The sequence below is a fragment of the Rhipicephalus microplus genome, chromosome 1 (assembly GCF_043290135.1).
Source record: "Rhipicephalus microplus isolate Deutch F79 chromosome 1, USDA_Rmic, whole genome shotgun sequence".
Classification (NCBI taxonomy): domain Eukaryota; kingdom Metazoa; phylum Arthropoda; class Arachnida; order Ixodida; family Ixodidae; genus Rhipicephalus; species Rhipicephalus microplus.
Genome location: NC_134700.1, coordinates 273,644,101 through 273,715,829, shown reverse-complemented (window position 1 = coordinate 273,715,829; position 71,729 = coordinate 273,644,101). Strand labels below are relative to the sequence as shown.

Genomic DNA, 71,729 nt, shown 5'->3' with positions numbered 1-71,729 from the left:
AAGCGAATGTAAGGAAAAACACGAAGGCCTAGCACACACCATTACGAGCACTGCTGAAAAAAGTTCCACATTCTCTAATTCATGTTAGTTCAAGCTCAAGAAGAGAGAACACACAGCTGCTGCACAGTTTGTAACGAATAAAGGTTAGCCCGAGTGACTGATGACATATAGCGAACGTGCTCATTATGAGAGTGCCAGGCACAATCTATTTTCGAAGTGGTGTGTCCCTGGCAGGGAGCAACCCTTCCTAATGAGGGGTGGAAGTGAACTTGACATGTTTTGGAGCAGCTCAGGGAGCAGGAATAGTGCTGTTTTGGAGCAGGTTCGGAGCACCAAAGGTGTATTTTGAAGCCGCTTTCTAGGGTTAAACATCATCGTCAAATAAAATTATTTCTAGTAAATATAATTCCAATTGTTATCACTGAACATTCAGTTTTATGAGCTTACCAGACTTATCACATATAAACGGTATGTGTGTGCGAGAGATACAAAACATTCCCAATTCATACTCAGCGTGAAATGAAAACAAAAGAAAAATATTCTGGGTGGTAAAAGCATAAATATATACCTTGACGCGAATGTATACCGTATTTACTCGCATAATAGGCGCACCCCTAGTTTGGTCGCGGAAAATTCGATTTTTTTTAATTCCGCGCATAATAGGCGCACCCCGAACTTGGCCGTGATCAGAAACGATTCTACCCCCCAGCGGTACAGTTGGAACGCGGTCCCCGTACCCTGAAGAAAAAAAGAAGGCAAATCGACGAGCAAATAAAAAAAATTCGAAGTGCAACGACCTAACCAACGTGTTTGTCGAAATAAAACTTGAAAAAAAAAAAAGCGTCCATGAGCGGAAAAAAAAAAACGGCTGTTCCATCAATTACTGATACCCCCCAAATCGCCGCACTTTTTGGAGGTCACGTGTACAACGCCGGGGGCTCGATCGCCATCACCAACATACGTTATACGTTAGCTACCGCCTTACGTTATTTTTAAACGTAAGACGCTCCCAAAGGCAAAATTCCCTCAAGGCATCTACGTCAGAGTCCAGCAAAAAGGCTGGATGAGCGCGGAACTCATGGTGGATTGGGTGAAAACAGTCTGGGGTCGGCGGCCGGGTGGTCTGTTGTTGCCGTCCATGCTTGTCCTGGACAGTTTTCGTGGGCACCTAGTAGACCGCGTACGAGATGAGCTAAAGGAGCTGCGCACAGATCTGGCAGTGATTCCGGGCGGCCTCACATCGATACTGCAGCCTTTGGACGTGTCCTTGAATAAACCTTTCAAGGACAATGTTCGAAGGCTGTACACCACCTGGATGGCTGGAGGTCAACATCAGCTGACTACAGGTGGTAAGATTAAGAGGTCGCCTGTGGAAATGCTGTGCGCTTGGATCGTGGAAGCGTGGCAGGCGATCTCCGACGAAGTCATCAGGAAAAGCTTCAAGAAGACGGGTATCTCGAACGCACTGGATGCGAGTGAGGATGACATGTTGTGGGGTGCGGATGATTCGGACACCGAAAACGAATCCCCGCTCGGCGAGGATGAATGTGTTATCTCCGACTCGGACTCCGAATAGGGAAAAGGAGGAACAGCTACGACTTTTGTGTAAATAAATTTTACGCGTGTGTGTGCAGTTGACGGCTCTCGCTTGTTCATTAAAAGGTACGTAGGTATGTTTGTTTTATGCTGAATTAATTGGTAAACGATAAAGTCGCCTTTTACTTGACAATTGTGCAGATTTAAAGCGCGAGAAACGAGTTGAAAAAAAGTTTCGAAAATTTTACCCCGCGTAATTGGCGCACCCCTAACTTCGAGCCGGATTTTCTGAAAAAAAAGTGCGCCTATTATGCGAGTAAATACGATATACTACAAGGAGTCTTGCTAGTCTCCGCAGTGTATCACCTGATGTGCGAAATGAAGTATAAATAATCGTGGCGCACTTCGCTTGCCAGAAGTTTGTTACCTCACCGCTATTTAAACACACTACTCTAATCATCTGTGCTTGGCCTGGAGCAAAGCAGGGAGAAGGGTTTCTCACAGCAAGTCCACGCAAACGGTATAGAGAGCCACCTGGCAGCAACGGCGGGCAGCATAGGCACCAAGTTGCACGCAACTAACCATGAGATGATCCAAGTCCACGCAAATGCTGTGTGTTTCAATGCAACTGTCAGTTGTCACTTAGTATCAACACACAGTAGAGAAGCGCCCATATGTATCGCGTGAAGCCAATAGTGTCCTTTACATTGTTACGTATCCCGGACCCTGTAACAGTTTCAAAATGCTCTTTGGCGTCACCCCTGCGTGCTGTAAAATGATCGTGCGAGAGTGCTTGCCCAGTATCTTTTTGGCACCTTGGCAAAAAAGGAAGAAAATACTTTCTGGTGGGTACTTTGGGCCACATCTGCTGTGCACTGCGTTTGCTTGTTGGCGGCAATGGGGCACGTCAGGATATGCACATTTGCACTTCTAAACAAGCACTGGCCATGAATGCACATAATTACAAAGTGGTAGAACGCCACTGGATATAATGCGGCAGTGTCCTTTGTGTAGCTAATGCTCGGTGTTGGCTCGGTCAACGATAATATTCAGCTAGTTTTGGCAGTTTACACTTCCATGGACTTAGCAAATCGACAATAGTGGAATTTTCGTTTATGTGCAGCCTGGCACAGCAAGTAAGATTAGAGCAGCACTTCCAACCCTGCCTAATGCATTACTTTTGGAAGTAACCGTGTCACACTGGCCAATTCTGTAAGCAATAAAATGAATAACTTAGTACTCAATATGTAGACCTAACAACAGGTTGAATGAACTGGTCACTTTTATGAAGCACTCCCATTCGATATCAGAGTGCCTGGGAACAAGCATGCTGTATGAGCCCACATCACTGTTGCTAATTGTTAAGGGGCAGATCCAGCCACTCATTTTAGGGGAGGGGCGGTCACCTGAAGTAACACCAGAGAGGGGGCGTGGTCATTACTTTTTATTGTCATAGCAATTACATTGACACAGTGTGATTTCAAGTTTTGCACGCTAAATGATACTTATGCCAATCGGATGGTTTTGCGACGCACGCGCCTGCGGGACCCAGCAGCGCGCGACCCAGGGTAGGAAGAAGTGAGCACTCGGGACTGCTAGGAGATTTCGTTCTAGCTGCTTTATTATTTTCGGGCACAAGTTCACCCTACGTACGTTGGTTAATTAAGAGTGTTATTTTAAATGTGCGTTACAAATTTGGTGGAAGTGCTTGGAGTGATGCCAAGCCCCTCTCGAGTGACGGAACACAGTCCAGAGCCACTGCGACTTGGATCCAACGAGCCGACGCCTGTTCATCAGCGCCGCAGTCGACGCCTGTGTGGTGAGGGTCCTGAATTTTCACCTTTGTCGACTTCCCTTCGAACCTCAGTGGCTGTGAACGGGTACGCAACCGACTTGACAGCTCAGGCCACTCCAGCCAACATTGTAGTGAAACAGCCAATGCTACCAAAGCCTTTCCACGGCGAAAGCTACGAGAACGCAGAGGACTGGCTTGAATACATTGAACACGTCGCAAAGGCTAACGGATACGGGGAAGAGCGCAAACTTGGAAGTGTTTACTTTTGGCAGGAAGATAGCGCACGAACGTGGTATGAAAACCACGCAGCTGCCTTCAGGCCGTGGGATGACTTTCACAAGAGCTGCTCGCTCCTTTCCTGAACACAGACCACAAAGAGAGCCAAAGTTGCGCTACAGACAAGAAATCAGTGCAATAATGAAAGTGTGGCCATGTATGCGGAAGATATGTCTCGCCTATTCCGCCGAGCGGATCCAAATATGAGCAAAGACCGGCAGCTGCGTTACCTGATGCGAGGCATGAAGCAAAAACTCTTTGCCGGACCAATGGAAGCCCGCCCCACACCATCGCAGAGTTTCGTTCCGAGGCAACAACAATGAATAGGATGCTACAACAACGAGCAAGGATGTACAACCGGGATGCGATCATCATTTCTCTGGACGTATTGCCTCCAGTCATCAGCAACAGCATGGAAGCACTACGCGAGCTAGTGTGGTCTGTTGTGCGAGAAGAGCTCCAGAAACAGCGCCTTGACCAGAACGCTCCGAAGATATCGTCTCTGGCCGACGTGATCCGTGAGGAGGTTGAACCTTAGAGTAATGCACAGCCAGAACCACCGCTACAACACCCGCCGAAAATTACCTATGCCGATGTGCTACTGCGAAGATCTCCAAGACGTGCGGACGTCACGGCCGCTACAGCTATGCAGTACCCGATGCCACCGAGCACCTTGCAGTTACTGGCGGAGAGGCGACTAAGAAAGAGCGATATCTGGCACACTCTCAACAGAATACCGTTTTGTTACCACTGTGGGGAGGCTGGTCACCTCTACCGAACGTACCACCACCGCCAAGCAGGACTAAGTGGTTTTCGTGTCAATGCACTTTGACCACGAAATGGTTAGCGCCCCTTCGAAATTGAGGAATACCTGTCGAGTCGTCAAAGCTCAAGTGGCTTCCAACGACACCAACCTCGAGCAACGACCACGGGGAGGTATAAGTCGCCAAACCCCCGAATTTCAACAAGCTCCCCAAGGTCTCGTTCCCTAAGCCCGCGTCGGGAAAACTAGAGTCAGTGACCTGTGAAGGCAAGGCTTGCCATGACGATCCATCAGCTGGACATTTAGGAGCAAGCATTACATTACCTCGCATCCGCACTAAATACTACTGGCCGAAGTTGCTCAACTCTGTACGACACTGTCAGAACTTGCAGAGACGTAAAGCCCCACCGTTAAAACCAGCAAGTCTCCTTCAACCGGTAGAACCACCAGTGGCCATATTCAAGCAAGTGGGAAAGGACTTACTGGGCCCACTTCTACGTCGTCATCGGAAAAACGGTGGATAATAGTTGCGATTGACTCTCTAACCCGTTATGCCGAGACAGTGACTTTTGTTAATCAGCCATTGAAGTAGCCGAATTCTTCGTCTCAACATCGTATTGCTGCTTGGAGCTCCGAAAGTGTTGATCACTGACCGAGGAACTGCATTTACGGTCAACCTGACGAAGGCTATTATGAAATTGACGCACACCAGTCATAGGAAAACGATGGCATACCATCCTCAAGCGAACGGTCTTACTGAACGGCAGAACAGAACGCTTGCCGATGTGTTGTTAATGTATGTGAATAAATAGTACCCTGTGCAACATTCGCTTATAACACCGCGATGCAAGAGACAACACGGATGATGCCATTCCAACTTGTTTTTTGCCGGATGATAACGACACCTTTAGATGCAAATGTTACCTATTGACGAGACGTCCGAGAATGACTATCATGTTCACGACCACATACAAAAAGCAGAAGCCAGACAACTGTCACGAGATAGTATTTTTCAACAGCAGAAAACCGACAGGCACCAATACAATCTGCAACGAAGGGACGTCCAGTATGCACCAGGAGACGGAGTATGGGTAGGGATTCCCGTACCGATACGTGGCCTATCAGAAAAGCTGCTTCGCCGCTATTTCAGTCCGTACAGAGTGCTCCGTAGCGTCGGCTGGCTCAACTACGAAGTTATGCCTGGGGGACACATCACAGCGGCGGCATCGTACAGAAACTGTGCACGTCGTCAGGATTGATTGGTAAGTGGGGTTTACCGTCCCAAACCACCATATGATTATGAGAGACGCCGTAGTGGAGGGCTCCGGAAATTTAGACCATCTGAGGTTCTTTAACGTGCACCCAAATCTGAGCACACGGACCTACAGCATTTTCGCCTCCATCGAAAATGCAGCCGCCGCAGCCGGGATTCGATCCCGCCACCTGTGGGTCAGCAGCCAAGTACCTTAGCCACTAGACCACCACGGTGGGGCCACGCCGTCAAGATGAAACCATATTACGACAGGCGATGAAACACCGGAACACAACGCTGTTCGACCTTAACTGCATCCACGACAAGGTATTATAAATGACCGCCATGCAACCAGTTTGTCACAAGCATCGAGACGATGCACTCTAGAAAGGGGGACAATCGATGACAGTGTGATTTCAAGTTACGCGCTCTAGATGATGCTTATGCCAAACAGATGGCTTGCGGCAAACACGCCTGCGGGACCCAGCAGAGCGCGACTAGGGGTATAAAGAAGTGAGCTCTTGGGATTGCTAGGAGATTACGTTCTAGCTGCTTGATTATTTTTGGGCACAAGTTCGCCCTACCTATGCTGATTAATTAAAAGTGTGCTTTTAATTGTGCGTTACAATATGGACACCCTCAGCTGGATCTTGCCGCCGGCGTCACCATCTCCGTATATGAATACTTATCTACATATATGTAAACACAAGAAAGAAAAATAATTCATAAAAAGACTTCAGCGCGCGGAATCGAACTTGGGACATCTTATTCGCGAATGTGAGGCGATAACCACCGAGCCACGGAGAAGCACCTTCTTCAATGTTCAAACGGCGAGCTATCACTTACCGCTGCTGATGGGCATCTCGGGGGGAACTATCGTGTTTTTAGCATTACCAGCCAGATGGTGAAATGAGCGGGCATGGAGTAAAGGTCACTGCACAGCTCGTCGCGATGCGTGCTCACCTCCCACGTGTGCTTTGCTCAGTGCAGGGAAAGGGCCTTATCCCAACACTTATCCTGTGGTGGGGGAGAATCGCGCGCCTTCGACTTTGACCGGAACGATTGTGTTCAGTGGCCGGGCGCATGAAGATCACATCGCCCTGGGCAGGCCTCGTTTGCGGAAAGAGCGCATTTTTCAAACACAGAGGAGTAGCAACTGGGACACTTGTTCGTTCACACTCATATCCGTAGCTATGATTACGTTTCATGCGTCGTTCTTGTTTAAACAGCACATTAATGGTCGAGGTGTAAACATTTTTAGTTGGCTCTCGTCCTGTGTGTGTGTGTTATTTTCGTGCAACTTTTGTGCGTGAGCAGCACGCTGCATGTTTCGATCTGCTTGCCGTTCTCAACGTCACATTCCAAGTTGTTGCTATTGCATTCCTTGCTTTTAAACTGACTTTTTTGCATTTTTATTAGCGGAAAACCTTTTTCATAGCTACTGTTAATGTGTGCGCCCAGTGGTTTCACTCATTAGTCCTAATTGGTGATAGGAGGTGGTCTACAAGAACTGTGAAGGGTGGGGTTTCTGACAAAGATTGGGGGGTTGATACAGCAATAAACCCATCAACTTTAATCCTTGTCCATTCCCAAAGTCGGGACTGTCACACATGGAAGTCACGTGCATTAAATTAAAATATCACCTCCAAGAAACTAACGCAAGCTTCACTGGGCCCCATGATGCAGTATCATGAGCAGCTTTAAAAAAGTGAATATACAAAGGCAACAGTACAACTCTTGCTGTGCACACATTCTGGCACATTTTTCACCTTTTTATGGGTATCACCATTGACAAATACCATTCTTAAAGCCACAAAAAGCTGCCATAGACCCTTGCAACGTTTGGTGCACAGAAGCTCTGCCTCAAAACAGAAACAAAAGTGTCAGACCAAACTAAGTTGAAGAGAGAAATAAAATACAACTGTTTCGGTGCCCTGACCTGTTTCTGGCAAGTCTTTTGTACTGGCTGCAATATCACAAGTCAAACTTGCAAAGCTGTGGTTGTTGATGATATGTGGGGTTTAACGTCCCAAAACCACCATATGATTATGAGAGACGCCGTAGTGGAGGGCTCCGGAAATTTAGACCACCTGGGGTTCTTTAACGTGCACTCAAATCTGAGCACACGGGCCTACAACATTTCCGCCTCCATCGGAAATGCAGCCGCAGCAAAAGCTGTGGTTGTACATCATGCATCACGACTCTTACCAAATCAGCCTCGTGGTTGATGAATGGGGGTTCAGGCACTGGAATGTTGATATCCACATGTACAGCTGCAAGGTCTGTCTTCGAAAATTTATCTGTCTGCAACAAACATGACACAAAAACACCGTAGGAACTGATCTGGCCCTTAAAATGCGACAATGTACATACTTTTAGCAAGGTTTCCAGCTCCAGTATCTTTTCAGGAAATTTGTGCAAAACCAACTCCTCTGCCTGCGAAACCGAAAAAAAATTAAAGAATGGATTCCAGAAGCTGGCACTGGGATTGAAAACCGTGCAGTGCCTCACGCCTCCACTTAAACATTACTTCACAAGCATGCAAGTACTGCAAAAATCACCTTCCCGTAACATGTAAACTTCGCGCGTGACACGCACTTAAATTTATTGTTAAAATATAAACCACATTTTGATGTAGTCATGCTAAAGCAGTGCTAAACCATTGATCGTACCCCTTTTGCAAGAACAGTGTGGCTAGGGTTACGCCCAGACGTAACTGTAAGCACCGCAATCATTACGTCCAGACATAACTATAGCCAGCGCTATTGTTAAGTCCAGCCGTGACTATCGCAAACGATAGCGCTACGTCCAGACATAACTTCAGCCACTGCTTGTGTTACGTCCACGGTCCCACGGTGACGTTTGCATCTGCTACAGTAACGTTTGGCACTGCCACTCGCCGAATTAAGCGGTCGTAAGCTCGTATTCACCGATTTACCGGAATCACTTGTGTGTTGAAAGCTGCATCGTTTATTGTGCCAGACTTTCTCGCGTATCAGCAGTTCTGCTGAGACAGACCAGCTGACGAGCTTTTGGATGACGTTGCCGGTACTACTCCACCGTATCGGGTGCTGCCTTTTTGTTAGCTTCCTTGAAGCGGTCAACAAGGGGAGCAATCATGATGGAGCCCTGCTCACACCACGGTTAGTGGTAAACAGCGGCTCTCCAACTGGATGCAAGTACGGTTCGCGTGCTTGTTCTGAAGTATAAAACCGTCACCATGTTACACCCATATGGTAACGGTAGTTACAGCTGTCCCGCGTCGTGACATGTAAAGATTTCGTCATCCGAAAACCTCATCCGTCTAATTTTAATGGCGCAGCCCGCACCAATATATTATCTATAAAGGTGTTCTGTAGAAGTACCTCTAAACGTTGGCCAGCGCAGCCTACTTGTAGCGCATTGCCACTTGTAGCAGCCTGTAGCCGCGATATTAGGCTACAGGTGACAGCAGCAATTTTGGAAGAATTTATCGTGGTTTTATATACATTATTGTGAATAACTGTTGGTTGATCACATGGTTTGCATTATTTAAGAACCTCTCATTTATTTTGCACCGATATTGAGCATTGACAGCCTGTTTTAGGCCTGTATTGACCACAGCGCGATCACGTCACATCAGACAGTGGATGGACGACACGTACACTTGAAATGTAGAATATAGATTCCAGTTGTCGAGCGACAAAAAGACATTTAGGGGTGCAATGGTAAAAAGCTGAAAAAATCACCTCAGAACACAAAACGAATTGTCACTGAGGCCACAGAGTTTTCTGTGGGAAACTATGACTCATAGAGTTAATACACAGACTCTGCAGGAAAAGCTCCCAATAGCGCTCATGCTGCGATAATCTTGCAGTGCGCTTTCGTCGCTAACACTCACTATTTTGCTACAGCAGAAATGTACGGCGCTGTAGCAACGCGGTTTTGCGCGTCCGCCGCGGCCACAAAAGCTATTTCCTTTAGGAAAAAAAAAATAAATATATATAAGCAACACCCTTCGAACAACAATGCTGCACTGTTTAAAAAAATAATTGCGCAAAAAAAATGAATGAAAATTTTTTAGTAAAGCTTGAACCAACGACCGCACTGTTCTGCACGTGCTGCGTTAGCTCGCCACGCCACAGCTGCCGATTGGTTTGGTGGGTTTAACACGACGGTTTTGTATTGTCACGCTGGACATAACTCTACGTCTTATTTTTACGCAACTCCACGTCTTATTTTACTTTAACGGTTTATATCGTTACGCCGGGACGTAGCTTTTGCGAAAGGTGAAAGTTACGACCAGCCGTAACGATGATTAGCTGCTAAGGTTACGTCCGTCGTGTGGTTCACATTATAATCATTTCGCAGTCTCGGAGGTTTGCTCGTGTTGGTTGAACGTGGGACCTCCGCGTCGTGAGCGCGAGGCGTTACCACGAAGCCACCGTGGGATACCTGTTTGCTCGTGTGCCACTGGGATAATCTCGCTTTGCGGTGCGCTCGCTACAGCAGAACTGTACGGCGCTGTAGCAACGCGGTTTTGCGCGTCCGCCGAGGCGACGAAGGCTATTTTCTTTAAGAAAAAAAAAATATATATATATATATATATAAGCGGCACCCTAGGAACATTAATGCTGCAATTTTTAGAAGAATACTTGCGCAAAAAAAGAATAAAATTAAAATATTTGGTTAAACTTGAACTAACCACCTCACCATCCTGCACGAGCTGCGCTAGCCGACTACGCCAGTGCTGCCCATCGGTTTCGGCGAGTTTAACCAGCCGGTTTTGTATTATTGTCACGCTGGACGTAACTTTAACGGCTTCTATCGTTACGTCTAGACGTAACGCTGACACTTCGTTGCAAGAAAGTGCACAACTCGCGCGCGATATTAAAATTACAAAGGTTACGTTATGTTGTCAAAAAGAAACAAAAGATAATCTAATGCATGCATATTTAAAGCAGCGACATTCACTCCGGGCACCTTGGAAATTTCCACGAGCCATGCATCAACACAAAATGAAACGAGTGGTTACTCACTTCTTTTTTAAGTCTTTCTTTGTACTCTTCTACCTAAAGGTAAAAAAAAAAAAGTGATGTATAGCGGTTAGAGGTCAGTTCAAAAACTGCCAAGGGTAGACCGAAAACTCTAACAGAAACGACATCAAAAACAACAGACATATCAGCAGTGCCCACAGAGGTTCTCGTGAGCGCGCACGTCACATCTTGGCGCCAGCGAAACTATCGCTCGCCTCGAAAACATCAACCCAGACATTATGCTCGTGTCACAACTCGGACACGGTGGTCGCAGTTTGTGCTAACGCGGAAGAGTCGCCGTATTAAAGCGCGAAATACAAAACACCTCGAGGCGAGGTGGCTCACGCCAGGAAAGTGCCATCAGAGACGCCGCGGCGACGGCACAGCAAGGCGCACTGAGCAGCTCGCAACGTTTTTGACGTCGACGCTGGCGTCCTGCGAGTAATCCGGACAATCTTTGTGCCAACCAAAGTCATACACTGGTGTCCTAAACCGTCAAGAAGGTGTTCACAAAGCCACTAGGCTTAGTAATTCATTGGGCAACCCACGATATCCAAACAAAGCAACACTGCGCACGGTGACGAAGTGTGTCGGAAACGGGATAACATGCAGAGGAAACTTTACCTTTGGGTTTGTTTCTCTGGCCATTACAGAGCTTCGGCTTTTGACTTTAATGGAATGTGGGATAAATCGTGTTTTTCCAGCCTGGGACAGGCGCCTACACGCTGCATCGGAGCGCCGAACGGAAGTCGCTACGGCGCATGCCCATTGCGAAACGGAACTCTCCACGATCCGGCGAGGAGCGAGTGCGAGAAAAGACGTTTCATCGCGCACAAATAACAGCGGAAACAAGCGCCACTTGCCTTAATCCTTCCTGGCGTAGACGCTGAAAGCCTTTCGGCGGTGGCGAACAACGATTCCATCTTCTTGGTGGCCTTCTAGAGTTTCAACAAGGGCGGTGGAGTGGTGAGGTGCGGATACTTTTGCGCGTTTTGCGCAAACTAAAAAAAAGGAAAGAAAGTAAGTCGAAGGGAAAACGATGCGACTCGAGCCGCCTGGCGACGTTCTCTGGAATTTCGGCAGGCGTCAAAATTTTTATCGCAAAGAGGATGTCAGCCCATAGTAGGTAGCGTGCGCAGTCTTTAAGGCCGCAATTATTTCGGAAGTATGGTTTATATATTTGCCGCTGGTTGATTGGTACACCCACCCACACAAAAATACACGAACAACAAAACCCGCAGTTTTGTTGGTCTGAATTTCGTGCAATTCTGCGAATACATCAAGGATACCACGTGGACAGCGCGACGTCTTGGTGAACAGCTCGAAGACCAGAAAGGTTCTGTTTGAGATGCCATCGAAATAGAAAAAAAAAATCTTTAGAGGCATCTGGTGGCGCAAAACCAGCCCGATTTTCATATCTCGGTTTGTATGCTGTTCAGAAATGCGTCGGCAACAGAGCATCAGCTCACCAGAAAAAATAAAAATAGCAATTGGTATACCTTCAGCTTGCAACTCCTTACTCGAGTACATAATTGCACCATGCATTAAAGAATTTACCCCATTCTACGTTAATATTGTTTAATTCGTTCACAAGTTTATCGAACTTAGGCTATGTTCGACTAATGCATATGAATAGAGGCTGATATTTTATAAGTAGTCTCCTTGACACAAAATGGTACTTACAGTGAAGAAGAGCCACGTAATTGTCTTTAAACAACAACAGCAGTAAAAACCGAGAACACTTTTCTTTTTCATTCAGAGAAATTGAGAAGAAACCATTTTCTGAAAACCATTATTGATGTGCACTCCAAGGCAACACGGGTCATGGGGTGGCTACGGACGCTCGCAAACCGACTGTAAAGCGGGTTTAAAAAGAGATGTGCTAATAATGATATATAAACTTTATGTGCGGCCTATCATGGAATTCGCATGTGTATTATTTTCTGGCAGAGCAGCTCATAAAATGAGACCCCTAATACTGCTGGAATGAGAAGCGTTGTGTTTGTGTCTAGGTGTACCAAAATTTGTTGCAAATAACGTGTTGTATCTGGAAGCTTGCCTACCTTTTCTGCTAGATAGGTGTAAAATTCTTACTGTGCAAGCATTCTTAAAGATATACAGTTCACACCAAAGACTCTCATTTTACGTTTTCATTCAAAAACCGGCTTCATTTTTCGAAACACAATGGTAGCGACTACACACCCCGCAAATAATATTTGCACAAGCGCTACTACAGCAACTGAATGTAAAAATTAAACATATTGGTCCAATTTAACTTAAAGTCAATGCTTAGCATACAATTTGATGATGTATTTCCTCATAACGCGAAATAATTGGCACATAGGTACTTAAATGACCAGTTAGCAGATTATCTAGCTCACCTAGAGATAAGCAATATCATTGCGACTGATGCATCTTTGTCATAAGAAAAGGCTGGGGTTGGCATCTTCTCTCCTTCTTTGGACTGGTCTTTTTCGATTCGACTCCTATATTATACCCGTATTCATTGCAGAATTATTGACTATTGTTCTTGCCCTACGCAAATTGCCCTCAAGCGAATCATTAGCAGTTATCATTACAGATTCGTTATCAGTATGTAATGCACTTTCTGCGGCAGCAAATGCAGAGCTGATGAATACGTTTTGGCATTTAGTACCGAAAAACGTAAAAAAAATCTGCATTTGCTACGGGTACCGGGCCACCGTGGATTATATTTGAACGAAATGGCGGACTCTTTAGCAGCAGTATCCCTCTGTGGCAACAGTACTGAAAGTTGGGCGAGTTGGTACTCATTCATGACTTCTTTGCGCAAACACGTACACGGACACAAGGATAAGAGGCAAACAACACGGGCGCGCCCTCTGTGGGCCCACCATCCCAGTTTTGCCAGATACGGCTTACGTGGCAGCGCTAAGGTTTCGAAATGCTTGTCTGCACTGGGGAATAGGTAATTTGGAAAAATTTAAAGATTTCGAGCATTTGAGGTATTGCTGGAATAAACAATCGTGTGTATCTTGCCAGTCAGAGGTCACTTATACCATATTGCGCTGTGCAGTTCCACAACTAAACTATTACCTTAACAAAGCTCGACTCAAGGCGTCACCGCTGTGCATTTTTTGCAATGAAATTGAAACAATTGAACATTTTTTTTATTCTGTCGTCGGTACTCTTATCAGAGAAAATGATTTTTAGTAGCCCCATTACAAAAGCTAGGAATACAAGTAAATCTACCAGTAATTTTATCACTTGGCGGAACCTCATTTGGTTACTGTCACAGGGATATATGCTTCACCGTGTTTGATTACATCAACGCAACTAAAAGATTAAAGTGCTAGTGAACCCTAACCTTTTCAGATCTTTAGTTAATAATTCGTAGCAATGTCTATCAAAAACAAGAGATGGTTTGACCGCTTGCCCAGCAAACATTTTCGTTTATTGGTAGGATTATCTCTAAACTAATTTTTCAGATTGGCTTTAATTTCATTTTAGTTTCATTTAAGTATTCTGCCACTCAGTTCTTGGCCCATCCCCCTCTGTGGGTGAGCGCCATCCGAGGTCATCATCATCATCTTGTATGCACAATCCTTGTATGTTTGCATTTTTACACCTTAGTTTGTTCCCTTCACTGTATTTTTTGAAAATACTTGTTGTTAAAGTGGCCTCTTATCCACAAATCAGAAATTTTCGAACACCTGGTTTTGAGAAAGACAAGATCGCACCTTCTGCAAGAGACGTGCACCAGATCCTAATGCAAAGCTAAATGCAATCTATATGCCTAAAATCGGCAAAACATGTATCCTTGTGGTGGTCTTCCAGAAGGGTGGAGCAAAGTTTACCAAAGTACACTCCGCAACTTCAAGAAATTTTATCCATATTCTAAGAGTATCCTTGTATCTTTTGATTAGTCTTCCCCAGGGATGGAAAGGGCTTATTTAAAAACAACTTGAACAAATATGTGAAAAATTGAAGTGGGTTAAAATCACTTTCAAAAAGCACAAGCTAAGCTGGTTACTAAATTCTAAAAAGAGCTCATTGTCTAGTTCCCTGGAAATTGGCACCTGACTGTGCACCATTGCACTTTCCATGAGCAGTTAACCAAAGCCACATGCTCGAAAAAAGCATTACCTAACAATGATAGGTTTGAAATTCTTAGAATGAGGTTTAACTATCATTGGTTGTGTATGTACCAAACCTCAATCTCTCAATCTCAGGATTTCAAACCTAGCATTGTTAGGCGGTGCTTTTTTTTTTTGATAAGCTTGACTCTGAGAAATGCCTACTTCGCCTTGCCAAGATTATTTTTTCGTTTTATTCATAGAATATTTCCTTTTACCCGCACAAATTGTCACGTTTTCCCTCCCCCTCCTTTTTTTGGATGGAAGGATAGGGTACGAAGCATATGCACGTCAGCGCCAAGAAAATCGGCAAGGTCTTGAAATCAGTTCGAGCCTTGAGGAAGAAAAGTCCACTTGTCAAAATGCTGGCTTGTGAACCCTCTTTGCAGATTTTTGCAATGCAATAAGTCCTATAATTGTATCATGGTTTTGGTGCTCCACACCCCCAGAATACAAAATGACATGAAGAAAACCACAAGGCAAGAAAAAGCGTCTGAAAAGCATTCTTTCCCATCAGCAGTTTTCTCCAGACCACTCTGCACCCTGTCATCAATATAAACATTGAAGCCATGACTCAGCTAATCGGGACCTTTAATCCAAATGAGAAAAGGGTTGTACAAATACACTTGCATAAAGCAGCATTTTCACGCGTATGTTTCGCTAATTCGTTCAGGCACTGCACAGCAGTCGTACAAGCAAATGCATGCACACTTCGAAGAGCTCACACTTAGTGCTGTGCTTGGAAATGCTGGTGTGCACAGTAGGATGGAGATGTAAACATAGCCTATGCAACTTATATGCGTGGGCAATAACAATAGGTGCTTGCAACCCCCTGCATTAAAAGTGGGCGCACCGCAGCCCAATAGCTTATTCCCCCCCCCCCCCTCCTTACCTCCTTTGGTCCCAGTCGCAAAATAAACGATAAACTCACTTGCACAAACTGTATGGTCTGTTTCCAGCGAAAAATTTCAGTTCACGTATTTTACTGCAGTTGCAACACTATATACAAGAACTGCAGCTAAATACTTTCCCAACCTGGTACCTAACACCATTGTGCATGCAGCTGACATTTGTGTAGCTCCATTCTTTCAAACAATATGTATGAGTTTCTGTGTGCTGCTCCCAAAATAAGAGAAGTTCTAAGATTGAATTTCCTTCTTCATTTTTAACTTTAACACTCCCTGGCCTCTCTCGAGCATTTCACCTGATGCCAAAAGAGGTTTTCCACCGGGTGTTCAGGAGTGCAAAACAAAAAGTACGTCTGACCTTTTAATTTTTCACTGGCCAACTGCGCTGTATTCAGAAACTCAAAGCGACCTTTGAGCTCCTCAGAAAGCCATTGCAGTTTGTGCAGTGAGTCACCTGAACAATTGGCAGTTTCTAAGAGCTTCTGCTGACAGGAGTCAATGATGCACATAAATCAAGCAAAAATTGTAAAAGTATCAGAACACAATGCAAAGAACACAATGTGCCCCACAAAAATATAAAAAGTTGATAAAAGACGTACAGCCTCCCCTCCCCATGGGGTTATAAATCAGTGTACAAAGTCGTAATTAGCATATAGTATACAAAAGCAGACTTGAAAACGAGACTGTAATGGTTTCACCCAGTCTCTACCAGACATAAAAAGCCGCACCTGTTCATGCCTACTACCTGGACCAAGAGAAGTGAAAGGCATACACAGCCACTCGAAGTTTTTCATGATTTACTGCTTTCAATGCAATCAATTCTGTCCAGAATAAAAGAGCACAAAGCTCCAAAAGGTGCTTCGCAATACGATTAAAACAGCAAACACTGTTATTGTCAAAGCAAAAGAGTTGAAAATCAAAGTGCACATACAAAGCTACGACGAATACAACACGAGGTATGTACAATGGCAAGCTAGCACGTAAGTACGTGCAAAAGCAAGTTGGGTTGAGTTTTGCAAGCCAAGAACTCCACACAGTTAAATAAATCCACAGAATATAATAAAACGAAACCAGTACAAATGATACTACGACACCTGCAATCAAAATGAACACTAAAAAAAATTCTATACAAATAAACATGGCTACAACAGAAAATCGGATATAATAAATGTAATTTCATGCTGCACAAAAAATTATTACAATGATGTCTGGCTGTGCCTTATTTGCAGCAGATAATGCAATTCAGCCTTTTCAGGGGTTGCATTCTCACTTGGCTATGAACGCTGCTTCAGGCAAATGACACGAAGTGACAAGCGTTGCTCCTTCTAAAGATCGCAAACCATAAAGGCACCGTTAAAACTAACAATCATGTGCTAATCTTTCGATTCATTGTTTGGAACATTTTTTTGTCGGGCAAGTGATTGGTAAAAGACTTTCACACGCCAAGTCTGCCATACAAAGTGTGCGGCAGATGCTGTGAGAGGTTAGTTTCATACTCGGGTCTTTGAGCAACCACCCACACGGCTACTGCAACTCTGCAAGAAAAAAAGTACAGAGAAATGCTAGCACATTGAAATGCACTGCACACTGCGCTGCCACGCTTTCATAATATTCACCATGCCCCATTTTTACATCCACATTCCGCAGTAGTTTGGAACATTTTTTGTCGGGCAAGTGATTGGTAAAAGACTTTCACATGGCAAGTCTGCCATACAAAGTGTGCGGCAGATGCTGCGAGGGGTTAGTTCCATACTCGTGCCTTTGAGCGACCACCCACATGGCTACTGCAACTCTGCAAGAAAAAAAGTACAGAGAAATGCTAGCACATTGAAATGCATTGCACACTGCGCTGCCATGCTTTCATAATATTCACCATGCCCCATTTTTAAATTCACATTCTGCAGTAGTTGCACATGAAGTAATGGGCAAACCGCAGAATGTCAAACAAGCTTTAAGGTAATTTAGATACCTTTCTAAAACATCTGTCATAAAATGTGATGGAATTTTGGAAAGCTTTGTCTTTCACTTCCCAAGCTGATCGAGATACATATGAACGGTGAATATCAACACTAAGTCATCTTGATTTTTCTGAGATACACAACTTCAATCAACTATCAACTGCAATACATTACAGGTGTAACGATGAATGGAGTGGGTCATGCAAAGCTCGGCAAACACATTGTCAGTGCTAAGCACGAGACACTCGGCCCGGACGTCGTCGCTGATTTCGCTGGGTATGCCTACGCTCCTACCTGGTCTCGAATAACAGTTCTGACTGTCTCAGTTCTTTATTATAATTGGTAGAGTTTGCTGGGTCTCTTTGCAATCCTGGAGTTACGAAGCCGGACTCGACCTGCCGTCATGACCACTGCATCTGCCACAAGCCCTCCACCTATGCCTCCGACGCGGTCCGTCAGTGGGATCCTCTGATATTCAGCAGCACTGACGATCACCACGTCGACGACTGGCTGGCTACTTACGAACTCGTGAGTGTCTTGAACAAATGGGATGAAGCCACGAGACTGGTCACTGTCGGCATTTACCTCAGTGGCATTGCCCCCTTGTGGCTTCGGAACCATGAGACCGACGTTCCCACCTGGAGAGCATTCAAGGCAAAGTTCAGCGAAGTCTTCGGTCGTCCTGCTGTCCGCAAACTTCGTGCGGAGCAGCGCCTTCAGTCGAGATCTCAACTGCCTGGTGAGAATTTTACAAGCTACATAGAAGACGTCATTGACTTGTGCAAATGCGTCGATGCGAACATGACAGAGGTAAACCGCATCAAGCATATGTTTAAGGGTGTCGACGAGGACGCCTTCCAGATACTCATTTCAAAAAAGCCCTGCTACTGTCGCCCAAGTTACCGAGCTCAGCCAAAGCTATGATGAGCTCCGCCGGCAACGTCTCGTCACCCGCCGTGCTGTACCACATCAGGAATCGATGTTTGGCTTAACTCCCTCGCAAGACCCCGTCCTCCTCTCACAGATCAAAGATTTCGTGCGCAAAGAAGTTGCCCGCCAACACTCGCTCATCTCCGGCCTACCGGAGCGCAGTGCGCCGCTTAGCCCTACACTACGAACTATTATATAAGATCAAGTCTCTGAGGTCCTTCCTCCGCAGCTGGTGCCACCAGCAAATGCACCATTGATGTACACCGAAGCAGCAGCACGACCAAGACCACAGACGTTCCAAGCGCCGCCTCCACTGCCTGCTCCTGTTTACGCCGCCCAGCCACCACGACCTCCAGTCCGCCGAGTCTGTAATCCATGGCGCACTGCTGACAACCGACCGATCTGCTTTTCGTGTGGTCTATCTGGACACGCCGCACGTCTGTGCCACTGAGGCCCACTACACTCACGTGAAAACCTACGACCATATGAGAATGATTACACGTACACTCCCTACACTCCAGACCCCGAATTGTACGCTCCTCGACCAAGCCACCGACCAGCTCCTGATCGCCGATCTCCTTCTCCACGTTGACGCTTGCCCTCCCTGATGCGCTGACGCTCCCCTACAATCAACGCAGAAAACTAAACGACGCAGTTCCTGAGGCAAGAACTGCGTCCTCGTCGCAAAGCACTAGCACTCTTCGTTCGCCGCCGAATGTAATTAATGCCATTCTTGAAGGTGTACCCGTACTTGCCCTTATTGACACTGGTGCCGCAATTTCTGTCATCGCTGAAAAAGTTTGCCGTTCAATTCGAAAAGTGACAACGCCTTACTTGGGTTCACGTCTTCATGCTGCCACTGCACAGCCTGTGGCCGCGTGTACTGCCAGACTTGTAATTCAAGGAGTGCCCGACACAGTGCAGTTCGTAGTACTCCCGCACTGTTCTCATGACATAATTTTAGGTTGGGATTTTTCTCCCATCACCAAGTTGTCATTGATTGCGCCCGTGCCGAAGTTGTCTTTTGTCCCCTTGGTGATGCGCTACCAGTGCAAGATCGCCCTTCCTACGTGAAGTTGGTCATTAGTGACGACGCCCAGATCCCTCCACGCGCTACTGTCTTCGCACCTGTGTCGTGTTCCGCCGTCGTCGACACTACCGCATTCTTCACGCCTTCCACTGCTTTCGTTCATCACCACTTATCACCGCTCCCAACCGCTCTCCTATCTCTTCAAGGTGGTGCGACCGACGTGCCTGTGGAGAATCCGTTTTCATTCACGATTACGCTGCTTCGAGGCGAATGTATCGGTTCGATAGAATCATTTGAAACCATCGCTACACTTGACGTTCCCGATGGATCATCGGAAGTCAGCGCCCTCTCCTGTAGTTCCGTGAATGACCCTTCCACTACCGAAATTTTGAACTGTGTCATCGACGAAGGCCTAAACACACAACAGAGGTGTGAGCTTTTCAGCCTCCTTGACAAGTTTCGGCCATTTTTTGACAGTCACAGCGCTACTTTAGGTCGAACATCTACTGTATGCCACCAGATCGACACAGGTAATCACCCACCACTACGGCAGCGACCATACCGTGTTTCGCCGACTGAACGCCGAGTCATCGATGAACAAGTAGGTGACATGCTAAAGCGAGGCGTTGTTCAACTATCAAATAGTCCTTGGGCGTCGCCGGTTGTTTTAGTTAAAAAGAAGGATGGCAAGATACGCTTTTGCGTAGATTATTGTCGCCTAAACAAAATAACACGAAAGGATGTTTATGCTTTGCCTCGAATCAATGACGCCCTCAACTCTTTACAAGGCGCAGAGTTCTTTTACTCCTTTGATCTATGCTCTGGGTACTGGCAAGTGCCCATCAATCCGGATGATAAGCCAAAAACTGCCTTTGTTACACCAGACGGCTTATACAAATTTAATGTGATGCCATTTGGCCTATGCGCCGGCAACATATGAGCGCATGATGGGCACTATCCTATGAGGCCTCAAATGGAACACGTGTTTGTGCTACTTGGACGACGTAGTGGTATTCTCGCCCGATTTTCCCACACACCTTCGGCTCTTGGAACAGATTCTACGCTGCCTCTCTGCAGCAGGCCTCCAACTCAACTTGAAGAAGTGTCACTTTGGAGCACGCAAGATGACCATTCTCGGACACGTCGTGTCGAAGGATGGCGTTCTTCCTGACCCCGCTTCTCTCAAGCAGCTACATAGTTTTATTGGGCTTTGCTCATACTTCCGCCGCTTCGTCCGGGATTTCGCCTCAATCTTGGCACCTCTAACAGACCTACTTCAGGGAGACCGCAATCTATCTGCGTGGTCTCCAGCCTGCGACAGTGCCTTTGCGAATCTCCGCGAACTGCTTACAACACCACCCATACTGCGTCATTTCGATTCAAGCGCTCCCACAGAAATCCACACAGATGCTAGTGGTGTCGGTCTTGGCACTGTACTCGCCCAACGAAACCCTGGATAACAAGTATATGTTGTTGCATATGCGAGCCGCACTATTACAAGAACAGAAGAAAATTATTCGGTAACTGAGAAAGAATGCCTAGCGATTATCTGGGCCATTACGAAATTTCGGTCTTATCTGTACGGCCGCCCTTTCAATGTTGTTACCGACCACCACGCGCTCTGCTGGTTATCCTCTCTCAAAGATCTCTCCGGATGCTTGGCACGATGACCTTTACGGCTCCAAGAGTACGACATCTGTGTCATTTATCGCTTAGGCCAGAAGCACGCCGATGCCGACGCTCTTTCGCGTTCACCTGTTTCTAGTGATATTGCTAGTGTCTCCATCCAAGACAACTTCCTTCCACTATCAGGACCCATCAACATGGCTGCGGAGCAGTGCAAAGATTCGTGGATTGCGTCTCTGATGGATTACCTATCTGAAACACTCCCGCACCCGCCACCTCGAGCGCTACACCGACAAGCCTCTCACTTCGCCATCCGTGATGGAATACTTTATCGCCGCAACTACCACCCTGACGGCCGCAAATGGCTACTCGTCATACCCAGGCATCCCCGTGCCAGCATATGTGCTGCTTTCCATGCCGATCCGCAGTGTGCACACGCCGGTTTGTTTAAAGCCTACGCCAGGCTTTATTTTCGGTTTTATTATCGCGGCATGTACACATTCGTTCAAAAGTACATTTGATCTTGCACAGAGTGCCAACGCCGCAAGCACGATCCTAGCCGTCCTACTGCACCAATGCAGCCATTACCGTGCCCAGTGCAACCATTCGACCGGGTTGGAAAAGACCTTTATGGTCCTCTACCATATACATCAGCTGGGAATCGCTGGATTATTGTAGCGATCGACCATCTCACGAGATATGCAGAAACGGCCGCTCTACCAGCCGCGACGGCACGTGACGTTGCGTCTTTCCTGCTGCAACGTTTTGTTCTGCGTCACGGCGCTTCACGTGAACTTTTGAGCGGCCGAGGCTGCGTCTTTCTCGCGGATGTTATTCAAGAACTTCTTGCAGAGTGCCATGTGATTCACCGCTGTACTACCGCATATTGCCCACAAACAAATGGCTTGACCGAGCGTTTCAACCGTACTCTTGGCGACATGCTTTCTATGCATGTCGCCTCCAACCACACCAACTGGGATCTTATCCTTCCCTACGTAACGTACGCTTACAACACGGCACTTCAAGTGACGACAGGCTTTTCTTTCTTCTTTTTACTGATGGTCGAGAACCATCATTGCCAATGGACACCATTCTCCCCTGCCGACCCGACTCATCCGAAGGCACACCAGTTTCCGAAGCCGCTCGGTATGCGGAAGAATGTCGGCAATTAGCTCGCACCCTTACAATAGAAGAACAAGGGCTACAGAAATTTCGTCACGATGATGGACGGTCCAACTACCAGTTTTCGCCCAACTCTCTTGTTTGGCTGTGGGTGCCCCCCAGTGCTGCTCCTGGTACCTCTACAAAGTTTGTCAGCAGGTGCCATGGACCTTATCGCGTCATAGAACAAACTTCCGCTGTTAACTACCTCATCGAACCCCTCACGGCCACTGTGGACCTGCGTCGCCGGGACCGCAAAATCGTACATGTGGATCGCCCCAAACCGTATCACGTATCGTGGTTGTCCTCACGACACCTTACTTGGCACCATCATCAGCAAGGGGGAAATATGTAATGATGAATGTAGTGGGTCATGCAAAGCTTGGCAAACAGATTGTCAGTGCTAAGCACGAGACGCTCGGCCCGGACGTTGTCGCTGATTTTGCTGGCTAGACCTACGCTCCTACCTGGTTTCGAATAACAGTTCTGACTGTCTCAGTTCTTTATTATACAGGATAGGATGTGTTATTACGGTACATGCATCTATGAGAATACTTATGGAGAATTTTCGAAGGCTAGCTGTACAGTGCAACTTGAATTGCATGTAACTGTTGTCATCTTGGGTAATAAAAGCAGAGAAATTAATTTGTAGTCTACCAGAGGCGACAGCTAAAAAATATACTAAAATAGTGTAGTAAAAAAAAAAGGAAAAGTCTGAAACTGGCCGGCGAGTTTTTCACTGATGACTCAATCTAAGAGTCTATATGGCTTACACAATAAAAGCAATATACGTCACAAATACCAACCTATGTAAGTGAGCAAACAATCATCGCGGACTATATTAACAGTCCGCAAATGGTTGCGTGATTAAAATTTTTGTAGCGCTTTCAAAAAAGTATGGCAAATACGAGATCATGTAACAGTGCGGACACATTTTAGAAAATTTTCCATCATCGCACCGTTTCAAAAGAGTAAAGCATCTTCTGGTATCCTCAGTCCCACAATGCTGAACTGGTGCGCTTGTTGAATGTCTTCTTCTTCACGGGGAATATGTTGTCCAAACTGAGCAAGGGCATCGTGCCGAAAAACTCCAAGCCTGATATGCCACTTTTGCTCTGTTGTACGATGAGGGCATTCAGGGCAGCACCTACATAAAAACAAAACAAGGTTTGGCTCAAATGAGCACTCAGCACTGGAAAAAGCATTGATTCATTCATGAGAACAAGATGCAGCAGTTGTGAGAGCAGCTCGAGTTATTGAAACATTTGTGGGCAAGTTCACACAGCAATTGGTACTGAATGTTCAAGCAAAATGCCTGGCAATATCTAACGGAGTTGCCGTCAAGAGCACTTTCAGAGTTGATGGCCCCTTGTGTTGCCTGCTAGCTATCGATGTGTGCATCAGAAAGTATGGTAAGGATTTATTTTCGTGATAGTTCTATGGCAGTGCCACACTCAAAAAGCCACCTTCTCCTTCAGTCCAGTCCTCCCCTGCCCATTCCCTAACTTAATTAGGATTACAGTCGAACCCCTCAACAACAAAACTGACGGGGCGTGAAAACGATTTCGTTGAAGCGAGAATTTTGTTGTAGTGAAATCGAAAAAAAAAAATATCGCTGATCTGAGCTACCAAACAAAGAAACGTTTATTCTCAAAATTCGAAAAACGTCCGTTCCTTCTTATTCTTTTCCAGCAGCGTCACAAGGCAATTCTCACTCATGCATAGCGGGGCCATAGTGAAAAGCACACTGAGACAATGCCTAAAGCTGCTTTCGTGAATGAACCAAACAGTTGCATTAACACGTTAACACCAGCAGCTGTCCGCCATGAAAAGTATCCGGGAACGCCGAGTTGAAGGCAGGGTATCGTGGAGCGGCGATTTTGCATTATTCTATGCCATTCTTATCATCCATCACTCGCGGCTAGCTGATTTTATTGAAAAGCCAGACTAACAGCTGCTCTGATTAGCTACCACACTGGCCAAAACAAAAATAGGGCAGTCTCATTGCCACCGCTATCGAGCAATGGCGGTGCCCATGCTTGCTGAATAGCGGTGGTATAGCAGCAGTTTCTCGTGGTGCCAGTGCATGTTTTAGACATCGCTGATGCATTTTCAGGCTCTGAAAATGCATCGAAATGTTAAAGATTGGGTTTACTGCATAGCGATAGGTATCTGAGCCTGGAATTGCATTGTAAAATTTGAAGCAAGGCGATTGAAGAAAAATTGTTCGTTGTGGCGACAATATTTATGCATTGACTCCTATGGACTGCCGACGGGGAATCGTGAATTTTTCGTTGAAGCGGGGTTCGTTGTAGCGAAGTTCGACTGTAGTTACTATAATACACAGAAATTAAGACATTATGACATCATTCTTGCTGCAATAGAATACCGAGTGCCTCAAAGTAACGTGTTGATTCGACACACTTACATACAATTTTTTTTTATAAGTGGCACCTGAAAGGGTTATGATGCTCAAATCAGCCGGCCGCTGTAGAAGTGGGTGTATGACGCAGTAATTTTGGTATGTGGCATCATTTGTATGGAGAAGAGAGAGCATTTCCTAGCAGGTTTTGAGATCTAATTGTTCATTCAATGGCACATGCTGCACTATAATGTTTGGCTCGTGTCTTCTCAGACCTTTCGGCTACAGATCGGCAGAGTTTTCTGATCATGCTACTCAAAATGGTGCAAGCAGGGGTGCAACAGCCAAAATACAACTAGGAGCAATTTTTGGAGCAGCAAAATGTTACCTTCGGAGCACAAATTTGGAGCACGTCATGGTAAACCAAACAGGAATTTTTATCATAAAATTCGAAATTTAGAGCAGTATAAAAAAGAGGGCTTATACCGTATTTACTCGATTCTACCGCGCCCTCGATTGTAACGCGCACCCAGGTTCCAAGAAAAAAAAAAAAAAAAAAAGTGGGTGCGATTGCAGCGTGCACCCATTTTTCTCGTTGGCCCACACAATCACAACACTTGGAAAAAAAACTCCTTTCGGGAGCGTCTTCCGTTTAAATATGAGGTACGGGGGAAGCTTGTGCCTATCTGACGTGCAACGGAGCACTGCCGTCACTGTAGTTTTACCGTGGCCCGATGTCAGCACGCGAACTTGCTTCGCCCCCTTCTTCTCGACGGTTGTGGTGCCAGGCATGTCAAAGTAAAGAGGTGTCTGATCGGCATTACCGATTTGCCCAAGCAGGGAGCCGTTGTTGTGCCGCAAGTTTAGGACGAACCTCTGAAAACTGAAGCTTTTCTTCGTACTCCTCCGGCAACTTTTGGCATATACCCGTTCTCCTTCAGAGGGAAAAGGCTTTCCTCTTCATAAAGTTAGTTAGCCAGCACCTGCTCGCTTTAAACTGGCTCCACATTAGCCCTTTTTCTAAGGCTAACTGCATAGCCTGCACTTGGAGCAGTTCTGTCATCATGGGCCGCTGTGCCACTCACTGCTCAATCGCATATATGCCGAGCAGCTCTTCAATTTGTGGAAACCGACCCTGCTATAGTCCACTGAAGCCTTTGCGTGAATCTGCTGTCGAGAATATCCTTCTTTCGTTTCCGCCAGTCTTGCACGCACGTTTCGGGAACTCGGAACGACCGCGATGCAGCCCGATTTACGTCCGTTTCGGCACACCCAATGACTTTTCTTTTAAAAGCGGCATCGTGGTGCACTCGTCGAGCTTTTGGAGTTGGCCCTTCCATGCCGTCGATGCTAATGCACACCAAGATGACGAACTCCTCAGCACACGTACGAAGTGCCGCACATGGGAAACACATAGGCAGAAATGGCCAACGCGCCATGCCGACGCACGTAGGGGCGGCCATTTTGGAATGCCGATGGCCATAAAATGACTATATTCATTTTTTTTTTCGTGCTCGATTCTAACGCACATGCGATTTATGAACTCGCTTAACCGGAAAAAAGGTGCGCATTAGATTCGAGTAAGTACGGTATTTAGAATTAAAAAAAAAAAAAAAGAAGAATAAATCATTCAACATCCCCTAAATCGTGCAGTGTGAAGATGAGCACTGCTATTTCAATGAAAGCAGTATTTCGAACCACCCCACTGAGCAAACAATGATACCGTATTAGCATTTGCTGCACCTGTCAAATAATTTGGCCGACTCTGAATTTGAATATGAATCTACCAAGCTCGTGACTTTGACATTCGCGAGATTTGTAAGATCGAGTAGGAGTGGCAATAAAGAAAAAAAAAAAAGCCAACAATTTAGTTTTTCTTTTAGGGAAGCAGAAATGTCATACATTGCTCCAAATGATTGCCAGTAACTTATTTAGACATCAGCGATTATACTGGTACTCAGAATTATGGTGCAAATAAACGCACGAGTAATTGAACAAAATGTGCAGTTTCCCGCAACTGGTGCTAACAGCCCCTTTCAAATCTCGCTACGCTTTTTCGCAGGGCACCAGTGTACTGCGGCGAAGGTGGCTTAAGAAGCATTCTCTGCATGGGTTAGAACCAAGGCCCCCCCCCCCCCCCCCCCCCCCCCGACACACACACTTCTCACCATTTTTTTTGTTCACCATGGGGTTAGGTGCTGCTTCGGCTCGCTTGCAAGGCACGTTCGACCAGATGATGTAACAACAGTTTGCGCTCGTTTGTCCGGCATGGGTACTAGATATATATCACCAAGACCGTGGCCGGGACGACACAACTTGAAGACAAATAAAAAAAATTATGTGCCGCTGCTAAGGCAATCGAAGTGGTCGCTGCCAATGCCGGCGTTCGTAGCACGCCAAGCTTGTTCGCATGAGGAAAATGTGGCATGTGCTTCCAGATTCAGTTCCTTACAAGCCATAGCAGCGCTTTCAGGCTATGAAAATAAATTTCCTGCGAAGAGTTAATGGTTACAGCAACGCATTTTTATTGTACCACCGAGAGGTATCAGCTGCGGTCAGCAGGCCTATGGGTGGGTGCGCAGCGTTACTTTATCTGGTCGACCACGTCTCGCAAGCGTGGGGCGGGTGCCTAGAATATTATAGGCACTATAGTTAGGGTCAGCGCGGTTTGACTAATGGCGCACACTGCAAGTGGCCGACGTGGTCTGCATTTGTCGCCGAAATGAGCTAGCCTGAGAAAATTTTGAGGCTGGCTGAGCATTTTGGTGCAGTGCGGCACAATTTCAGCAAATTTCATGGTTTCAGCGCAGCTTGGCACAACGATCTGGAATTGTATCAAATTGGCGCAGCTGTTGCAATCCTGTGCAAGGCCCCTTTAAATGGAACACCTGCCTTTAATGCTGGTTTTATACTTAAGTATTCTCTCTAAATCTCTCAATAAATAAAGCTCCTTTAAATAGGACATTAGATGGTGCCTTAAAAGACCAGGAAGTAAAGAGTGTACATCGTAATTTAAAGATCCGGGAAGAGTCGACGAGAAAGAATGTCAATATTTTCAATCCCATAGGAAGGCCAGTTTCGGTCAGGGAGCGGTCTCACCTTTAGCCCAGGCAGGGACTTCCTTGCGTGGTTTCTCATCATCATCAGTTTCGTCGCCGGAACTGAGGTCCTCAATGTTGTAGTTGTTTTTGTCCTCGATGGGTTCCGGAGGAAGCTCGCTCCTGTGCGGTGTGATGTCATACCTGGAGGTGAGTGCGCTCACATGTACAAATGGTAGCACATATGCCAACACGCTCACAACAAAAGCTGAAAAGCCACAATGCATGCAGTAGATGTGAGAACTCTAGGCTTGTGTGAATATTCGAGTGCTTGGAATAATCGAACGAATATCACAGTATTCGAATTCACTTCGATTCGAATTTAAATTATTGAAAATTTTGGTCGAAATGAACAAATCTCTCTATATTAAGTCACGTGTAATTTTCCTGTAAAGGTCGTTTCACTGCAGTGGAGGAGTGCTGTACCGTGAAAGCACCTTTTTAAATGTACACTAACTCACACGTAACTTTTTGTATTTGTAAAGATGGTTTCACTGCAGTTCAAAAGTGCTAAACCATGAAAACACCTACTTAATGAAAGTCTGAATTGTCGAGAAGCCGCACTTCAATGTTTAATTACCATATCACTCTCACATCGATTTATCATTTGCACAGGCCTTATTTTAATTTAACATATTAAGCAGATTAGTTAGGTCACAATAAATATGGCCATTTTCCTTTATAACATGTGACATATGCTATTCGAATTCGATTCGAAATTATTAGACCAGTACAGTCGAGCCCACATATAACGGCCCCACTTAAAACGAACAATATCCGCGTGACCATGAAAATATAGATTGGTTCAATGGCAGAAAATCGCACTTACAACGAACGTCTCCGAGCGCCGCTGATTGGTTACAGCGGAGTCAGGCTCTGCCTACTTCTCGGGAAACCAATTTTGATGCGAGGTGCCCATACATACGCTAACCCTGCCTCCGCGCCCCTCTAGTTGTCGCTCTCCCCGACCGCTTTTGTTACGCACCCCTCCGTCCTTTGTCCCCCCGCTACTCTGAGCACTCCGCATCGCCAGACGAGGCCCGTGTCTTCACACTGCCACCGATCTTTCGAAGACCGGTCGGCCATCTACCCCGTCTTTGATCGCTGGTACTGTTGTTGACGTCGCCGGCCTAGAGTGACTAGACCATTTGCAAACATCGTCGGCCACCGACTGTATTCAATAGTCTGTGTCTAGTGCACGCGCGTACGCTACCACACCGACTCTGATAATTTGCAATTCGTTTCGTGTTTAGGACTTGTTCTCGCTCACTTCGCACTCAACTCAGCATGCCTTCCGCGCGCGTGCGGAAGCGCAAAAACGGCTGTTAATTTGCGCGGAACGAATCCCCAAATATCGAAGTTCGTGAGGCCACGCAAACCTGCTGGCGCAACAAAACGATTCTTTGACCACGGCCACCGATTCTTCGAGCACCACCGAGCGCACCGATTCAGGTGGCCATGCACCCTTTCCAAGTTTTTCCACGTGTGAGTTTCGCGGACCTTTCAAGCAAGCTACCCAACCTGCCTCCTTCCCGTGTGTATTGGTTTTCAAGGTCGCTCTCCCGCCGCATCCTCCCCTCTCTTTATCGCAACTCCTTGCCCTTCTCTCGCAAGTCTGCTCTCCTCTCTTGATCACAACCCTTTCGCCTGTCTCCACCGCTCCGCGACGCCCGCCACGCTGGCTCGAATTAGTTTTGTTTTCTGACTGGAAACGGGCCCAGAGCTGTTCCACGCGTTTTGGCATGTGTGTCGCGTGTGCGCGTCTTGCTCGCTCTTGGTGTGCGTGTGTGATCATGATGGCCGATGGGAAGACTAGCACGCTTTTTCCTGCCGCTCAACAAAACGTCGAAAGTGTGACCACTTGGCTTGAGCGTAATCCGCGCGTTAGGTGCCGAGTTACGAAGCGCTTGCTCATAGCTGTTGGCCACCTGGCAGACAACTTGCCGCTTCGATATTTCGTGGGCGGCGGTGACGGCCACATGAGGGCGAAACTGTTTTCGCGAGGCCGACTTGGTCGACGTCGGGCCCGATGCCGAGCCTGAAGCTTCCGAACAGGACCATTGCGGCGGCGATTTGTGGCAGCGCTTTGTCGACTCCAACCTGGGAGAGCGGGTGGGACATCTGTTGCGATGGTTTAATTACGGCCGATGATGATGCCGACACTGCGGAACCTGTGCGAATTAGGGCATTGTGAATGAAGTACATGGCGAGAGCGATTTGGAGGAATCGGATAACGAGAACGACGAAACTTTGGAGTCAGTGCCTCATGCAGCTTATGCCACGGGCCTCGGCGAACGAGCACCCTGCCGCTTTAAATGAACTTGAGACCGCCCTTATCGCTTCTGCTTTTCGAAACACGTGCATTGCGGACTTTTTGGGGCAAAAAAAGTTTGTGTTTTCACTCGCAACTTTTTTTAAAAGCTGTGTTTCATTTACTACGAACTTCGGGATAGAGCGAACAGATGCCACGTCACGCTCAGGTTCATTATAAGCGGGCTCGACTGTACCACTATTCACTTCAAACCTAAAATTCACTATTAGCACAAGCCTAGAAAACTCAACTTTACATATATTTAACTGAATACTACGTATTTCCACATCTCTAGTGTACTTAGTAGAATATAAAAGTAGGTTAGGGTATGTTTGGCGATGAATAAAGGAAAGAGGTGACTATCATTTAACAGACATCTATAAGGCTTGGATGCCCAACAACTTTGACAATAAGAAACAATCGAAACATTGCTGTACCAGAAACAGCGCGTCACGACATACATGGAGATCGCCGAGTTCATCGAAGGAACAATGTGCAGTACCACTGCACTTCACATTATCAGAGATACAAGCTTGGCAAAATCTTTCAAATAAATTTTCTTAGCCTAAAACAAGAATACTACTAAGTAAACAGCTTAGAGGCAGGACACCCCTATTAATCGAGTAAAATTTATTGGGCAACAGTGAGACGCTCCGTGCAAGGTGCGTGACGTTCAGTGAATGATATTTCTGCAGAAATTGTCACTCCAGAAGCGCAGCATCATTCGAAACAGTCAACAGTTGCATCTTTCTCCTGGTACATAATGGTAAGTGTAGTCATCTCATTTGAATGAATAGAAATTAAAATTTGAGGAGTTAGATTGATGACTTTTTGAACAGCAGGAAAATACGACGAAATTTGTATTTAAAACTTTGAATTCTCCCTCTCACACTCCAAACAATATAAACAAGTCACCAACCAACTTTTCTGACCTGTATAAAAATCTGGACTATGAGATGGTACCGTCACGCGCTACACAGAGCCAAAAATTTTGGACGTCTGAAACAGTTCTCAATCAATTTCCCATAGTTTTCCTGTGGATTTAGAGTAAAGAGCTTTCGGAAACCATTGAAAACGCCAAGATAACAGTGATAGCTTTTTTTTTCTGCAGCTTCAAACCAGCAGTGCATGTGTATCGCCAGCTGATCTCATCGGTCGCCTACGTTCTAGCATGGGGTGCTGCTTGCATCGTTGCTTCAGCAACTGATCGTGGTTTCATGGCCAATTGCTATCAATGATGTGCAAACACCGCCTTTTGACAAAATAGAAACTGCCAGGCCTGCGTGCAACGCGCAGCACAGTCGCAGCAAAAGATGGAAGAGAGGCCTTTCAGAGCCTTTTTTCTAACACTCTTTAAGTAACTGCTACAAAAACACTTGCAGGTTACCCACTACACCATATATCAGAAATTCTGTGTAGTAGGGAGGCATCCACTATGCCATATTTCGTCATTCTTCGGAGAAGTGTGGTATCTGCTACACACTTGCAAGGACTTCTGTGCAACTTTTTTTGTGCCGAGGCTGACGAAGATGAACAATTATGCCTGAAGCTTTAGTAACGGGTTGGAGCATGAGATGATTACTTGTTACGCAATTCGCATTTTTTGACGCCCGATTATTCCTTGGCTGTTCTGCAATGTTTTGTTACTCATATTAACATGATTCCTTTCTTGACAACAAGCCTGCCTAGAGTCAGTTCACAATGGAGTTTCAAGCAACGGCATGGCTCAGAGGTAGAACAATGGGCTGGCACGCAGGGAACCTGGGTTCGAATTTCATCCTGACCTTGGTGTTTTTATTCTCTCTTTTTTTTCCTCATTTAGTGCGATAGTGGTTATGAACACCGGTGGCGCACAACTATGGTGCACGCGACCCTTTTTGTGATCTCGTAACAGCTTTTGCTGTAGAAACTTTGAAACCAGAAAATTACAGCCAACTGATGATAGAATACAAAGCTTCAATTGTCAGGAAAGGGCAAAGTGACCCGTCACAAGCGGACATCCCGAAGCAGTTCGAAATGAAGCAGACAATATCAGGTGCTTCACGTGCTTCATGCTGTTAACAACGAGAACATACCCTCACCGACGTGCAGGCTGACCTGTTGGTAGGTGCAACTAAACTCAAATGCACAAAACCCCATCCTCGTGTGGGTCTCACGCATACTAGGCAAGCGGACTCGGTAAATGCCAGATGTCTTTAAAAAACAAAACCAGAACTGCCCTATTTTTTAAAAGCCTGCTAAGCTCAGAAAAAGTATTAGTATCAATTTTTCAAAAGCTGAGGGAGAAAGCACAGGTTGTGCACGGTCTTTTCACATCAAAATTCGTTTTGATTTAAAAATTTTTTTACCTTAGCCTGTGTCCTTAAAGCTGCTAGCTAAATAAAGCAACTTCTTTATTGCTTGAATTCACTTTTTTGGACTGCGCAATTTAGAGTCCGGAAAATTGGTCGACAATCCTACTAGATACTATCTGCAAAAACAAAATATGATCAGGACGTAAACCATAATGGGAGAGTTTGTTAAATTTTGACCCCTGTGGTTTTTCAGCAACCATTTAGGTCCAAGTAACGGGTGAAACGCAAACACGTCATCAGCTCACGCTTGCTGCTGCCCTTTTTGCTTCACAGACATGTACTTAGACGTGAGAGAATTGTGCAAAGACGTCAATATAAGTGCATAGATACTGTCATACCCGCTCGACTTTGGGGGGCCTTCGGTTCTAACAAACGTGGAGTTGGCAGCACATGGTGTCTTCAGTACACTGGACTCATGATCAATCGAAGGCACTGTGAATGTCTCGCTGAGGACCTCCGCAGGCTTGTCCTCGGAAGACACTGTGACGGTGATGTTCAGAGCAGCAGACGGCTTTTCTGGCGTGCCCTCGACAAGCTCCGTGATGGACTGTGATGCAGCAGAGACTGCCTGAGGTTGCTCAGGGGAGGGCAGAAAGCTTGCCTGGTTCCTGAGCGACTGCGACAGGCTGCGAGAAGCAAGGAAAATGGAGGTTGTTTATTTTACAGGTGTCCGTGGTGGAGACGAAAAAAATATGGCACATCCTCACTGAAACTAGCGTTTAAAGGGCCTTGCAGCACTTTTCTACGTAAACAGTGAATGACTTCATTAAAGAAGTTAATTGCCTGATGAATCTGCTGTCACGGAAATTTAAGAATCCATCGAGTGCAAGTGGAATTGGAGAAATTCGTCGCACACTTCAAGTGCTTTCTCTCTCCTCTCATGCCGATGAGAGTGACGAAAGCTAAGCAAGGTGGACGACAAAGGCAAAAAATTTGTCTTTTTGTCAGTGCACGTCATGACCGTGAGCACTTTTTTAAAGGAAAATGTGCCTTACCTTCGGTGTGATCGCAAGCATGCCGGTGTTGCAATTCTAAGTTGCGTGATTCTAGCACAATATAGTGCAGTGCGAGCGCGACGTGGCATTCCATAGCGGCTGTGGCAACCATTCAGCTCGCAATGCTTAAAATCAGACAATAACTGTGGACTGTGTAATTTTCGCAGTTATTTTGGATTCGGCATCACTTGTCAAGACAAAGGCCAGAGATTTCTAGCCGACATTAAAAATCACGCCAGCCACATGCCGCGAGCTGCACTATAACGATTGGCTTATATGTTCTCATAAGCTTCAATTATCGACTCACAGCATTTCCGAACCACGCTCAAAAGGTATTCCAGGGCATGTCCACCATAGGTGTCTTTTCAAGGTCGCCCATTAAAGTGCATGCAAGGTATCATTTATAATTTCATCTTTTTCTTTTTTTTTTCTTTAAAGCCAGGCTAGCAACTCTGACAGCCTTCTTTACACCGTTTCCAACATCAACCACTACAACATGCTTGCTAATTACATATGCACACATTTAAATTACTGAATGCTTTCTGTGCATGTTTAGCATTTTTTTAGCTTTTTACACGACAAATACGTGTGTTCCCGCATATGTACACCACATGTCTTAGATTACAACTCATTCTGTTAACAATATTTTCCTCCTTCGTGTTCCCACTTGTGTATGCTCTCGGCTAACGCAATATCCCCCACCCCTCCCTGCGAGGGTTATTAATGGGGCCCTGCAACAAATTAAGCGTGTTGTTTTAATCTCTTCTCCAACTGTCGAATGTATCTATATCGGTGTGTGAGTAGCAATGACAAAAACACAGATGATTGATTGATATGTGGGGTTTAACGTCCCAAAACCACTATATGATTATGAGAGACGCCATAGTGGAGGGCTCCGGAAATTTAGACCACCTGGGGTTCTTTAACGTGCACCCAAATCTGAGCACACGGGCCTACAACATTTCCGCCTCCATCGGAAATGCAGCCGCCGCAGCCGGGATTCGAACCCGCGCCCTGCGGGTCAGCAGCCGAGTACCTTAGCCGCTAGACCACCGCGGCGGGGCACAAAAACACAGATGTTATACACTCCAACCTTGATATAACGAATCCAGATATAATGAAATATCGGTTATAACGAAGCAAATGAAAAATAGTTTTGCAAAAGATTTAGTCTTAAGAATAAACCTTTTTAATGAATTTTCAATTATAACGAACTTATTTTCATGTAAGATCAAAGTTTGTTATAATGAAATTCGAGTGTAATTTCATTTCTGCAGAGAAACCGCAACGTTTTTGGACTAGAGAACGCATAGCGGCTATTTTTGATTGGAAGCGACGCTTCACCACGTAGAAGTGATGACATAAGCCATGCATTTTGATTGATTGGTTCAGCGCAACAAGTCGTGCGTAATATTCATAAAGTACCAGATACACCAGACTATTGTGCACAAAAAATTATAAAAAAACACTTTTTATACTTCTTCAGATACAAAAGAATTTCCATCATTTTAAATATTCATGAAAGTGTGAAAAACGATGCTAGGAGTGTTTCAGAACGTCCACCACTAGCAGACATGAGGCGAGTCGTCCGGCACGTCTCTGTGAGAGGCGTGCAATGATTTGAAGAGACCTTCGACGTCAATGGGAGATTGAAATGCGAAAGGGTGCTTTTTCTCATCGTCTGCTGGGTTTGGAAGTTTGAAGGCTAATAACTTTCATTACCGTGTACCGATTTCGATCATTATTTTTGTGTTCACCCAAGTATTTGGCACTGCATGAACTCTTGCAATGCAGAATGTAGATGAAAAAATTGGCCTCGTATCTGCATTTTAATCTGCTAATGTCGTCGAAAGATGATAGTCTTGCATGTGGAGAGCGAACAAAACACCTATTTGATGTTCTGCGCAAGAAAAATTGGTGAATGGTATTTTGGAGGCACTGCATTAGAGTACCTCCAGCGTGCAGCGGAGGCGAACGAGCGTATCAAGGCACATCACACGTGAGACATGAGCGCCAACTGGCAGTTTTCTTGGAAAACATAGCACGTGGCTCTGAGACGAGTGTGCGTGCCCGTCTCGGGGGTGATAAGGTGTAGATCGCAAAGCAACGGGTAGGTGCCACCACCACCTCGTCTTATCAAAGCGTTGGAAACACTCTCCTTTTCGTGCATGCGTTGCATTGTCACCACAGCGTGATGGAGGTTCTTAATATTACTTATGTATGCCTTTTCTAGTAAAAGGCCCACATGCAGAATATATACGTGTTGTTATGATGCCCCAGATATGTGCAATAAATGCTTTTTAATTGGCAATTGCACAAGTATGAACGGTAAACCTTGAGCAACATTGGTGGGCGCTGCGGATGGAGTCGACCATTTGAAATGCTCGGTGCCGTTAAAAATGGACAAACAGACAAATGTACAGACAAACAGACTGAATTTTTTTTCGTCGAAGGTGCCCAAGAAAGAGTATAATTTAAATATATATCACACGGCTCCTTCAGGGTAATAAAATACAATATGAAATATGCCCTGCAATGCATTTTGCTTCACTGTGCCTTTCCAGCGAAACATTTCTTTCTGGCTCAGAGGATGTGCTTCATTCCCGTAAAACAAGCACAAATGTCAAAAGAGACAATGCAAAGTGTCTTCCCAAAGAAGCAGCTTGACCCATGCGACTGAAGAGACAAAAGAAACAGGATTTACAAACCACTCATCTAGCTGTCATCATTATGACCTCAATACAGTAAAACCTCGATGATACAAATCTGACGGGGTCACCGAAAATATTCGTACCTATCATCCGAAAGTACAAAAAATTGGCACGTGACGAGAGAAAGCTGGCATATGTTTTTTTGACTTTTTTTCTTGGAACCAAAACATCGCAAACAGCTCTGAATGATTGTTAAAGAAGTTTTTAGATTTTAGCAATCATACTTGCATTCGTAAATATACGACTCGCGGGCATGATTCCGTGACAACTAGAAGCCCTTTTTTTTATCTCTGCACAGTTTTCCTCATTACAACGACATACTGCGGAAAAAGTGACTTACAGAGCACTTTGCATGCAATAATGAAGGCCAGAAAATTTTTAGAACCTCTGTCCTTTGCTGTTATTATTTTCTTATCCCGATGGTGTTTGGGACGTTTTTCAAAAGATTTACGGCTGTGCCAGCACAAGTGGAAATTCGGAAGGTGTGCATGTCCCAAACAATCGTGCATGGCTTTGTAAGGCTTTTGCCAAGAACATTACCTTCCTCTTTTGGTCCTCGTCCACTTTTTATAAAATGTTTAATACTCAAGGACATAGCTTGCATCGACATGGCAGGCACATGTGAACACAGTAAGAGAGTAGCACGCACCGAAGAGTAAAAAACAAAGCGCGATGCCAACGCCATTTGCAACCTGACACAAAGGTGCTTCAGAGCCTCCAAGATTCACGCGCACAATCTCAGAGGCGACAAAGTGTCACTGAAGGTTTGTTTGTGGAGCAATGCGCATGCTCACACTTGGGTTTTCACGATTGAGCACGCTTGTCGAGTCTCCCGCGATAGCGCGGGCAGCACCTGTTGGTACCCAAGTGGAAGTGTTGCGTGTGTACCAAGCGTCGCGGGTTGAAAATCAGTTTGCAATGACGTTACCCAGCAGGCCAATAGGCCTTCACCAGCAAAAAAGCAAAATTCGTATCACCCCGAAATTCGTAAGAGCGGTGATCGTTGAGGTTTTATTGTATCACCCTCTCCTATTGCCACAACAATACCCTTTTTATTTTTTCTTACTATGATTTGATCATCTTGCCTGGTTCCTCATTAGTTGCCATTGCTTAACATTACAAGACCACCACAGTGCAGTACTGACTCTATCTTTGTCAATGCCACAGAGTAAATGGGCATTTGAGTTTAAGCCATCCTGTAATGTCTTCATACAGTCGAATCTCTATAATTCGAACTCGAAGGGGCCCGAAAATTTGTTCGGATTAATAAAAGCTAAATGAACGAAGGGCTCGCCATGCAGTGGCGCATGTGCGTTGAGCTAACACACGAGGGAAGTTTCAGGATACTTACATTTATTCACAAATCACAAGACATCCATCATTAATTGAAGTAATCGATGATGCGCGTTTGCACACGTTTGCCTTGCAGTGAGTTAATCAATTTCGCACGCAGCTTGCAAAGCATTTCTACTTTGACTTCAGCACTCTTCTGCCAAGATAAGTTGCACATGGCTATGTCCAGCGTCGACACCCTCTAAAGACAACGACCGCGTCTCCGCTGCTACCCTCTGCGCCGCAGCCGCAGCGTGGCCAGCACATGACGAGAAAGGAGGAGCGTCTGCACGCGGAGAGAAGCAGATCGGCATTTGAGACAACCAACACTCCACGGCAGCTTTTTTTTTTTTTTTTTCCACTCTCATCGTGTGTGGAGTTGAACGGAGAAGGGTCTCTACGTGGCAGGTACGGGAAAGGGGGAGGCCAGGCATGGCACTGGCACGTCGCAAATCGGCATTTGAGGGAGAGCCAACACTTCGCAACAGCCTTTTTCCCCCTCTCTCTCTTCGTGCACGGCGTTGAAAGGAGAAGGGCCTCTACGTGGCAGGGACGAAAAAGGGAGAAGCATCGCACAGGCGCGCCGCAGATCAGCATTTGAGAGAGAGCAAACATTCCGCCGCAGCCTTTTCTTTTCTTCTTTTCCTTCTTCGCGCGAAGCGTTGAGGTGTCAGAGGTGCCGCCGCGGGGTTGGGCGTGGTGCTGAGAGCATTTTCGTAGCCCGGTATGTTGGAAGTAACCGTCGCAAGTGCCTGTGCGTTCGAATTACAGGGCGTTTTTGCCCATTAGAATACACATAGCTTTGACGGGACCACAGCGCCAGTTCTAATTAACGGGAAGTTCAAATTAAGCGTGTTCGAATTAATGAGATTCAACTGTATGACTCCTAACTGTTCGAGCTGCCTACATTAAGAGAAGCTAACGTTGGATTTAGGTGGACATGCTGTTTTGTTGCCTGTACTTGCCTCGCAGAACTTGTATGACAGCAAAAAAAAATAATCATAATACAGACATGGAAGCTGGCTCCCGGACAAGCAGTTGCAAAAAACAGTCTGCATGTTTTGCATTAACCAGCACGTGTGAAGTGCATCTGCTTTTCTCTAAATGAGCAGCTTCCTATCATCTAACGCATGCATGTCCCATAAAATACAGTATACTTTCAGCAAACGTAAATCTGTTAATCAGAACTACTGTTTAAACGGAACTATTACATTTGCAATGCTTGGTTTCGGGCTTGTATAATCTGCACCCATGTTCACCTCTCAGTAAACGGAACTCCTGTTAAATGAAATATATTTTCCCGGTCGCTTCAGGTTTCGTTTGCTGAGAGTCTACTGTACATTGTGCAAAAGTAATGCATGTCATGACTGATGTGTGTCAGCTTCTGTGCATTGGTGATATTGTTTGAGGCGATTTCTTGCAGCAAGAGCTCGTGTTATAGCTCCATGGCAACTCCAAGCCTTCTAAACATTGTATAAATGAACAAAGCTACAACAAGGCTGCTTCGTACAGAACAGAGCACACCAGGCTGCCGCCTCAGACAAAGCCTGTTGAATTGCGATAGCTCAATAGGAGAAATATACCAGTGGTGTACCACTTCCTTACCTGTTCAGCATCGCCTGCTGCTGAAGGCTGTTGTTTGCCTTTGCCTTCTGAGAGAGACTTGTACTTGGCTGGGCAAAGATGAGCTGCAGAATCGCACAACACCGCCAAAAAAAACTTTGAGGGCTTAAGCTTTGCTTTTAATAGTGGTGCGTGATATGAGCATTTCATCACACTACAAATACATACCACACACAAAACATCACTCACCCTGGCAGCCTCTGCATCAGCGCAAGCATTCCTGGCCATCTTTGGAGGCTTGCTTAATTTCAGCTGCACGATACAAATGCTTGATGTCATGTGTCTGACCTCAAGCACAAATCTAGTCAAGAGTAGGTACTACTGACACGTTCCTTTTGAGATTACTTGCACAAATGGTTTCACAATGTTAATCCATGAGGGCAAAGAAATAGGCAAGAGGAAACTCTGAAAGATGACGAACCGGCGTAAACTTCTTAGATGCAGAAACCAGGGGGGATTCGGCTTTCCTTTTTGTAGAAGCCGCCAAGGTGTCTACATTGAGGCTCCGCCTGGCAAGCAGCAAAAGGGAACAGTGTGTCAACATACAAAGAGAGCCTGCCAACTTTCCACTTACTATAAGTGTATTTTCCAGCTTTCTGGAAGGTTCGAACATGCAATTGTATGTACATACAAGCACAAGCAAAGTTGAACCTTTTTGTACACCACTTTCTGGATGCGCTCAAGCACCACCATCTTGGATTGTTAACGTTGCACTTTCGTAGCCGTATCAAATGAACAAACAGCTTTACGTTGAACTGGGGTGCATGAAAACACTTCGGGCGGTGCCTTCAACATTTCGTGACCGTGATCAATTCATACTACAACATAGAAAACTGGCAAAATGATTGCTTATCAGCCCAAGATGGCGGCCTTCGAAAGGCGAAGATAGCGTATTATGAAAAGTTGTTTTCTGTTATCTGTACAAGGCACACTGATGCAGCTTGGAAAGCGATAAACAGTGTTTTAGGGTGCCACAAGGCAGACTTCATCATGACACACGAAATCACGTTAAACAATCGTGTATTAAGTGGTGCAATGCTTGCCGATTCTTAATATGTATTTCACTTCTGGTATACCACTAATTAATAATACCCTGCAAATCAATACCTCAATTATTAGACATGCTGAAAGCCTATTTTTCAACCCAGCAGACGAACCAGAAGTTTTCAGAGCATTTATGAGTCTTAAAAATAGTAGTGCATTAGATATTGACAATTTTCAGATCGGTCCCTTAAGATTTGTTTTAGAGCATTTATCCCCTGCACTTGTGTACTTATTTAATTTAGCACTGGAGTCCGGCGAATTTCCCCGTGATAAGAAGCGCTATCGTGTGTCCGTTCTATTTAAAGGTGGCGACAAAAATTTGCTGGGAAACTATCACCCAATATCGATTATTTCGGTGTTTGCTAAGAGTTCCAAAAAAATGCCACACTCCCGATTATCCAACTTTTTCACTAAAGGTGACATTATAAGTGACGCTCAGTTTGGTTTCCGTAAAGGAAGGTCTATAGAGTTAGCTTTGTTAAGGCTAAAAAAAAATTATTTTAGAGAACATAGAAAACAGTCTATATACATTATCTTTGTTCATTGATTTGACCAAGGCTTTTCATTCCCTTGACCATTGCACACTACTTCATAAGTTGGAAATCTACTGCATTTGAGGCACTCCCCTGGCTTTATCAAAATTATCTTTAGCAGAGCGATCACAATCCGTGTGTTTTGGTAACCATTACTCATATTCATTGCCTCTCAGTAGAGGTGTCTCGCAAGGAAGTGTATTAGGGCCCCTTCTTTTCAATGTTTTTATCAATGATATTGTGAATATCAACAAGTCGGTAAAATTTATAATACATGCTGATGATGCCACGGTCTTGTTTTCCCATGCAGATACAGATACGTTGGTATAAAGTTGTGATCGTTTTTTTTGTAATATAACATCCTGGTCACTATCAAACAAACTTAAAATTAACTTTAAGAAAACAAAGATGATAATATTTAGAGCTAGGAATAAGATTCTGGACGTTAAACAAGATATTCTTTGTGCAGACCAAAAAAATAGATATTGTAGAAGAACATAAAATTCTTGGTGTAACATTTTCACCTCATTTAAGTTGGGACTCTCATGTAAGCCATTTATGTAAGAAACTTTCTTTTACAGTGGGAGCTCTGTCATGTTGTGAAATTCTCCCTACACAAATAAAACCCAGCATATATTCAGCACTGTTTCAATCACACATACATTACTGCTGTCTGGTTTGGCTTACTACAACTCAACGCAACATCAATAGAATATTGCTTTTGCAGAAGAAAGCTGTCCGTCACATTGCCAACACTAGTTATTTATCACCAACATCGACATATTTTCGCAAGTACAGTTTAATTAAAATCCAATATATGCATGAGTTGCACATCCTGCGATCATTTTACATATGTTCTTCTTCATTTAAACAATTTATCAAGTGCACTGCTGCACTTCAATGCAACAGTCACGCTAGCAATACTCTGAATGAAGGAGGCTGGCTTATACAGCGCTTTTGCACCGACTAAACTTCAGTCACTGAAATATAATCTCCCATGTATTCTTAACAAGCATAAACATTTACATAAACCAGCGTTAAAGACATTACATGAAATACTTTTGAATTACTAATGTATTCATACATTTCAATTATTTCTTCATGTTGTACAACATTTCACTGTATACCTTTATATATGGTCAGCTACCATGCTTTTTTTTTCTTATACTGAATGGATATTATTGTTTCGTGTAGCTTACTGCCAAAATTACAGGTGTACTATTGCTGCTTTTTTTCTTATACTTTTAGTATTACAATTTTTTTTTGTAAATAAACTTGAGTACTCTGTTGTTTTTTGTTATTAAATGTGTGTTCATTCAAAATAATTCCCTGTTACATTTGTACAGGTATTGTTATATGCTTTTTGTTAATATTTTCTTTCTACCATGTGTGATCATGACTTGTACATTATTGGTGCAAAAATTTTCAGCTGTCACTTGTTGCCATGTAACTGGTTTTCTGGGCCTTATACCCCTGTCACACGGGCACCCGTGAAGACCGTTTAACTCCCTCGTCTTTACGACAACGAAGATGCGGTCGGTGTCACACGGCCACCCTTACGCAAACGAAGGTGAACGGAGCATTTCGCAAAGGACGTTCAACGATCTCCCTTCGCAGCGAAACGAGGTACTCTCATCCTCAGCAGTCTAGAGGTCAGAGAAAAATTTCGAGCACTAAGTGGCCGCAGTGAAAGAATAATACGTTTTAGCAATATTAAACGTTCTTTCGTTGTAGTACTCATTCGCAACGCGTGTTTGTTTACAATATTTACGCCCGCCAAAGTTCACTTACTCTCAACACCAATGCCCTACACACCGTGCCTCGCGAGTCGGGCCGGCCGGCGCCAGCCGATCAACGTCATTACCAGCGCAATATCGCACCACTTCCTCACGTCGTCTGCTGTGTCACTCATGGCTGAAGAACATAAAATGTGCGCTCACGAGGCAAGGAAGCATAAGAACTTTCGTACCGGGCATGTACACAGGCAACAAAACAACTAAAAGCACAATGTGGCCAGCGTCACTAGCAGCATTGCTACATTTAGCAAATGCGTTTTTATTTGAAATTATTTTTAATGGTTTGTTAGTCGCATACCTACTTAATAGTGCTTTTTTGTAAAAACTGCATAACGAGGATTCACAAAAAAATCAATAGGGATCAAATTAGAATACTTTTCCGAAAATGAAACAGCACCAGCTGAGCCCCCTCGCGGCAACTGTTACAACCTTATCATTGTCGTGTGACACTGCCACAACTCCTTCTCCGTCGAACCCCCTAGGGGAAATTTACGTTGACGGTGTTCAACGGAGTTTGGTGGTGGCCGTGTGACAGGGGTATTAGTCAAGCTGTTTCATTACAGCTTTTAGCCCAGGAGACCATCCAGAATGTAATGTTTTCACTTTATTCTGGAAAATAAAGAGACAAAAAGAAAGAAAGAGACACTGATGTAAGAGACAACTTGGTGTAAGTGACATCAGTGTGCCTACACTGAAAAGGGTGTTGATAAGAAACATCAACCGTGGTTCACTACTAATAAGAGACACCTCATATAAGGCGCGAGAACTGCTCCCCGGTGCATGTCTTTTATATAAAATAAAGGTTCAACTGTACAGTTGAACCATGCACTGGGCAGCGACATGAACCGGGCAGTAATTCCTGTCTTATATGAGGTGTCTCTTGCAAGCGGGGTAACTACGCATGCATTTTATTATCAACCCTTTTTACACGGTAGGCACACTGATGTCTCTTATACCCATTTGTCTCTTCTAAAGGGGCTCAAATGTACTTGAACAAAAAAAAAATAGCCGGTCAAAGTAGTCAACGCACTCGCTCTGCTTGCGCTGATGGAAGGCAGTTCGTTGCTTCAACCTCTCCAGCTCCTTCTGCTGAGCTTCCCGATGTCGCAACTGCTCCTGCTCTCGCCGCTCAGCTTCACGTCGCTCCCGCTGAGCTTGTACCCTAGCCAGCCTTTGCTCTCGTTCTCTGAAACACAGTTATTCGCATTAGTTTGAAGAGCAAACAGTAGCAACTTGAGAACATCGCAGCAGGACCTTCATTTAAAGTAGTACTGACACCATTTTGAAGCACCCCACAGACGACATTTTTATATTCCATGGTTTGCACTATCAATGCTCTCAACACACAAGAGCCAAACAACACGTATAAAAATATATTATTTTGTTGACTTTGAAGTTCTCACTGCCCAGCAAAAGTAAGGCAGCCTCACTGCAATGGACTTGCAATGGACCCCATCATGACAAGCCAACACAGTTTCTGAATGCAGCCTAACTCGCAGAAATTGCTGTCAAAGTCTCTGGGCGCCAATTCACTCGTCCACGGGAACCATAAGCAACTGACAGCAAACCGACAGCTGTTGCTAGTATCTGGCAAGTTGCCCTCTCCCTGCGACGTCAGGCTCGTGTTGACACGTCACTGCAAAGCCGTCTCTCGATACCGAATCCGAAATTGCTGTCTTAAGGCAGCAGCATTAAAAATATACTCAATGCATTCCCAAGTACTACGACATTCCTTTTTAGGGTTCTCGAAATCTCAGTTTTCACTTAAAACAAGAATCTGAAAATGTTTAAAATTTTTGTCAGTGCTCTTTTAACCCTTTCAACATTTACGGCATACGTGTACGGCATCACTAAACAGGCAGTGAAAGGTTTTTGTCGCAACAGCACTAATAAAATCTGAATAGAACAATGCGGCGCAGCACACATGTTATGCGTGCTTAAGACAGAGCCGCTAAAGGAAAAGAAAGAAGTTGCGTTCCATCTATAAACCGTTACTGAGCGCACATCAGTCTCTTTGTCTTCTACATAGTTTGGCGTCTTAAAACCCGGAAGAAGACCGATGTCCTCCACCGAAGATGGACCGCCGCGCCGTAGCAGAGGAGTCGTGTGCCCCTACAAGGCTCATCACGTCTGCTACCAAAGTTCTGCAAGTGGAGAATCCTCCTCTGACCGATCTGCAAGTGTTCTTGGATGACCTCCAGGACAAAGACACTGCACTTGCAGATCTCCACCAAAGATTGTTGACCTCATAACCGGTGCCGCCGAGTGTGATGAGGAATTGACGGCAGCTCTCGAATATCACAAGATCCGCAGCACTACGAGCCGTGTTCGCTACTTTCTGATCTCAGATTCAAGGCCCGCTGACAGCACTGAACTTGTCATTGCTATTGCAACCGAGCCCCAAGGAGTCTCCACTCAAAAAAGTTCTCAATTGCCGCTGCGAGTTGCCCTACAAAAATTACAGGTACCCATTTTCTCTGGGGAACTTCGCGAATAGCAGGGCTTCTTTTTGAGGCTACGATCAACAACAATTGCGAGCTTTGAGACATTGAGAAGTTCAGTTATTCGAGGTCGTATGCAACCGGACCAGCGAAACGTGCGATCGAGCAAAACGTTCAACTAAAGCAAGTGAACTACAATAATCGCGAGCTTTGAGACATTGAGAAGTTCAGTTATTCGAGGTCGTATGCAACCGGACCAGCAAAACGTGCGATCGAGCAAAACGTTCGACTAAAGCAAGTGAACTACACGGTAGTGGTCAAGGTGTTCCAAGAGAGGTTTGGCCGTCATACAGCCCTTATAGACAAACGCATCGACATCTTGCTTGCCATCGCTGTGAACCATTCCTCCAACACATCAGAGCTGCGTGAAATGTACGAAAAAATACGCTTTTGTACCGCCTTCTTGAAAAGCCTCGAAGTTCAAGCATCGGAGCACGTGGTTATACTTCAGTGTGTGCTCATGCGATCGCTACCCAAAGACATCGCTGTCCTGTACCGGCAACGCACTAAGGGGACAGAGGCAAACGACGGGGCTACTCCAAGGCCACCCCAAGAAGAGGTGCGCGAGTCCAGATGAAGTCTCTTTAGAATCAGATCGAGAGCAGAGAAGAGAGCTCCCGTTCGATGTGCCCATGAAAATCCAGACTCCCGGGACACTAGCAAAGTCATCCTCGCTTTTAGCCGCCAGTACCTTCAGCATTAGTGCTGGCCGCAGGATCTGCGATGAACAGCCATGCCTGCTGCGTATTATGCGGCCACCGTGAACACACCGTAAAGCCACTCTATGTGATAGATATCACCGAGCTTCTGGAAGCTGCTAGCACATTGATGTGCTGGCCTCTTTCATTCGGAATTGTCGCAGCATCATTCTCAATGGGCTTCAAAGATTTCATCCACTCCCTCAACAGATGCCACTCTTCGGAAAACCAGTGAAGCGACATTACCATGCCCCACCGCCGTGTTGATGCCCTCTATGCGCCTCTGTGGGCCTCTGCTTGAAGTTTTGAACAATGAACATTTTTCCCAATCAGTCCAAGTTACTGCTTGGATCATGAAATTCTGCTGCGATACCTCATCGAGGGAACCATCTTCAACAGAACCACTGACGGCTTCAGAGTTGAACGAGGCAAAGATGCATTGCTTGAGGTTGGTCCAAGACACTGCATTTGCAAGCGAAATTATGGCCGTGGAAAAGAGACTAAAAGTTCCAAGGTGCTCTAGTGTACCGACTCGGCCATCATCTATAACTTCGTGTAGAAGGCAAGCTTCAGGTGTTTGACAACACCAAGATGAAGAATCCAATGTTGCTTCCTGCTATTCAGCGGTTCTTCCATCTGCTGGTCAACGCAGTGCACGAATGACTGCTACTTAGTGGAATTCAGCACATCATGCAGAAGTCGAAGCGTTAGTTAAAGGTGGTCCGCTCACGTACTCAGAGGTCACATCAACGGACCAAATCCAGGCGGCAATAGCGCCAAATCCAGGTGGCTGTGGAGAGGCCATAGTCTCACAATGCCTCATAGATGGCAGCACATTATTTAGCGTTTGCTGTTTGCTTGATCAACACCTTTGGAAAGGTGTGATATGTTTTCCACTATATTGAGACAGTTGTCCATTTTCAAAGCTGTCTGAAAGTTCCTGTGCGTTTTTAGCAGCAATGGCTGCAGTATCCCGGCTTTTTTCAACGTAGTTTGATGGCCTCCCAAATGCACCTACAAATCCCCGAATGGGCTCGTTTTCGTCGTGACACATGTCGAACAAAATGCGTTAAGAAGGCTCCTTCCTCTACATGGCATTTATGTAGTGTTTTTTCACTGAGCAGCTGCAAGTAGCATGGTAGCTTTGTGGCAAGATACCTGCTTGCCACGCGAATGGCCCAGGTTCAATCCCCAATGAGTCCAAAAATTTTGTTCTTTATTTTATTTGCTTCTTTCTCGATTTTTCGCTCACGAACAATTTTTCGCTCACAACCAACGATGTCGACGCAGACGGCGAAATTTCTGCGACACAAGCTTTTTAACGCTATAGCATTAAAAAATGAATAGGACGATGCAATGCAGTGCACGTGTGATGCATGCTTAAGACAGAGCCGCTAGAGAGAAGAAGTTGCGTTCCATCAATAAACCCTTACTGAGTGCACGTCAGTCTCAGTCTTCTACCAGCACAGTATTAACTGTACGTATGAAAATCGTGCTGTTTTTAATCATTTCTCTTGTGTGGCATGTGTTGCCACACTTTGAAAGTACGTGAAATTCTTTTATGCAACAATGTATGTCCGTTGTTTTTATTGTGAGAGCAAATTTCACAACGTGTCAAAGCAGGTGGAACTCAATGTGGCATTTAGAGTGGTGCCAGAAGCCTATTCATGACCTAAAGGTTTCAAAAGTACTGTCTACCACACGAAAAACTTTTTTTTCCGATTGTGGCGAAAATTGAGATCGTTCGCAACATTGGCAGCAACAAGTATGCTTTTCTCCCATAAAAAAAATAATAAAAAAATTATGATTTCAATTTTAGGCTGAAAGTCGAAAAAGAATTACTGCTAGAGTAATCCATCAACAGTGTGGTTCAATCTACTCATTTTGCTAAAATACAAGGATGTATAACTTAAAATGGTATTTTACGCACTTGAAGCAGCTCGAGGTTGCGCCAGAGTAATTTTAGCTTTTTTCTCACGCGTTCAAATAGGCACCCAGTGGTGCTGCTGGCGGCTTGTTCGCCTGGCTGCATAGGGAAGAAACAAGCGCTGAGCCTAGAGCCGCCCATAAAGAAAAAAATGAATAAATAAAATCTGCATTGCCTCGATGCCCCACTTCAAGGTTGAATGAACATGGCAGCATGACTGGCTTCAGGGAATTCTTAAACCATGCTTGCGAGTGCAACGTAATCTAGTAACATTGTGGGAGTCCTCACGCATAACGAGCACGCCAGAATTCACTGAGGTTTTACACTCAAAATTTTGTGATCATGTTACGCTTCACCAAGGCATCCATGCTGGCTCTCGTATCGCATATGCAACGCAGAGCACCTAAACATACCTCAAAGACAGCAGGGACCTTCTGTTTGAAGCATGTGTCATGTTCATTTTAGTAAAACTTTTGGCAAGAGTGGAACCAGTACTATAGTGTACAGCCATCAGCACCTTTAACCACGCCACGCTCCGCCGCGTGTCCTGCAGCAGTTTGACGCTGACACCACGTACGTTTGGGTCTGTTGCCAAGATGCTAACCATACATGCCGATATACTATCCAAGCCTACCGAGGTATTATCTCAGCAAAAGCACCCAGCACTTCGCGGTTGGCATCAATCAAACTAGCCCTAGCCACGCATCGAAGTGTTAGTGTTAAAGGTGCCGACGGCTGTACAAGAAGTATCCCTATAGTTCGTTCCACAACGATGTACCAGTGTTGCTGGAACAGACAAACTCTTTCATTTGACTGCGGTGGTTTTTCAGCTTGACTAAACAAAGCTGGAGAAACTGGTAATAACATACTTTAATTGACAATGTGCGTGCTTACACAACCACTACCGTATTTGTTCTAATATTAAACACAACTTGATGAAGCCTCCAAAACCTGCACAAAGTTTCAGTTTTTAACTTTTACCAGCACTACAACCGTCATCACCTGCACCAACCAGTGTTGTGGGCATTGATCGCATGAACAGCAGAACACAGTCGGAAAATTTCAATTTTAAAAATTTCTACTCCCTTTCCACTTCAGATGGTATGCTTTTTATGGCGATACAAAACAGAAAAGCTATGAATGACTGCAGACAGTCCCTTTGACTGCCTCCCCCCACTCAATAATGTCTTTTCACATGAAACGTGAAAGTACATTACGTTGGGGCACGTAAGAACATAGGCTACAGAGGGATGGGCCACTCACTTTTTTGTTGCCTCGATTTTCATCCGCAAAAGGTCTTGCTTGCGCTGCTGCTCTAACTCGCTGCTGCTGCTATCATGCCTCTTGCGAGTGGACCCCTCTAAGATGGATGCCTTATGAGCGCCCTGTATGTAAAGTAGCACACGTAAACCCAAGATCAGCTCATGACATTGAGACAACAAATCCAAAGATTGGAAACAAATTGAACAATAGAAGTGCATTAGGTGAAACAGAGGAAAAGCGAGACTCCCCCTTTCAGAATAGTCAGCGTGGAGTCACAGCGCATGACGCAAACATGAGCACTGTAGAAATGCAACACCCATGACCTTCTGCCACTGAAACTTTCACGGTAAAATGTAGAATGAGCGTAGCTTTGAGTAATGGTTTTTATTTGCAGATACTATGAAGATTATGACTCGAGTGATAGAGCATCCACCTCCACTGCGGAAGGCTCCGAGTTCAATTTCCAGTAGACCACCAGATAACTAGGCCCCTTGCTTTTCAAAACCATTTCCCACCTTTCATTTCTTCTAGTGTGAAACTTAAAAAATAAATAACACACACCCCCTCGACCACAAGATATTTACCTACTGATTTACAAAACGCGCTCATGAATCAATCACAAAACAGCTTGTAGAGCAGTGCCCGACCACAAGCCGCAGCGGTCGTGTTGCATTGTCGGTAGTCTCATACTAATGACAAACTCTCCAGCTAATTTATAGTCCAAAGATAAAAGTAAGTTATAGTCCAAAGATAAAAGCTAAGGACTGGGAACTGACTCGAGCTTTCGGGACCGATTAAGCCTTTTTTACAAGGGTGACTGCTCGGCCGGCTCTGAAGCTCGCGATTTTTCTTGGCAGTGTCACCCTCTCCATCATCCTTCTTTCCACCGTTGTTTTCTCAACTGGTTCTGTAGACCATGCACTGATACACTGGGTAAGGTTCCAGTTGAGCGGTTAACATTTCCAAGTCTTGTTTGGATGTGCCAAAACTAAGAATTGTTTTTTTGTGTGGCTACTCTCCATGTCGATGACCCAGGCGTCATCACAATTGATGCGGTGGACCATCTTTTCGCTGTGTTCAGCGACAGAGTTTCGTGCGGCGTCGAGGTTACGCACATCGTTTCGATGTTGTCGTATCCTGATGGGGAAGTTTTTTCATCCCGCCACCGATGTAGGTGGCGGGACAATCTGTGCATGGAATTTTGTAGACGAGCTCGGGGAACCTTCCTTTCGCAGTCTGTCTTTTGGTCGTGGCAAGAATTGCCCGATTGTTGAGACGGGTTTCTGCACCACCTGAATGCCCTCTTTTCCTAGCACCTTAGACAATTGCTCGCCGATTCCTCGTACATATGGGACAGAGATGCAGTAGAAATGTTTCGGATAGGCCTCATTGTTAGGGTCATCCTTTACAGAAGGCAGGTGGGGGCAGTTTCGCGGTCATCAAGTCGCTGGCGTACTCGATGAACATAGCTTTTCGGGTATACATTGTGTAGCAGGTTAACGGTGATCAATTCTTTTTTTCGCAATTTTTTGGAGCTGCAGATGACCCCTGCACGATTCAGGAGTGCCCTGACCACTGATGTTTCGTGCGCGGTGGGGTGATTAGAAGTGAACTGCATATACAACCTTGTGTGGGTAGGTTTTCGGTACACGGAGAAGCTCAAACGTCCACCCCTACACCCCGCTTTTTGCCTTTTGACTAGTGCATCCAGGAAAGGAAGAATGTTGTTCTTTTCACGTTCCACGGTGAATTGAATCGCGGGCTCGATCGAATTTAAGTGTGCCATGAAACTTCCAAAGTAAGAATTTTTGATTACGCAAAAGACATTATCCAAATATCTCAAAAATACTTTGGTGGCTCGGCGAACGTGTCCAAAGCTTGTATCTAGATGTGCTCCATTGTCAAGTTTGCCACTGTGGCTGAAATGGCAGCTCCCAAAGCGGTTCCACTTGTTTGTTGGTAGAAATCACCTCCGACAGAAAAAATATGTCACGTGGAGGCAGAATTCCATCAAAGTGCCCAGTTAGTCTGTGCTGAGGTTCGTCCTCTCGCTGAAGTTTTCATCTCTCTCCAGGGCGGTCCGGGCAACTGAGACTGCGAGGAGTACGGGCACACTCGTGAACAAAAAAACCACATCGAAAGACACAAGGCTCTCAACAATGTTGATTGTCACCTCAGACATACGCCGAGTTTCTTACATGTGTGGCTGTGTTCCCCGCTAGTGGCGACAGGGTCCTGTGTAGATAGATAGTATGCGAAGTGGTAATGTTTGGAAGTCAACTATCGGGTGCAGCTGTATTCCCGGTTTGTCGATCTTAGGAAGGCTGTAGAATCCCGGCGCTGAACAGTTTTTGCATATGAGGCGCAAGTAAAGTATTCTTGATTCTGGGTGGTTTTTGAAAATTTTAGCCAATAGCTTGTCTAGCTCCTACTGAATTCTGGGCATAGGGTTTTTCGCGAGTTTCCTGTATTCAGGGTTGTTTAGAAGATTTTCTATCTTGTCTTCATAGGATTTGCGGTTGAGTATAACAGTTGCTTTGCCCTTGTCCGCTGGAAAAATGGTTATGGTTGTTCTGCAATGAGCTGTCGAAGAGGTGGCGGGGTTGTTGTATTGAAATTGTGCCCTTCAGAAAAAACGCTTGCTTCGTGACTCGATAGCTGTCTTGTTGAGAGGTTGACAAGGCTTTTGGTGGTTTTGCTGCCGTTTCGGGGCTCTTTGCTGTTCTGCAGTGCCGTGAGCTTACTCTAAGGCCTTTGGTTTGGTTTGTTGTTGCGGCGACATTTCTTGCGAATGTGTCGAGGGACTCGAATACGTTGGGCATCTGGTATTCTAGTTGCCTACAAAGGAAATACAAGTCCAGTTTTTTCTTCTTTATGATGTTGTGATATTTGTGTACTCTGACTTTCACCAGTCGGCGTTCAGCTTTAGCCATGATGTTGTTTCACTACGGCGCGTGGACAAGGCGCTTGAGGCCTAAGCTGCATGGTATGACGTTCAGGCCTGTCTTCGTGAAGGATAGGTGGTTCTTGTACCACCTATCGGCTCTGCTAGCAGGGCGGATAGGTGGTACAATGATGTAATACTGATGTACCGCTCTGCTAGCAGGGTTGCTTCTTAGCCATAGTGAGAGAGCAACGATTGCAAGGTGAACATCTTCGACAGATGTCTGTCTGGCTGGGTGAACTTTCATACTAATAACATAATAATAACAACAGATATCTGTCAAAGATGTTCACCTTTAAATTGTTGGTAGTGACCTTACCAACGACCCACAGAGTGAAGTCTATTTTTCTAGCTTAAAGGGGCCCTGCAATGCTTTTTGAACATGGTCAGAAAACGTTGCTAATCAGTAGTGCAGGCTCACGATGACACACAAGCCAAATATTATAGTGTAGCACGCGGCCTCGAATCATGTCTTTACAAACGATGCGCCAGACTAAAAAAAATCACTGCTTGACAGGCCAAGTATCAACTATTGACTGATTTGAGCACGGCACTCTCAGTCGTTACTGGGGCCACCGTGGGAGGCCACAACTTCGTAGCCGCACATCCGCAGAAGGAGAAGAAAAAGGAGGAAAAAAGTGCTTGAAGTCATGAGGTGCACGCGACGTATTTTCTTCCGCCCTGCCATCGCTCCCTGCTTGCTTCCAGTGCTTTTGGGGTGAGAGAAAAGAGAATGCGATCCGCCTTTTTCACAATGCCGCTGCGTATGCGCACTTCCCTAGTGAAAAAATCGTGAACGACTCCCGGTCTCAGAGGCCTTCGTTCTAGCAATTCCAGTTCTCCTGGCCCATACCGAACCCTACCAGAACGCGGGAGGGCAGCACAGGAAAATGGAAAAGGTGAATTGCAGCAGGGGACAAATCTTCTAAACTCTGCTCATACCGGACGGACTCTAAAAGATTTTGCAATGGTGAATTCGTGAAGCAACAAGCTCCTTTAGTGAATCCACTCCATGGCTACTTGGAAAAGTTGCAGGGCCCCCCTGAACTTTAAAGATACTGTTTCTTAGGTGAACTGAAAACAGCTTTTGAAACTTCTGTTTACATTCACTAAAATGTTATAGTAAAATGGAAACTGAAAGAACAAAGTTTCAGACAATGCATAGCGCCCCTATGTCTTTGGAAGACAGCAGAAAGCCGGAGGCGGTACAGCACTTACACGAGGACATTGAGAATGTTTACCTGTCGTGCTTCACTCATGGTAAGCGGTCGTGCTACCTTTGAAGGCGTGACCTGCTTTGGAGTAGTGGGAGCCAACCTGAAGGAGGAAGTAACAGACGCTGAAATCTTGCGTGCAGCTCCTGTTTTAAATCCTGGCCGGTCCTTTCCACCTGCCTTGGTGGAGCCTAGAACACCGCTGAGCTGGTGTTCAAAAGAGCAAAACATTTCATTTCTGAATGAGAAGGCAGCAACAGATATGTATAAAAAACAGAATTTTAAACAGGACATTAACAACACTTCTGCCACTAAAACAGTGGCAAGTTTTTTTTTTTGTTAGTCATATTATAGAGACCATCTGAAAAGACTTGTTTTTCAGTGTGCTTCCCTTGTCAGTAAAGGCTAAGAGCAGTAAGGTAGAAAGGTGGGATAGTTGGAAACGATGCATGTAAAAATCAATGCAAATAAGACAGGGCATGAGAAGAGGACGCTGTATGAGCTCTAACAAGCGAAGTTTATTGAAACAAAAATGAAAAAAAGAACCTATACAAGCGGGCACAGAAAATTCAGGAGATGCCAAGAAGTGGACGAGCGGGCGTACCTTTCATTCTGCAAGAACAGTGATGCATGTATATCTGAACTGTTTTGTTTATTTACCACCAACTGCTGAAGAAGGTGGCCTGTCATTACTAGTTCTATGTTGTCTTTTGTGCCGACGGAAAGCTCGGAAGCATGTTTATTTATTTATTTATACTTATACCTACAGCGCCCTCTGGGGGCATTGTTGTAGTGGGGTTTACAAATTCAAAGTACATTTAAATCAGTGGGGACAAGCTGAATTGCACGGCACTCAAAAAATAAAAAACAAATAAAAAATACCTAAATCACAGCATACAATATCATTGTGTGACCATATACTCCTTTAAAAGGGAAGGAAACGCTGTGGAAGGGGCGGTCAAATGTTTTTGGAAGACTGTTCCATTCGTGAATAGTTTTAGGAAAAAAAGTATTTGCATGCGTTGATGTTCGGCACATATATTCACACACTTTCGAAGGATGGTCCCGTCGTAATGAGATGTATGTTGGTGGTCTGATGTAATTGTTTTTATCGATCCCAGTTTTGTCATTTATTAGGTTGTAGAAAAGACATAGCCTGATATATTTACGCCTTGAGGAGAGTAACGGCCAACCAAGTGAACTAACAATTTCGCTAGACCTTCTGGTGAAGTCGTAATCGCCCGTCCCAAACCGGGCGGCACGTTTTTGAATGCGCTCCAATGCATGAATATTTAACTTTGTGGCCGGGTCCCAGGCAGTGCAAGCATATTCTAAAATCGGGCGCACATTTGACATGTACAAAACTTGTTTAAGAACAGAGGGGGCGGTTCTGAAATTGCGGCGTAGGAAGTTCAGCACGCAACTGGCTTTAACTGATACCATGCGAACATGATCATTCCACGATAGTGTGCAGTTGATGACAACGCCAAGATACTTGTATTCATTTACCCTGGATAATGGTATCCTTTCCATGAAGTAATTTGTGATAAAAGGCTGTTTTTTCTTGGTAAACCTAACGACACAGCACTTTGACACGTTAAGCTGCATTTTCCTCGTACTGCACCATGTTATTACTGAGTCAAGGTCTTTGTGCAGTTGTTCAGAATCTTGAGTGCACTTAATTTCACGATATATGCAGCAGTCATCTGCGTACAACCTCAAATGACTGTCCACGCATTCAGCAAGATCATTGATATGAATCAAAAAGAGAAGCGGTCCCAGGACGGAGCCTTGTGGCACTCCTGAAATGACATCAGCATGTGACGACGCGCTATCGATGATGGTGCATTGTTTCCTGCATGAGAGATAAGCTTGTAGCCATGCCAGTGTGTTAGCAGATATATTGAGCCACGATAATTTCAGTAAAAGGAGCGAGTGTGTAATGGTGTAAAAAGCCTTGCTAAAGTCTAAAAAAATGCAATCAATTTGGCTACCGGAATTTAATGCTGCGGTGATGTCATGTGTAAATTCTACGAGTTGCGTATCGCAGGAAAACCCTTTCCGGAAACCGTGCCGTGTTGGACAGAAAAAATTGTTAGTCTGAAGATGCTTTGCCAAGTTCAAGTATATAATATGCTCAAGTGTCTTACAGGACACACACGTTAACGAAATGGGCCGATAGCTGCAACTACTTGACTTGTCACCACTCTTGAAAATAGGAATTACATTTGCTCGTTTCCAGTCATCAGGTAATGCACCCTGCAATAAAGAATTTCTGAACACAGCTGTAAGAAATGGGCTTATTGAAAGGGCACAGTTCTTTAAAATAAAGTTTTAGATTTGATCTGGCCCTGATGCCGAGTTCGCACAAAGTTTTTTAAAAGAGATGCAACACCTTGTTCTGAAACTTCAAACTCCGTCATTTCCGACAACGTTACTGTGTTGCACATGATAGTTTGAACCGCTGACGAAACCGAAAACACAAACTGAAAGTACTGGTTAAAGCATTCAGCTTTACTTGTACTGTCCGACAAGTATTTAGTACCATTGTTTATACCAGGAATACCACCAGGAATCTTTGCCTTTCTTTTAACGTATTTCCAGACGAGTTTCGGGCTAGTTTTCACTTTAATACTCAGATCACTCAAGTATGCTTTCTGCTTTCCTCAGATCTTTGGTTATCTTCTTACCAAGTAGTTTCATCTGTTTCTTTCAAGGTCTGACGTGTGACAATATTTGCGATAGAGACGATCTCTTTTGTTTATGAGCACTCGGAGTTCCTTATTTAGCCATGGTTTATCATTTCATTGTTTGGCTCATATGACTCCAATGGTTCAAAAGTTTGAGTTAGAGATAACAGTTTTGTTTTTAGCTCATTCCACAAGCCATTCACGTCAGAGCACGAGCATATTTCTTGAAATTCAGGTAAATAAGTGTCTAGCTTTGTTGAATTAGAAGCGTAGTCTCCTTTTTCATAAAAAAAAACACCTTTCTGGGCCCCAAAGCTTGTTGTTGAGCTACAGCTAAGCACATTTTAACAAGGACAGCTTCGTGATCACTAATACCTGGTACTGTAACAACAGAGGAAGCAAGCGTTTGATCTGATCACTAATACCTGGTACTGTAACAACAGAGGAAGCAAGCGTTTGATGAGCACTTCTACTGACAAAAAAGTGTAACAAAGAGAGGTGACTTCTGCAGATGGCGAGTGCTCTATGGAACACGCCACACGGTTTGCTGACTATGCTTATGGTGTTGCGCACACCATACCCTTGTCTTGCGATAGTTCCTACATAGGACAGACTGGATGGTGTTTGAACATCCGTTTGAGGGAGCATGCTAGCTCTTTGAAGGGCGTGCGGTCTCCACACATTGCCCTCTATTGCAGACAGTGCAGCTGCGCGCCCGAGCTAAAGACGGGCAGGTGACTAAGCATAAGAGCCAGCATACTCTGGAAATTGTGGAGGTGTTCGAAATGATAAAGAAAGACACGTGCATGAGTTGCCCTTCTATCACTGTGATTGATAAAGAAGCTGCTTTGCTGAAAGGTGCCAAATTGGGTTAGTGTACACATTTTATTTATTTATTTAATTTATTTATCATAGCACCCCCAGCGCCCAAGGGCATTACAGTGGTGGGGAAGAATACAAAATGTCAACACTGAATACGGATACTCACACTTCTACGACACAATAATAACGCAATTCATTGTCAACTATACGTAGCGGCACGTGGGAGTAGACAATATAAAGCAGCTTCACATGAGCCTTTTTTCGGTTGGTCATCTTTGGGGCATGTGCTGTTTTGTTCATCTTTTTCCTGCCAATATATATATATATTGTATCTGTAAATTTTCTTCCATTAAAATTCAGTTGATAGACAGTGCTTGTGTCGTCATTTCCTTTTCTCGACCGTGTTTTCTTTGCACTGGCCGTCAAGGCTACATGTAAGCATAGCCAAGACACAGGTATGCATTAATTGTTTTGGTTTTACACCTCAAAACAATAATATAAGCACGAAGGAGGCTGTACAAGAAGGCTCCAGGAATTTCAACCACCTGGAATTTTTTACCGTGCACATAAACCTAAGTATACAGGTCTCTAGCATTTCACTGCCGTCGAAGTGCTGGGATTCATTGTCGTGACCTGCGGGTCAGCTGTCAAGCATCATAGCCACAAGAGCATTATGGCAGGCGAGACACACATAGAGTACTCAAGTATTTGCTTTAGCAATGTCATTACATCCAGCCATATGACTATGCCATATGGGCAAGCTTTGAACTCTGTTATAATGTCAAAATGACTTGTGGGAATCGCACTTAAAAAATTCAGATGGCTTTTTATTTGTCAAGCTCTGTGTGACCATGCTGACGTGAACATACCTTCACACCTGACTCGATGTGGGAGCTTGTAGGGACGAGACGAGCTCGCTTCGGTGTGGTAGGCGATTCCACCCAATCATCGTCATTGTCCGATTCTGCAGTCGATGGCGATGACACAGGATGCTGTCCACTAGCTGCCTGAATGCCAGCAGGCGTTTCCGGTGAGGTTGTCTTTGGCAGTGTGGCGACTGACGCAGCTGCAACAGAAGCCCTTGTGATGCGCCTTTCTTTTACCAGCTCTGTGTCTGGCGCCGAGGAAGACAGGTTTTCAATGGTGGCAGCTGTAGTTTTTTCTACGCTACTATTTTTCAAAGGAGATTTCGGAACAGTTCGCAAGGCTGGTGTTTTTGGACTTGCCGGAGTTCCAGGCACACTGTCCTCGGTAGCATGTTCAGATGCAGGATGCACGGGTGTCGAAACAGCCTTTTCTGTAACAGCCACAGATCTGGTTCGATTTCTTGCTGCATTGCTGCTCTTCAGGTTTGCAGTGGCATGCAAGGGGCTAATGGGCTCCTTTGACTCAAAGGCTTTTGCCTTCTCCTGCACACTACACTTTGCATACGGCGAAAAGAGCTGCTTTGATGGCGTTGTAGCACGATTAGCAGATGTAAAGAGCAATGCCCGCGAAACGCCTGCTCCACGGGGCGGGGTCGCCGAAACCAGTTTTGCCGTCTGAGCCCGCGTTTGTCTTGTACTTCGTAGGGGCTGCAGAAAGAATAAATACAATGCACAGCATCAAGTAGGATCTGTTATGAAACGTGGTGCAAGAAGCAGAAAAAAAAAAAAAGCTGCATAACGTCATTACATGACTAGCAAACAATGTAAATGCTCCTGTTTGCCGTCCTAAACAATGCACAGTGAGGAAGTACTTTCAGTTATTTAACGAATGTCACCCTACAACTAGGTGCTCTGGTGTCGAAAAAATGTCAGGCCTACACGGCATGTGCAGCACAACTACAGTTAAAGTTGGAAGAGCAGGCTTTCTAGAGCCATTTTTAAAGGAACATTAAAGTGAAACAGTGAATAGGTTTAGATTGATAAACTGTACTTGGCAAACTCTGTCACAAGTTTCACTATCATAAGTTCATTATTAGCAGAGAAAATTAACGTTGATGTTTCATGTTTAAATTTTGCACTGATACCTCTGCACATGACGTCACAAACTTTTAAATGTAATCCTCATATTTTCGCGACATGGGCTGGATAAAATATTCTGAAACTTCATATGTTAGGTCTACAACAGCCACAAATAACAATGTATTTGATTTCTGACCAATTAGAAACTGCGTAGGACCCAGTAGACGCTGTCAAAATCTACGATGTGACAGCATTTTGTACAGGAATCTAAAGGTGGTGTCTCCACCCACACTTTCTTTTCGTGCATTTTCTTGCTAGAGCTCTATCGTGGCTGTGAAGGATTCCGTATGGGTCCTAAAATGTCTCAGTTTTTTCACCTTGACTTGGTAGTGACCGCATCTAACATCCTCACCTTCTAGTATCACTTAATTTTCATTCTAGCAACAGCAACCGAGTTAAAGTGGACTGGTTAGCTGTTGCCGCAAAAAGCAGGCCTTTTCACAGGCAGGTACTATAGTACATCGTACTAGGAGTATTGCATGGCTTGAGAAATGTATGCATTGAAAACATGTCTCAGCACTTCATTCAAGTCAGCCTGGTGCAGCGGAAGTAGATCTGCGCCTCAGAAGACTATCACGCAGAATGTGACACTTTGGAAAAATTATGGACCATCTTCCTGAAGGGAACCCTGATGGAATGTGAAGCAGCAATAATGCGCACGGCGTTGACCTGGTTGAAACGGGCGTCGACGCGGGTGCTGGAAGAACGGTTGAGCTCGGGAAGTGCCAGCGGGTGAGACGTGCGCGACACTCATCGCCGAAACCTTGCCCACTGCCAGCAACTATTTGCAAGTGGCGCAGACTGTGAAGTCGGACGAGTCCGCACCAGACTCGTGTCGACTCACTTCAGCTGCTTACGGTTTCGGACGAAACCAACGTTGCACAGGTGGTTGTCAAACCACAGGCGGTCACATGCACGGCAACTGTGACTGAAGCTACGTTGGAGCAACTCTCATCGGAAGCGGGTGACAGCCCCGGCATTGCTGACGGCGCCGCGAACGGCTCTCGCCACACGTGGACGCGATCAGCGTTGCAGTGGCAAAACGCCTCAGGAACGGCCGGCGCATGCAGGAGGGCGGTTCGAATGAGGGGACGCGGCGCTTTTGAGATGTTTCCGACAACGGCAACGTCGAGGATCCGCCGGTGTTGACCTTCCGCTGTCAGCGCTTCCGCTCGGCTTCCCTGGCTCGCGTCTCATCGGTGTTGCAGAGGCGTTGAAGACTCTTGCTCTTGGCTTTCTTGGCTCACGTCTCGGTGTTACCCATGGGGCATCTCCACTCTCGAACACGATCGGCGTGCTCGACTCGCACCTCGCTGTCGTTAATTTTCCACTGCCGACGCTTGCGTTCGGCTTCCCTGGCTCGGGCCTTGTCAGCGTTACAGGCACATCGCCATTCGCAAACGAGATCGGCTCTGCTAACCCTCGCAACGTCGGTGACGACCAGGTTACGCCAAATGGCTTCAACGCACGTTTTAGCGGGCGAAGGAGATTCGCTTTCCGGCACCCTCTCCATAAACGAGCCGAAAGAGTGTTCACTCGATGTGCACACGAACGTTGAGAGCGCAAGGCAGGAGAGGGAAAGAGTGACGTCACAGCGCACTGCGAGAGAAAGCGGGACCTACTTGGTACGGCCACAACACCTGCGGCGAGGGATGCACGGTGCGGCCTGTTGGCATGGAAACACGGACAGACAGCATTACACAGGCTAATCAAAGAGCTGCTTCACATCTAAAAAAAAAAAAGTTTAATTGAAACAAAACACCGCTTACCTGGCGAAGGTTTGAATCTTCTTTTGGTGACGCATCCTCCACCTTGACAGCAGGTGGTGCCTTTTTACTGGCAGCCCTGGTAGGCCTCACCACAGAGTTGGGTTGGACATCAGCATTTTCCTTCTCTGGGTCCTCCGATGACGTGGACGATTTTGCATCATCTTGAACGGCTAAAACTTTCTTCTTTGTTGAACTCTGCTGCTTGGAACCCTTTGATAATGATAGAGTCTTTCGCTTCTGTGCTGCTCTGTAAAATGTGGATGCAAAAAAAAAAAATCATGTAGAGAAGGTTACCTGAGTTGTGTATGAAACTTCAACAATTGTGAGCGACAGAAATAAACAGATCCAAGCACAGCATACACATAATCTTATTGCACAGGACTTGGTACATGTAAATACATGTACTAAGTTAGTACATGTAAATTTTACTTCTATTACAATAAAAAAAAATATTAAAATGACAACATTGACAGGGCATACTATCCTTAATAAAGCAAGAGCCTAATTCTAATTTGCGAAGATTTTGTTACAAAGTAAACGGCATACAGCTAGGCTTATAAGTGTACTCGTGCACACACAAATGTTTTTCAACAACCCACAGGTAACTTCCATGTACACTCGCTAAGACTGAAAAGGCCAAGCAAAGTCTGTATGGATATATACCTTCAGCACAGTAATGCTTGAGCAGACTAGAACCACCAATCAGACATAACTTAGTAATAAATAACAGTGCCATTTTCACACGAGAGAAAGCATGTTTTCCCATCCAAGGCAGCATTTGTGCTTCATTCTAGCAAAATTTTTGTTCACTGCTTGTGTTTTAAAAGACCATGACATCTAACTTTCCAACTTTAGATGTTTGTGTTGTTCCAATAAGTTGCACGGTAGTTTTCTAAAGCACGAAAAAAAAAAAAACAAAAAACAAAAAAAAAAAAAAACAGAAGATAACGAGACAGGCACTAGCGCCTATCAAGTCTTTCTCGGTCAGTGTTTTTTCGTGTGCTGAAAAACTACACTATGATGTACCAACACGCCCAAAGCACTACACTACTAAGTTGCAGACATTGTAACTATGATAAAAAATGATTGACAAACGCGGTATTGAACATGTTTTAACACGATATTAAAGCTGTAACGCTGAGTTGGTGGCACCTTACGACACCGGCACCAATTGAACGCTGCAGGGAGCTCGGGCTCCTCGTGACGTTTCGCCTATTCTATGAGTACTATCAATGTCACAGAAAAAAAGAAAGTTCGTGAGGCACGCACAATGCCTGCAAGACTGGTGTGCAGCGAAGGGGTTCTTGCGTCCGCTTCTCTCTCTTTCGTTTCGCTGCTCTCATGGTGGTTTCGAGTGTGTGTCACTGGCATTTCAATCGTGCAGTGAGGAACTCTCTTTAGAAGGGGCACACTTCTGACCATGAAGTGGGGTCTGTGCAGGCAGGTGCGTTTTGCGTTGCTTTATGGTACGTGTGTTAAGACAGATTCAACTTTTGGCAAAAGAACAAGTGTGGTGTATCACAACCATGGTTGATCCCATGGCACCCATGTCATTCTCTTCCTAAATCTAGTGCTCCCAGCCAAAAATCACCGTCTCAATAATATCGACAGCTCAAGCAATGTGCATGTAATCGTACAAGTACACTTGAGCACCATTGTGGTGATGCTCTAGTTGCCGACGATTTTGGGCGAGCATGCCGATGCGTTGCGAAAATTGGTCATAATCATCGATGCTAGCCTTATTCATATCTTATCTCAGAGCCCTTTTACAGTTTAATTTTGAGACTGCGAAAAAAACATTCTCATTAAAGAACAAAAGTTGTAAACAAATGTCAAGCGCCAGCGGTCATTTAAAGAAAGTGCCACACAAGCGTCAGCAGTACCAAAGATCTGATATCTGTAATCATGAACGTCTCAAGTTACTTTCATAAAAAGCTCAAGACAGCTTCGCACTAATGGCGTCAAGCCTGAAGGAACAGCAAAGCTGGGCAGCCTTTTCTTTCTCTATATTTTTCACTTCCTCTTTCTACCTCTTTTTTTTCAGTTTTCCTTCACGTTCTTCCTTGGCATGACATACTTCCCTTTGTCCCCTCCTCACCCTAACTTTACTCTCCTCACCCTCCTCACCTCTCCCCCCCCCACCATACTATTACTATACTATATGAGGCTATGTTACACTCTGCTAGCGTGCCAGGATAGCCGAGTGGTTATGATGCTCGCCTTTGGATTGCAGGTTCGAATCTCATCTCATCAAGAAACTTTCTCCAGGAATCTTTTTTTTCCCTTTCTCTCTCTACTCACTCTCTCAACCATCAGAGTCATGCATCATGGGCTAATCAGCACACATGTTCTGTGGGCGAAACAGGACATGAAGAGGACGACGAGAGTGCATGGTGGTTCATGACAGTGACTGTTGTCTCAGAATACGAAAGACCACTAAAATAAATAGCTCTGCTGTTAAACATTCAAAACTGTTGCCCAAGGATGTCTGCCGAGTTCATCTGAAAACGTGCTCACACTAAGTAAGACAATAAAAGTTGCTGGCGACTCACTGTGAGGAATACGAGTTCTTGGCACTGATGCGAGCTCTCAGCTTTCGGCCAGGCGTCTTTGGCACTGTGAACTCGCACTCACTGGGTATTGAGAAAAAGAAACGCACAGTCAAACAGTTTGCACAAGTTCAATAACAGGCTTTACACCGTGGATAATTTGTATGAAATGCCAGAAATAGCACGCTTCAAAAGCTTTTTGCTTCTGTATGAAAGCGGGAACGTCTAGCCGCTTCTAAACCGTTTGGTCGGTGTTTTTTATGTTTTCCTTGTCTCATTTAGCATAATACCTTTGTGCATTTGTTGCAAGAAGCAGCGTTAAAGCGTGGCTCTCTCAATATGAAGAACATGTGGCCTACTGCTTGAAGTAGACTGCACTCATACCATGCAACCACCTTCACACCTTGCAGGCACAATAATCACTGTATGACTTGCTTGTTATGCCTGCTACTTAAAAATTCTGAAACCTGCTGGGCAGCCTTTTAATTATCGTACTTCTCAACAAAATCCAATTCAAGCAATGACCCTTTCCCACTACGACTTGCCGGCTCAATTACTGCCAAACTTAAGTTTTAATTCTACTAAAGCATAATGAACATAAGAAGAGAAAGCAAAGTAATTACTTACACAGAGTTTGCAGCTGCGCTTAGATTGCTCAAGACATTTTCAACGTGACCTAGCGCACGTTCGTACTCGTCATCAAGTTCCTGGTGGCCTTCGCCTGTTTTTTCGTACAGCTGCGCAAGCGCAGATGCCAGGCTGAAAGAGGTCCTGAAACGCATGACACGCATTTTTGCAGATTAGTAACTTCCAGTGCCTTTCATTCAAATATATGGGTAGCAATTTTATACTAACGAGCAATGCTATGAGTTTGTTTAGAAGAAGAGAAGGTGCACAATCAATTATGAAATAGTTCCCTCTTCAGGGCAATCTAGCAGTATCTTTTGTGTCAAACAAAACAGACTGCACTGGGCATTGCTCTGACCGAGGTAAAACTAAGGTTTCCGAAAATACTGCACATAATACTCTAGCTTCATTGAATATTTTGCCTTTATTAAAATAGTTTTGTGTTCACAATATGTGTGATGGTGTAGGTCAAAGTTTTCGACTTTTGGGCGAATTCACCTCAAGTTGGAGAGAAAGCTAAAACGAAACACTAGGTAGTATTGTAAATATTCTTCTGTGCCTAACAACAGCTGGGGCCCTTTGCCACTAACGGTGAGAAACTAATTCGGAAAGCTTTTCGCTTAAGTCAAACTTGAGGGCACTAGGTCGGAAAAGAATCGCGCAAATTGTCACCAGATATATTGTAATAGCTGCAACAAGTTTAAAGGCTAAGTTATATTTACAGGTCCGAAAACTCAGAGTTACATCACTCAACAAATCAAATCGTCAACCTTTGCTGAACAGTTATTTAATTAAAAGTAAGGCGCACACTCAGTTTAGCTTACTCGTGTTAGAGCCTTCTTAAAGTTCAACGCCGATCGAGAGCGTCCTATAACTGCATCGCTTCAAACTGCAGGGCATGTGGGCGTTCAATATGACACGCTTTTCCCACTGAGACTAAGACACACACACACACACGTAAAAAAAACAACAAACGAGCAAGCACGGGAAGGCGAACAAAGAGATAAAAGTCAGATGTTACAACAACAAAAAAAAAAAAAACGGCAAAAAAACCCCCGACGAGGACTAAGGAACGTTCGTTTGAGCCGATCTTACACGCAAATAAAAGGGGATTTTGAAAGTACTCTTTCGTGTAAAAGTAGAGACGGGATAGGCTACTGATTTATGTGATTTGTGAGCTGGTACGCGAAAACGCTCAAACCGAGCAGTATTATGCGGGTTCGGTTCGAATGTAGAACCAAGAGTACCGAGTCGTGGCCACACGGTGCCACACCTTAAATACCTCTACGCTGCAACAACTGTGCGTTGTAGGTTACAAAAAAGCTTACCCGGCCATTTCGGGTCGGTTTCCTCTTCGAGTGTTGATAGTTACAGACGCAGGCTATGGGACTGCGGCGAACTGTTTTCAAAAATGTAATTGGCGGCAGGCAAGCATGATGGCGGCTGTTGATGTTCGCACGATGCCACTGAATGTTCACGACAGCTGGTAGGGTGGTGACACAAAGGGCGCTGGATAAATTATCTAAGGGCTCAGTAACACTCGCAACCTTTTCCGCCGCACGCAGTTAGCGAAACAATGGCCTTTCAGACTGGCATTTCTTGTTTCTTGGAGTGGATGTTTACATACTGAATAACTCTGGTTTAAACATGACAGTTAGTTCAAAATTTTGACTGTCCTTATACTAAAGTTTTATCAAATGTTTGAAGCACACATATATGTGTTATACGTGTGTTATTGATCCTTCAGAATAACTTTGGAATGAAGTTTGAATACGTCATAAAAGTTGATCCAAACTGGCTTTTTGTTAGTTTGCAGACGTCCGAGATCTGTGCGTAACAATGACGTAACATCAGTGTCAGCGTTTTTTTTTTCTTTTTTTGTCAAAACCATGTTCCCTTCACTTTTTTAAATTTTTGCAGTGGTGTGTCTAAAACACGTTTTCAAATATAAATTTGGCAAATTATATTCAAGCCGGCAAGCGTGGCTAGATGAACTGTCGATGCTATTTAAGCGCGAAGCGACCTCTCGAAGAGTCCTTTTCCCCCATCTGCTGCCGAAGGCGAAGGTGTACTGTCTTAGAGCAGCGGGCGCAATCCCACTTCATCTAAATAACCATGCTGATTTTTAAGGACAAGATCTCCGGTAAGCGTAGTTCGATGATTGCTTCTTAACTCGCGAACGTTAGTTTGGGAATGTAATGTCGTCGTTTACGCAGGCGATGAGATGTTCACCGATTCCAGCAAGTACAAGTTGGTGGATGACTGCATCTACGAAATCGAATGTCACGTAAGTTATTCTTCATATTCAGCCCAGCGGTGGATTGAACCTGAACTGCGTAGCTACGCGAGCTGCGGCTCTTGTCAAACCGGAACGTCGTATGACAAGACCACCAGTGTTACGTCATTCCCGCTGCGTTGTTCGTTTTGGAACGATTGCACGAACCCTACCCATTGTATGATCAAGAGATCTAACCGCCTTTTCGGGACTGGAATTCAGCCCGCTTTATTTCACTCTTCACGGTTCTCCGCGTTTCACCGCGCAGCTGTCGGATTGGCATTGCGTAGTGTTCGAGGTGTTACATTTGCTGTTATATCGTGCCGTGTTAATGCGGAAAAGCCGGCTCGCATTGAGTGGTACAAGTAAAAAAAAGTCCTTGGCGCTGTGCTTGCGTGTCGTGTAGGTACGCTATCTCGTTAGTAGGCGTGCCGTCACCGTCGTGACGTCATTTGGGGTGGTCAGTGATCTCGTGCCCTTGTTGTCTGTGAGGCATTTCGGCTTCACTCAGTGGTGCCGCAACGAGTCTCTGAATTTAAGTACGTGCGGTGATCTCCTCGCCGCCACAAAGGACGTACTCGTGCTTTTTTTTATGCACTTGTCACTAAGCAATGACAGCATGCGCGTCTGCGTGTCTATACGGCCAACGCAGTGACAGACTGTCTATCGGGCTGCGTTTACAGAAAACAATAAATTTCTTCGAGGCCTTATGTGCAGAGTTTTGTGTTGCCAGTTGGTGTTAGCATGTCCGAATTCTTCCTGGTTCCTGTGGCCAACCTAAACCTAGTGCTTTATATAAGTGCATAACCCATAGTAAACTGCTGTCAAACTCGCTGTTGCAGATCGTGTCCATTACGAGAACCTCGGGTAGTCAAAATAAATCTCGAGTCCCCGCTATGGTGGACCTCATGATGATAGTCTGGTTTCGCCATGTAGGTGCACAGTAAAGAATAGGCAGCGATTCACTGCCATATGGCTCCTGCTGCGTATTTGTGATCGCTACCTCATGCAAGTGAACAGTTTGACATGATCTGTCACTCTTGGTGCACATGTTCATCGCTGCCTTTTTTGGTATGCAGCACGTGACTCGCAAGCAGGGCGAGATCCAGTTGGATGGTGCGAATCCTTCTGCTGAGGAGGTTGACGAGGGCACAGATGAGAACGTGGAGAGTGGTCTCGACTTGGTGCTGAACATGAGGCTCACCGAAACCTGCTTCACCAAAGCAGACTACAAGAACTACCTGAAGACCTACACCAAGGCCCTTCAGGAGAAGTGGAAGGAAGAAGGCAAGTCTGCCGAAGAGATTGATGACGCCAAGGGCAAACTCACCACTGCTGTTAAAAAGGTGCTGCCCAAGCTGGACGACTACCAGTTCTTCATTGGTGAGTCTCCTCTCTACATCAGTGCTTTTCATACTCTTTCAACAATGGGCCACTCTGGCAGGTTTCCTTGTTATCTCTATAGCTTGATACAACTTTAGAAGTTCTTTGATTTTTTGGGGGGGGGGGGGGGGGTACACAAAAGCCTACATCTATGGCCATGCTCCGCAGACTGTCATGAGCGAGGCGGTGTGACCCCACCCAGTCTTTGGAGCAGTGTGCAGGGGCAGGACTCAATTGAGGAGGTGACACTGCTGTGCTTCAGTCACCTGGACAAGGCTTCTACAGACTTGATATTGAAGCCAGCTAGTAATTATTCCCGTCACGTGATAGCAGAAATTTCCCAGCAATTTCGAAAATATTCATCAAGCAAAAACATTCAGAACTGACCTCATGCGACATAATAATGTGCTCAAACTGGCTGTTGTGAAAGTCTTGTCAGCCCGGCCCGTGCAGAGCTTGAGGATGTAAGGTGCTGAGAGCAGACACTCTATGGAAATTTGACAACCTTGCACCATTCGTGCCATGTCCTTAGATTAAAAGGGCAATGATGACTTGCCATAAACTTTCTGTATTATGTACCAGGTCTGTGTGCAGTAAGCTGGGCATCATGTAAAAGGTGGCTTACATTTCTCACACTAAGCATCCAGTTGTATCTACACATTCATCGCTGTCAGTCACAACCTTTCCTTTTACCTGGTTACCGGAGCCACTTGAGTGACCTCCACAATGGTGCCATCTGATCATAGAGATAAAACAGACAAGCGCGAACTATAAATATATCTGATTACTTCTCTGACATATTTTGTGTGAATTCCAAATACGCTGATCTTAAATGTTCAAGGTCAAGGACATAGGTAAGGTGCTGGACGAATGCATACGATTGTTGACTTCTCAACACTGCAGAGGTTGGTGTGCTGCATTCTTCAACACCTGCAGCGACGCTGGGTTTTGGTGCGTTTTGTGTATGTGATAGGGTGTAGTCTCTTATTTTCAAAGGGCACGGCATTCTGCAGTGAAAAAAAAGTGCGCACACACACTGGCCATACCTTAGTATGGCATGCCTGCTAGCTGAATTGTATTGTGAACAACAGCATATCGTTGTGCCACGTTGCGGAATTGACGCTCCAACTTTCCACGTCATGATCTTGAGCAGGTAATCTCTGCCCCTGCCAAAAATTGAAACCTGCATGGTAATTGCATGGCTGATGTCTCTCAGAGGCACATCCAAGCAAATATTACGCCAGATTATGGGAGACACCACAACTATGCAAAAAGCTAACTTAGTAGGGTTGACGAGCACCCCTACTTAGCTCAAATTGCCTGTTTTTGTACGAGCTAACTAGCTGTATTGATCGTACTGGTAGTAGTCTCTCTTCAGTCTTGCCATCTAGACAGACTTCATTGTAGTGGGCTTCACTGCTTTCATGTATTTGTATCTGTGTCCTCGCATTGGCATAGTGGATAATTACTGTGAACATAATGACAAAGCAGGAATACCTAATGCCGGCACAGGTGCGCTGCCCAGGATGTCTCACTGCCATAAGTCAATTTTTTTCTGGTGTTTTTGCCTTAGATTATGCAGCAAGTGAAAACATCACTGGCAGTTTCATTTTCTGGGTGAGCGCCTGAGATTACAACATTGCATTGTTGGAAATAGCCTGCAAGATTTTGCTTTGGTCGGAATGCATTATTCAAAAGCTTTTGAGCATTCCTAAAAAAAATCAACTTTTTTTTTCTTCCAAAACTGGGTTTCTGTAAACTGCACTGCTGCCGTGCATCTTGTACTCCCAGAAGTACTCTGCCTGTGTCTTCTGGATTCAAAAGGATGCTACACTAAACATGGCACATCATTTGGCACAGTTAAGTAGCAGTACAAAAGTCCTACTTAGCTGACATGATAGTGCAACATTTTGCTTCTTTCCCTTGCATGCTTAAGCTCTTTGAAAGCAAATTATTGAGCAGTTTCCTTGATCACTGCAGGTGAATCTTGCAATGCCGAGGGTATTGTCGGCCTCCTGGAGTACCGTGAACAGGATGGTGGAGGAGAGAAGGCGGTGATGATGTTCTTCAAGCATGGTCTGGATGAAGAGAAAATGGTACGTTGTAGTTGCTTTGTAGTGACATTTTTGCTGTTGCAGTAACAGCCTTGAACTTAAGTTCAAAAGGAAATACTAGTGTTGACAAATCTATTTCTAAATTTTTTTTCAGTTGCATTGTCATTCCTGGGCTATAAATTTTCATCTCTTTGTTAAGCCTAAATTAGCTTAAAGTTCCATGCTAGTAGGCGGACTTTCGTAAAAAAAAATATATATGAATCGCAGGGACGTTCCCAAATTTTTCTGATAGTGCCGAAGGCATTCCACTGTTTTCTCGCATTATGCTGGTGGAATGGTGTGAAATTTGTCATTTGAAGCACAGTACATTGTTTATCTTGTGATGATGTATTACATCTGCAGTTCGTAAGTATGCAGTTGGCATTGTCTATTCTGTATATCAAATTGCATTTTGTATAGGAGGCTCACCAATTGTTTTGTTGCAGTGAATGTATGAGAGCTGCGACAGAAGACCTGGCCTTCGGCGGGGGACGGCCAAGTGGTGCCGACAGAGGCATCGACAACTCCATCCTCTGCAGCCCTTGGCCTTGAACATTGACTTACAGAACCAACAGTGAAAGTGTATCTGAGCTCGTTGACAGAAGGAACCTCTTGTGCCTGTTGTCATTTTATGTAAAGCTGTCCACCTAATGCAGGAGAGGAAAAAAAAAGCCTAGAAGTGTTTCCCCACCTTCCTGTACATTGGACACTATTTATTATATGCTTTTGGAACAGTTGTGCTGTTCATTAAAGGAGTTGTCAATTTCTTGTGGTGTCTGTCTTAAAATGGTGATTAGCACATTTACTGCTCGTGAAAGTTGGTGGCTGGTAAGCTTGCATGATCTCGGCTTGTAATGAGCTAAATTTTAGAAGGCATTAAACATTATTTCAACCATCTCCAGTGCCAAACGGTAGGATAAAGTGCAAAAGGTCCTTACATTATTGAAGACAACTTGTGCTTTTGAGAGACCTTCGATATGTGAGAGGTGGAGATAGAAAATATAATTTTTAATGTAAAATTAGATCATAAGTGAGTGGGGTGCTTTATCTGGGGCTCCACTTGCTGCTGGGTAGAGATAAATTCGAGTATTAGTGCACAGAAGCATTTTGCTGAAGGTAATTGACATTTTTTGATCAAGTGGTTTACACGCTTCATCCAGATATGAAAGTACATTGCTTCACTATGGCAAGCTAAATTGACAATGCACTATGAACTGCACCATTGACAGTAGCACAATCTGTCTTGCTAGTGTTCTAGTGGGAAAAAAAATAACATCTGCCATGCTTCACTATGATTTAATGGAAGGTGGTAATTGGAAAGTGGGTGTATAGTTATGCAGGCTTCACATGATAGTTTTTGAAAAGTGGCTCTGCTAACTGTGTCTATTTGGTACATGCACTTTGACAGTTCTTATGGATGTAATGGCCGCAAAAAATTGCAGCCTAATCACTACCGTTTTGAATAAGAGTGAGCAGAAGTGTTCAGAGCATAAAAGCTAAAGCATCTACTAAAATATCTGCACCTTAGCTGTTCTGAACCTTTATTAGCTGTAGGCTATACAGGCTGCAAAAAATAAGGCTCCTCGTTTAGGCCCTTTCCTCAAAGATTAAATCGAAAGAATGTAATCTTTATTAGTATGTTAATATGTACCCTTGGTGCCTAAACCCATTACAAATTTTCTACATAGGTTTGTAAAAAATTTGTTGCACATGCTAGGTGGTGTGAATTGACCAATGTCCAGGGTCGGCAGTGAAAGTCATGTCATTGCACATATAGAAAATGGTATCCTGTTATTTTAGGGCCTGGTTCCCTTGCTTTCAGGCTTTGAAGCAACGGTTTTAAGGTTATCCAGACCTCCTAGTATTTAATTGCCATACTTGTTCCAGTAAGCAATCTGGTTCAAGCAAGTCTTGAACTGATAATGAAGCATTCATATGCTTTACACAGCCTAGCACAGCAATAATGAGTGAGTGCATCGATAAAGGCAATGTTCAAAAGGTTTGTAGACAAGAATCATGCCTGTGACGGCCACATTTCTTCGGAGGGACAGTGCTAGAGGCTCGTGGGCTTAGATTTAGGTGCACGTCGATTGCAATTTCCAGGGCCTACCACTACAGCGTCTCTCATAATCGTGTTGTGGTTTTGAGATCTAAAATCCCAGCAATTATCAATTAAATGTTCAGGAAGTCAGAAACGAAACCTTCCTCCCACCAGAGGAAGGTCAGTCTTGTAAATCAAGAGCGCACTCGTATGATTGTGAGCTCAACATGACAAGAAGCAATACCCTGCGGAAATGACAGTTGCATTTGGTGTTGGTCCAACCCAATAACCAAAACTATGCACTAAAAACATGCACACATGCCCGGGGCACTGTCACACCATGCATGTGGACGACTTGACAAAGACGCTGAAGTACACTCTCTGTTGCTAGCTTCAGTGACGA

General features: G+C 45.0%; 3 protein-coding genes across 7 annotated transcripts in view; 1 reads left to right on the top strand and 2 right to left on the bottom strand.

The window, feature by feature from the left end:
- REG (proteasome regulator gamma) overlaps positions 1-11,657 on the bottom strand; it is a 40,146-nt gene extending 28,489 nt beyond the window's left edge. Inside the window, exons 1-4 of one of the 3 annotated variants that reach the window (XM_075894779.1) lie at positions 11,497-11,657; positions 10,641-10,669; positions 7,996-8,058; positions 7,831-7,926 (exon numbers count right to left, since the gene is read on the bottom strand). In XM_075894779.1, coding sequence (XP_075750894.1) covers positions 7,831-7,926; positions 7,996-8,058; positions 10,641-10,669; positions 11,497-11,560 — 252 coding nt within the window. In that variant the 5' untranslated portion in view covers positions 11,561-11,657. Of the gene's footprint in view, positions 1-7,830; positions 7,927-7,995; positions 8,059-10,640; positions 10,674-10,962; positions 11,014-11,261; positions 11,396-11,496 lie in introns of those variants that run through there. The other 2 variants (XM_075894795.1, XM_075894784.1) reach the window with 2 other exon arrangements.
- A 3,669-nt stretch (positions 11,658-15,326) lies between these two features.
- On the bottom strand, positions 15,327-65,282 carry LOC119188188 (uncharacterized). Of its 3 annotated transcripts, none has more exons than XM_037436113.2 (15): positions 64,863-65,282; positions 63,535-63,678; positions 62,911-62,991; positions 60,359-60,605; positions 57,453-58,157; positions 53,099-53,278; positions 48,914-49,035; positions 43,555-43,710; positions 39,573-39,660; positions 39,341-39,403; positions 39,134-39,216; positions 32,829-33,116; positions 27,827-27,948; positions 23,325-23,512; positions 15,327-17,452 (listed from the first exon to the last, which is right to left on the bottom strand). In XM_037436113.2, the coding sequence occupies exons 1-14, from the start codon at positions 64,868-64,870 to the stop codon at positions 23,358-23,360; spliced, it is 2,442 nt and encodes an 813-aa protein (XP_037292010.2). In that variant the 5' UTR covers positions 64,871-65,282; the 3' UTR covers positions 15,327-17,452; positions 23,325-23,357. The 3 variants fall into 3 exon arrangements, with proteins under 3 accessions (XP_037292010.2, XP_037292009.2, XP_037292008.2); XM_037436112.2 differs by having other exon boundaries at positions 15,327-18,256; positions 27,827-27,969; positions 64,863-65,281; XM_037436111.2 differs by having other exon boundaries at positions 27,827-27,969; positions 64,863-65,280.
- Positions 65,283-65,520: 238 nt separating this feature from the next.
- Positions 65,521-70,051, top strand: Tctp (translationally controlled tumor protein). Its single transcript, XM_037436114.2, has 5 exons — positions 65,521-65,677; positions 65,751-65,821; positions 66,889-67,192; positions 69,173-69,288; positions 69,732-70,051. The coding sequence occupies exons 1-5, from the start codon at positions 65,650-65,652 to the stop codon at positions 69,732-69,734; spliced, it is 522 nt and encodes a 173-aa protein (XP_037292011.1). The 5' UTR covers positions 65,521-65,649; the 3' UTR covers positions 69,735-70,051.
- The last annotated feature ends 1,678 nt before the right edge of the window (positions 70,052-71,729 follow it).

Coding starts and splice junctions, on each gene's coding strand:
- Tctp (XM_037436114.2), top strand. CDS start 65,650: ATGCTGATTTTTAAGGACAAGATCTCCG. Junction 65,678..65,750: donor TTTTAAGGACAAGATCTCCG/GTAAGCGTAGTT, acceptor TCGTTTACGCAG/GCGATGAGATGTTCACCGAT. Junction 67,193..69,172: donor CGACTACCAGTTCTTCATTG/GTGAGTCTCCTC, acceptor TGATCACTGCAG/GTGAATCTTGCAATGCCGAG.
- LOC119188188 (XM_037436112.2), bottom strand. Junction 43,711..48,913: donor AAAATCGAGGCAACAAAAAA/GTGAGTGGCCCA, acceptor ACTGTGTTTCAG/AGAACGAGAGCAAAGGCTGG. Junction 33,117..39,133: donor CAGCAGGCGATGCTGAACAG/GTAAGGAAGTGG, acceptor TGCTTCTCGCAG/CCTGTCGCAGTCGCTCAGGA.